This window comes from Neodiprion pinetum, chromosome 6 (assembly GCF_021155775.2).
Source record: "Neodiprion pinetum isolate iyNeoPine1 chromosome 6, iyNeoPine1.2, whole genome shotgun sequence".
Lineage (NCBI taxonomy): Eukaryota > Metazoa > Arthropoda > Insecta > Hymenoptera > Diprionidae > Neodiprion > Neodiprion pinetum.
The window spans coordinates 17,628,039-17,698,651 of NC_060237.1; the positions used below are offsets into that span (position 1 = coordinate 17,628,039).

At 39.2% G+C, this 70,613-nt stretch overlaps 7 protein-coding genes and 1 long non-coding RNA gene across 14 annotated transcripts in view; 3 read left to right on the forward strand and 5 right to left on the reverse strand.

Moving 5' to 3' along the window:
• Window positions 1–626: 626 nt before the first annotated feature.
• On the forward strand, window positions 627–9,524 carry Nep5 (Neprilysin 5). Of its 4 annotated transcripts, none has more exons than XM_046631495.2 (17): window positions 627–765; window positions 3,642–3,708; window positions 4,207–4,304; window positions 4,424–4,474; window positions 4,543–4,600; window positions 4,675–4,862; window positions 4,978–5,215; window positions 5,281–5,530; window positions 6,300–6,576; window positions 6,715–6,870; window positions 6,956–7,191; window positions 7,283–7,392; window positions 7,472–7,530; window positions 7,742–7,790; window positions 7,897–8,083; window positions 8,148–8,324; window positions 8,401–9,524. In XM_046631495.2, the coding sequence occupies exons 1-17, from the start codon at window positions 750–752 to the stop codon at window positions 8,572–8,574; spliced, it is 2,391 nt and encodes a 796-aa protein (XP_046487451.1). In that variant the 5' UTR covers window positions 627–749; the 3' UTR covers window positions 8,575–9,524. The 4 variants fall into 4 exon arrangements, with proteins under 4 accessions (XP_046487451.1, XP_046487453.1, XP_068993134.1 ...); XM_046631497.2 differs by having other exon boundaries at window positions 717–765; window positions 3,642–3,717; XM_046631498.2 differs by lacking the exon at window positions 627–765 and adding an exon at window positions 1,279–1,296 and having other exon boundaries at window positions 3,642–3,717.
• Window positions 8,677–12,397, reverse strand: LOC124221457 (mucin-21). The gene is made up of 7 exons (XM_046631514.2): window positions 12,321–12,397; window positions 11,496–11,816; window positions 11,184–11,385; window positions 10,820–11,110; window positions 10,261–10,620; window positions 9,836–10,159; window positions 8,677–9,692 (listed from the first exon to the last, which is right to left on the reverse strand). Exons 1-7 carry the CDS (start codon window positions 12,336–12,338, stop codon window positions 8,851–8,853), a joined length of 2,358 nt encoding a protein of 785 aa, XP_046487470.1. The 5' UTR covers window positions 12,339–12,397; the 3' UTR covers window positions 8,677–8,850.
• A 2,469-nt stretch (window positions 12,398–14,866) lies between these two features.
• On the reverse strand, window positions 14,867–23,445 carry LOC124222312 (uncharacterized). Of its 3 annotated transcripts, XM_069136974.1 has the most exons (15): window positions 23,347–23,445; window positions 22,437–22,670; window positions 21,309–21,696; window positions 20,883–21,176; window positions 20,386–20,748; window positions 19,890–20,252; window positions 19,394–19,756; window positions 18,803–19,261; window positions 18,319–18,645; window positions 17,836–18,162; window positions 17,353–17,679; window positions 16,870–17,196; window positions 16,387–16,713; window positions 15,904–16,230; window positions 14,867–15,774 (listed from the first exon to the last, which is right to left on the reverse strand). In XM_069136974.1, exons 1-15 carry the CDS (start codon window positions 23,362–23,364, stop codon window positions 15,257–15,259), a joined length of 4,962 nt encoding a protein of 1,653 aa, XP_068993075.1. In that variant the 5' UTR covers window positions 23,365–23,445; the 3' UTR covers window positions 14,867–15,256. The 3 variants fall into 3 exon arrangements, with proteins under 3 accessions (XP_068993075.1, XP_068993076.1, XP_068993077.1); XM_069136975.1 differs by lacking the exon at window positions 18,319–18,645; XM_069136976.1 differs by lacking the exon at window positions 17,353–17,679.
• A 14,692-nt stretch (window positions 23,446–38,137) lies between these two features.
• On the forward strand, window positions 38,138–39,504 carry LOC124221471 (protein TonB). Its single transcript, XM_046631540.2, has 3 exons — window positions 38,138–38,273; window positions 38,562–38,738; window positions 38,907–39,504. Exons 1-3 carry the CDS (start codon window positions 38,208–38,210, stop codon window positions 39,348–39,350), a joined length of 687 nt encoding a protein of 228 aa, XP_046487496.1. The 5' UTR covers window positions 38,138–38,207; the 3' UTR covers window positions 39,351–39,504.
• Window positions 39,505–43,623: 4,119 nt separating this feature from the next.
• LOC124221470 (zinc finger protein 512B) lies at window positions 43,624–46,653 on the reverse strand. Its single transcript, XM_046631539.2, has 3 exons — window positions 46,528–46,653; window positions 45,103–45,513; window positions 43,624–44,387 (listed from the first exon to the last, which is right to left on the reverse strand). The coding sequence occupies exons 1-3, from the start codon at window positions 46,537–46,539 to the stop codon at window positions 44,097–44,099; spliced, it is 714 nt and encodes a 237-aa protein (XP_046487495.1). The 5' UTR covers window positions 46,540–46,653; the 3' UTR covers window positions 43,624–44,096.
• Window positions 46,654–51,099: 4,446 nt separating this feature from the next.
• Window positions 51,100–52,031, forward strand: LOC124221486 (uncharacterized). Its single transcript, XR_006883827.2, has 3 exons — window positions 51,100–51,368; window positions 51,526–51,788; window positions 51,877–52,031. It is a non-coding gene; the product is annotated as an uncharacterized lncRNA (long non-coding RNA).
• Window positions 52,032–52,604: 573 nt separating this feature from the next.
• On the reverse strand, window positions 52,605–56,503 carry LOC124221474 (cuticle protein 63). The gene is made up of 4 exons (XM_046631543.2): window positions 56,436–56,503; window positions 55,474–55,707; window positions 54,602–54,769; window positions 52,605–53,445 (listed from the first exon to the last, which is right to left on the reverse strand). Exons 1-4 carry the CDS (start codon window positions 56,445–56,447, stop codon window positions 53,311–53,313), a joined length of 549 nt encoding a protein of 182 aa, XP_046487499.1. The 5' UTR covers window positions 56,448–56,503; the 3' UTR covers window positions 52,605–53,310.
• Window positions 56,504–68,784: 12,281 nt separating this feature from the next.
• The window catches only part of LOC124221462 (CG1567-like), a 14,670-nt gene continuing 12,841 nt past the window's right edge, over window positions 68,785–70,613 (reverse strand). For both annotated transcript variants that reach the window (XM_046631526.2, XM_046631525.2), the window contains exon 7: window positions 68,785–70,613. This exon is cut by the window's right edge and continues 895 nt beyond it. The gene's annotated coding sequence lies outside the window, so the exon portion shown is untranslated.

Sequence of the window (70,613 nt, forward strand, 5' to 3'; positions counted from 1 at the left end):
CCTATGCATTGACGATCCAGTGACATTTTCACTACTTTTGCACCGAATTTTCAGTGTACATACACTAATTTTTCCTAGTAGTAAACTTTCAACTGATTCATATTTGGAGAGTACGTTTTCATACCGAATGGATTTACATTGCCAAAAAACATTTGAAAAGTATAATATATAGTAGTGTCTCTATACGTACACACCATAATGTCAGGCCTACGTGTCACCATCCTTGACACTAATGTTCCCTAATCGTCGATGAAAATGTTCTGTGTAACAATCTATCTTGATCCGAGAATGAAGAAAGTAATTTCGTGAACCGAAACATGTCACATTGAAGATAAACTTAACAACACATCTATCTTCGATCAGAGGCAATCAACACCTCGGTGGCTACCATTAGCATTTCGGTATTTCGAGGTCAGGAGCTAGAGCGGCTCGAACACACGTGGCGCAGGAAAAATAAGTAGGTGGTCAGGCTTTATCATTCGGCACTGGGATTGTGGCGAAATTTATTGGCTAGTTGTTTTCTTGTTTTCGATAAATAAAAGAAAGTTGACGAAGACCTTAAAACTTGTAATTACCGCCATCAAGAGCTTTTTGCCTATGTCCATTACCACCTAGCTTGGGAAAACGGAAGGGTGTGTTGCTGTACGGAGTAACGACGGTACACCTGGTTGACTCCGGTGAGTCAGCGGGCAGTTGTTGGTCAGTTGTCAGTTGCCCGTTCATCGGTCCGATTCACCGTTCTTCCCGACATGGATACTAACCACGGTGAGTTGGAAGGATCGGAGGATGAGAGGAGGCCTTGAGTCAGGGATCCTTAGAGTGTCGTTTGAATTATGGAGTACCTTATATAACCCACCACGCGTGTGTAGATATGTGTCTTGGCTTCAGCAGAGTAGGATCTATAGTCGAAGCGCTAATTCAGAGAGGGAGAACTCTCCTTTCACCGTTTATCCGGTTATACCGAACGGAAAATCCGTACGGATTTATGGCCGCTATACCACTGCTGTTGCACTTAAGCTCCGACACCGTATGTGTAAATATGTTGGGTACACGTAATGCAGGCACGGCTGTATATAATGTACCAGTGTCTTGACGACTGATCGTCGAAATGAGCTAGAATTACGACACTCTTAACGATACCGGACGTTTACTCCGTTTCTTCATTGCCCGCTGCTCCACACGGCGCTCCACAAGTCATGCACGCGGTGCAGAGAGTTGTAATTGAGCCAATTTCGTTGATTATATATGGCTATGCGTGCCGGGATTTCTCATTTTCTCAATTATATTTACCTACCGGTAGCTATGATTTAGTTTGTTGAGTACGGTGGCGAAATGCAGTCCCACATTCAAGATTATTGTACCCGTTATTTGTCCCTCGTGTTTATTTTCGCGATTTCATCACTGCTCTCTGTACAAAGTTTGTTGGTTTGGGATTTCTTTTACTGTGTCGTGAATCATCAAGTTTTTTTAGTTTTTTGAGTATTTGTGAAAGATTTTATCCCCTTTCCTTTTTTTCTGTTCCATGAAGATTAACTGTCTCAGAAGTAGTTTCGGTTTTCCGTGTTCATTGCACATACCGATTGTGGTACTTAACCGTACCACGCTTATAGTATGATGGTCAAAGATGCGTTTAAGTATTGAAACTTGTCATCAAGTATTCGGACTTGACGAGCGTTTGATAATTTCAATAATTCGTAACGAATTATGTATCTTACGTGTTGCATAATTGTGCATGGTTATAAATTATGTCACTGTGGATATTAACATTTTTTGACTAACAATAACATTTTTTACCCATGTATGAGACAATCCATCGCCATTCGATTAAGGGGTTATACATGAACAAGTTTATAGATCGACCTTCATGTGCATATTTGTTTCAACAATTGATAGGATGAACCGTTATTAAGATGTTTTGCGGTGCTCACGAAATCTTCAAAACGGCTGAACGGATTTACTTCAAATTTAGAGACAGTATTTCTTGGATGGATTAGTTTATCCTTTTCTCTACTATCCCTTTTTTCATTTATTTTTTTATTTAAATAATGGACAAAAAATTGAATTCCAACTTCAAACGGTCACTGTATTGTTAAAACAAAAATTCAGATTGTTTATCAGACTTCTAAGGAAAAAACGTGTACACAAACCTCGTTCTACATGCTGTTGAATGAAATGGGCTCCAATCGAGTTATTATGATCAGAGGTCGAGACGTAAGTTCCTAAACTTCACCCAATCTTTCAGCTGTTTACTAGTACGTGTATATTTACCCCGACCATCTTACAATCAATTTCTGTTTTATTTCATTAATGCCTTAAGATTTAGAATTTTTCACATTCTCTTGAGCATCTTTTCCTCGCACTGTATTTAACTTTCCGCTTTTTTATAGAATGAAACGTTCTTATAAAGGCCACGAAAACCATTGCGTTTCTACTGAGCCTCCACGTTTTGAGCTCTTTACGAAATCCTTCTGATAATTTTCAGGTGAATGCCTGGGTGTGTGTGTGTGTGTGTGTGTGTGACATCAAATTTCTTCCGAAGACATCTTTGGAGAAAGAATCGGCGGATTTTTATGATCTTGATCTCAATTTACGTGTTTGTCCCTAATTTATAGCTGAATAGATTTTGAGGAAAAGGGCCGGATTGAGTGGCGAGTCAATTTTTCGTTCTGATTTGTTTAGAAAAGTTATCGATCGAAAATGTAAAAGAACTCAGAATCAATGATTATTAGAATGAATTACAATTTCTTGAAACTGGTCGAGTTAGCGGAAAAAATTTATTCTACTTCTGAGAACAGCTTGAAATCATTGAAATCTAACAGAAACTTTGTTAGATTTTGTTTTAATATTTATGACTGATATTAGCTTTTCCATGCTTGAAGAAACTGCAATAATTAATGAGTTGACAAGAAATTTGGATAAAAATTTCTGCACGATTGTGATTCAAGTTACCACTATGACACAAAAACACGGACCAAATCAGAGATTGTCAAGGTTAGAAGTTGGACGACTAGGTGTGAAGCGTTCAGAAATACCTAGTGTCATACTTTCGCAAGAATATTAAATTTGTTGTGACCTTTGCGGTATAATAACAGCTATAAATTGTAATCAACGGTTGGTAGATATGGGTAGTACGCAAAACTTTCTGAGAACTTACAGGCCGATTGTATTAATTGTTTAATCGTACACACCTTGAGCTTGCATTTTCTTCGCAGTTTACTATCAATTATATGTTTATCCAATATTTTGGATCGAACGGGATGCTCAGAAGGTTATGTCATTTTGTAATTCATGGTCAGACTCAGTCAACAGACTATAGCCGATGAGTTTTTACTATAAACGAGTCAGTGAATATCAAAGGGTATAAAAATTTCAGCATAGAAAAATATCTTTCTGTAATACCACTTGATAGAGTTTTAATGTAAAAGCTTAATAACTTAGAGGTAATTTAACATACATGTTAAAAATTATTTCTAACCAAAAGCAATTTAATTCTTAGTCAAAATTTTTGTTACCGCTGTCTGTCAGTAGGACACAAATATTTTTTTTCACTTGACGGTATTATTTTCTACAGTAAAAAATGTACTGCTCACGGCACAAAACTTGTACATCAGTAATGTAGGTTAATTATTTTTCGTTTTCAGGGACCGTATCTCCGTATTCGATTGGCAGTGACAATAACCTTGTACCAGTTAAATTCAGGGGCACAATGTGAGAAATGTATTATTTAACAGAACAATTTTATACAGTTCTACATACCTATATCCTACTTTATGCATATATACTATAATATACTATGTATACATACATTGCATGTTTTAGCACGTAACATCGAAAATTAAGATAAATATGAAGATGAATCGCCCGAAGGCTTGATAGTAAATACTATTTACATGCATACGCCAAAAATAAATTGTCACGTGACGTTCTTTTTTTCTGTATTGCATTGAATATTAAAATTAGAGTTTCCGCTGATTTTGCTAGTGACTTTTATTATACGGCACTGTAACCTTTGCTGCAAGGATAAATTCAACATTTTTCGTAAAAGGCAATATATTGCAGGGTTTGCCATAATTATCGATTGCACAAAGTGGTGCATTGAATTTTACATGAGCCTTCATCGTGATTCCTCGCCACTTCGTTCTCCTTACAATCTATGTATTCGAGTAGATATTGCCGTCAGTGAACAGAGGATATTTCATTTTTCAGATTTCAGCAGGTACATAGGATATACAGTAAGATAACATTGGCTCTACTAATTATCAGCACGCTGTTCCTGGTAGTACTCATAGTTCTTTCTATAGTCTGTGAGTAAAAATTACGATTCTGTTTCCGTCTGGTTTGATTGATATAATATTTTTTTTTACTGACGTTCAAACAGTCGAAAAATGTTGCTTCCTCTGACCGTTCGATATATATTTTACAGATGCTCATCCGAGGTTTGAGATTTGCAGTTCTGAAGAGTGTATACGCATAGGTTGGTAGTTTAATCATATTTCATTGCGAGTGAATTATTAATTACCACGGTATAAATAATTCCCACAGCTGCCAGCTTGAAAGAGTCCATGAATACGTCTGTAAATCCATGCGATAATTTTTACGAGTGAGTTGAATTTATTCCTTCAATAAAAATTCAAAAATTTCTCCTTTCAATTTTAGCCTTGAAATTCTTCGCAGGTACGCTTGTGGAAGATGGTCGCGAGAGCATCCAACACCAGACAGCAGCTCGACGAATTCCTGGTTTAGTGAACGGACTGCTCGAGTGGCAAGAACCATTCGAGACCTTTTGCAAGAAAATACAACAGTCGAAACACCGTGGGCGGTCGTACAGGCAAAAAATTTATACACAAGCTGCCTTGACGTTGGTGGGTTGATATTAACATCTAAGCCACCTTCACCATTGAGTGGGAAATTGCATAATTTCCATGTCGCTGAAGGCGGTCCACTGAACGCTAATTGGATTATGTAACAAATTTCTAGCATCCCTGAATTCTCTGGGTCTTTGGCCGTTGCGGAATTTACTTGAAGAGTTAGACTTGCCCGAGATACCGGCCCTATTTTCTGGCACACCAGGAAATATTACCAGCCAATTGGCAAGATTAAAGAAAACTCTCGGCAAAGACGTATTTTTCGGTCTTGATGTTATTCCTGACCCCAAGAACAATAGCAGGAATATCATATTGCTCGGAATGCCATACACATCCAGCCCTTTACCCAGGTAACAGAAATCGACAACTTGCCCATCGCGGTTTGGATTTGTATCCCATCGTTAATTGCTTTCAGAGACGTAGAATTGGACAAGCGAATACAACGCATCAGGACACGAAAGCGAGCCATTGAGAAAGACTTACCTGACGAAGACGAGGAAGGTTTGATGTCTGTTGAACAAATTTATATGACGGAGATCATCAGGGAAGTGACGAGTAACGGAACAGCTAAAATCTGTAACTTGAATGACACCGGATACCCGAATGAGACGGAAATAGCTCGTGTAGTAGAGCAGATCTATGGGATGAGTGAAGAACTTTATTACGTAAGAGTGGTTCCAGGCCTATCTGGAATTTTAACATCTTTAGCACTTTTTCGAAATCCGGGAGGAAAATTTCTGGTTTTTAACTTCCCACCGCTCTGCATTCAGAAAAGACGAGGAGCTATTATATAATAAAAATAAAGAGTTGAGCTTTCTCTAGATTTAGGCGATTTAAGGAGGTGCGCTAGTTCCATAAAAATGCAAAGAAATATTATAAATTTTTTAGAAATTCTCACCACGATTGTAGAAATACGACTGAATCATTTGAAAATTCTCGTCAAAACCGTTCCGTCATGAGTAAAAGAGAAACTTCAATTTTCATGCATGGCTCGTATGTAAGACGAAATGAAGTATTGCGTTTATTATTGAAAATAATTAGTTGAGAAGTAGAAAGTTGAACACGGTATTGAATTTACGAAGACCACATTCGGGAAGTTACATGAAAAATTTGTATCGCATTGCCTGTACGGTTTATGAGTGAAATCAACACAAGCATAAGCAAATGCGTCAGTTTATCGGTTTCGCGGGGCGTAGTGCGGCTGGCGGCAAATGTTGTCTGTGTTCGAAACCGGTCCCTTCTATTCCCCCGCAGTGGTAAAGGCTAGTGAATTTCCATACGTTAAGGCCTACAGAATCTGACCATACCGAGTGCGACAAGTTCTTTAACCGATGATATTTCGAGAACGAATATACGAATTTCCATGATTTTGATATTAATCGATGTGGTTGTCGTAAACTTAGGACTGATTAAATACTGCCATAAATTGTTTAGTTGACTCACGGCGATTCAAACGATACTATTTCCGAGGCTGACTTCAAATATGAAGATTATATGTATGTCGACGATCTTCAAAAGATCACGGACGACTACATCAAGGATGTTAATTTGAGTCTGACACCTAGACAAATTTGGCGGCCGTTCATAGAAGAAGTCTTCAAGGATATTCCCGGTCTTGATCTGACGAGGAAGGACAAAGTGCTCGTGGAGGATTTGGATTATTTAAAAGAGATCGCTGTTTTAATATCGGCTACCGATGACGAAGTTTTGGGTGAGTTTCAGTACGGTTGGAAATAATTCATTTGTCCAAGTCCGTGTATGTGTTGAACAATTCCAAACCTAATTGATCGGAAACACCAGTAAAAAAGAAAAAATATCGAAATATTATTTTTCTTTATTGTTGTTATAGAAGCAAGTATTTGGTGGGTCGTTCTTGACATAGTGGCACCTCACTCGAGCGAAAATTTGAGAGAGGCCTGGGATAAGTATTTGTTGAGCATCGCAGACATAGAAGTTTGGCAATCAAGATCATTGCATTGCGTGAACTCTGTGAATCACCTGATGGGTTAGCGTGTGCATTATATTGTCTTGTGATGGCGTCATCAAAAGCATTCCATCTCAGGTGTACTTCTGTGGTTCCTCGGTCTTAGGCATGGCGGTCTCGTGGCTATTTGTGGATCCTAAGTTTCACGAAAAAATGGGTCAAAAAGTTGTGGAGATGTTGGAGGATATCAGGGCAGCGTTCGCATCACTAGTGCAACAAGCGGACTGGATGGATGCACAGACGAAGTCAGCTACTCTAGAGAAGAGTAAGAAGATGGCTTCAGCCATTGGCCATCCACATTGGCTTTTTGAAGAAGCAGAATTGAACGAGTATTACGAAGGAGTATGTATCGCAATCAAATTTTAAAAATGATACTTTGGATTAATGAAGCCTCCTCGATATATTTACGTGACATATGACGAAATTGTTTTAGATAAACATGATCGAGGATGCTTACCTCGACAACATGCTGCATATAGTAAAACTGAGATGGAAATATGTTCTTGAGAGTCTTCACGATGAGAATTTTGCCAATGAAACTTAGTATGTTCAATTTGAAGTCATGATGTCAAGTAAGAAAATACATTTACCGATTAATTATATTATTGCGTTGGCGTTACAGCTGGGCTACGGACCCCACTGATGTCAATGCCTTTCATACCTTTCAAGCCAATCAGATAAGTGAGTATTCATTTTTGTTCAATAACATGAAATGTTTAGTAAATATATCACCTACTGATGGAAGCTAAGCCACCAATTGGGCACATGCGCGAACATGCTTCGGGTTGTTAATCCACGTATACATTAGACTTGTACACAAATCAATCAGTCATTAATATTAGTCGTGCAACTTCTTTTTCTCCTCAAATTATTTGCAACTATTCGGACGCAGCTGTACCAGCGGGAATATTGCAGTTCCCATTCTATGAGTTGGGCTTAGAGTAAGATTGAACATACCTTAGTAGTGAAGAACTGCTGTTAATAAGCTTGTATTAGACGGGTAAAGTGAAGAGCCTCAATATATTCACGTTACAAATACTGTTTTAGAGCTTTGAACTACGGTGCAATCGGTACCGTGCTTGGTCACGAGCTAACGCATGGCTTTGACAATATCGGAAGGCAGTTTGACACTTCTGGAAATCTCAGGCAATGGTGGAGTAACGAAACCATTAATGAATATACGGAGAAGACTCAGTGCTTCGTCGATCACTACAATACATACTACGAAGAGAAGGTATGAAGGCAATCTGTTGCAGCTTGAGGCAAAATAAATTCTAATGTACCGTTTTTCGTAACAGGTGGATGATTACATTGATGGTGAATCGACGTTGGATGAAAATATTGCTGATAATGGTGGATTGCGGGAAGCCGTTTGGGCTTACAGAAGATGGAAAGCACGACACGGTGCAGAAGAAACACTTCCGGGCTTCACTCATCTGTCCTCCGAGCAGCTCTTATTCTTGGCCTTTGGTCATGTGCGTAAACAGCATAATAGAAAGAGGCTGTTGTCAATTAAGAATTTATTTACAATAATATCTGTATCCATTTTAGATATGGTGCGAATCGTATACAGCGACAGCGTTGAGATGGATGTTAATGGACACCCATTGCCCAGGTCATGTACGACTAGTGGCGGTGATAAGAAACTCCGTAGAGTTTAGCGATGCTTTCAAATGTCCTGTTGGTTCCAACATGAATCCAGAAAAGAAGTGTCATTTGTGGTGATTTGACCAGTAATTACTTGTTGAATTACGTTGGAAAAGGTGTGTGGTGGGGGGACGTGGGTCACATCCCCATCAGGATTTAAGAAAATAATAAAGACGTATATTTATAGCAAAGGAATTTTATTTGAGTATAACAGGTTGAAGCCTACCGAAGGCGAGCATGTATGCCACGAATGCTAAGCAGGGCTATAGTACCCATGTTTGAATAGGTCTCTGTGACTTCTATTAAGTTGACTCAGTGGATTTTTTTTACAAACAAGAGTATAATTTTCTAAACCTAGTAAATGTAGCCTCCCTCAGCATCTGTTTGCTGGTTGATTCCCGAGAGAGAACTTTCTGAAATCTTAACTTCAGGTTGACTCAGCCTTGGGAAAGTAGCGGGAGTAGGTTCAACTGAGAAGACAGTGCTCTGGTAGTTCTTGAACAGCTCTTGCTGATTTGGAGAAACGTAGAAGTTCGGCTGTACGGCTTGCTCGATTGATGGCGACAAGTACGACTGTGCCGAATCGAATTTAAACTGAGTAGGTGCTTCGGTTACTGAGACGGTTGTGGGAAATGGGGAAGGGGTTACGCTTTGGGGGGTGGGGAACACAGATTGGTATTGGAAGGACTGAGGGGCTACATAGCGTACGCCTCCGGTGAGGTCTGAAGAGTATGACTGGGGGTAGCTAACTTGGGCGTTTCCGTTAAGTGTTGTGTCCTTCAAACTCTGTTCAAATCCAGAATAACTGCGTACACCGGTAGGGTAAGTTCTGTAATCAGCATCCTGATAACCGTTCACCCTGCCATAATTGTTATTGTAGATTCCGAAGTTATTGTTATAGCCTTCGATGCTGGGGGTGTAGGTGTAAGTTTGCTTGAGGCTGGGATTGTACTGGACTTGTTGGAACCTGTTGAAGCCAAGAGTGTCGGAAGGCGATGCACCAAAGGAGGTCGAGTAGACGGATGGGCCTTCGATGGAAGAAAAACCAGAGCCGAAAGTAGATCCCAAAGACGATCCATAATTGGTTTCCAAGGGGGGTGACAAGTTGTCAATATCTAAGCCAGATTTAGTGGAGATTGTATCCGTGAACGATTTGGCTGCGTTAGCTGCAGATTTTACTGTCGTCTTGCTGGCATCTGAAAAGTAAAATGAACGTTTATTCAGAAGTTCCTTCAACATGTCTTTATTTTTCCGGTGATGGTTGGGTTAATCCGATCGTAGTTAGGTATGGTAAACGATATATCTGAACACTGAATACAATTGAGGAATGTGAAATCACCTGGATAAGCTTTGCTGCTGCCTGATTTGGATGCTATGCTTGTTGCGCTAGTCGATTTGGTCGAACCTTTGTTAGCTTCCGATGAGAAGCTGAAGCTGGAGCCGAAGCTGGGTTTATAACTGCCTTGCGTGAATGTGCCAAAATCTGATGTGCTTCCGAAGGAAGGACTGAGCCTAGTGTTGGTGGAAGATCTGAAGAAAGAGTCGGACTTGGATTTCACAGGGGCTGTGAAACTATCAACAGATGATCCGAAACTAGCTGGAAACGTTTTGGCGGCTGTCTCGATATTTGTAGAAGTAGATTCTATGATCTTCTTGCTGTAATCTGTAAAGTGAAATATAGTCACGACCAGATTTTTGTACATAGATAAGTTCGATACTTTAGGGTATCACTTTTGTCTTTCTCGATTAATTATGTTTGGTTACCTGAAGAAGCGGCTTTACTCTGGGCTTTGGATTCTGCTTTTGCGTTGCTAGTTAACGTAGTTGATTCATTGTTGATATTTGAAGACAAGCTGGAACCGAAGCTGGGGTTGTAACCTGATTGCTTGAACGTGTTGAAGCTTGTGGTGCTAAAAGGTGTTGCGCCTAGGGAAGATGAGAACGGGGACGAGCTTCTGAACGAGGAACCGAGTCGAGAGTTGAAGTCAGCACCGAAAGAGGAGCTGAACTGGGGCTGGAACGGAGTTGCCAGGCCATCATTGGCTGAGCCGAATCCTCTAGTGACTGTGTCGGTGGATATATTGATTTTTTTTGAAGCAGATTCTGCGATTACCTTGCCGGCATCTGTAAAGTAAGGCGAACTTCGGAGTAACTTTACGTAACTTCGGAGGCTTTTCGGTACTTTGATTGGCTTAGGCAGACGTGCCTTTCTTTCCTGTCGAATTTTTTTACGAATGGTATAAATGTTTTGAGCAGATAACCCACTCAGAATTGGTCGAAGAAATTGTATTACTGCTGAATGTAGATTAAATTTCGCCCTTACCAGCAGATACCGATGAACCCTTGCTAGCGTCTGAAGACAAGCCGAAGCTGGAACCAAAGGGGTTGAAACCTGCTTGTTCGAACGTGCTAACGTCGGCTGCGCTGAAAGGTGTTGCAGTAGAGGGTAGCGAGTAAAAAGCTGGGTCCTCGAGGGAAGTACTAAGGCCAGAATCGAATGAAGGTCCAAAAGAGGAACTTATCTCAGATTGGAAGGGTGATTCGAAGTTTCCAACAGTTGAGATGCCATCACCAGAGAATGCTTTGGTAACTTCTTCGGTATACGCACTGGGTACTGTAAAGTGAAACAAACGTGTGTGTAAAGATTTTTCTGGAGGAGGTGATACAAATTATCTACGAATAATTACCTGAAGAAGTTTCGACACTAGCAGCTGTTGTTGATATTACAGTATTGTCAAGGTTATTGGCCTGTCCTTTGCTGATACCGAAGTTCCCTGATTGAGCCAGATCATCAGCCTGTGATATGCCCTGAGATTGAACAACAGTGACTGACTTTACCTTAGGTAAACTGAGGCTGCTTTCGGTGACGGATTCGATCTGTTTGGCGTTCTGGGGTGAAAGACATTCCTTTATTCAGACGATTCAATTCTACGTACTAGCGAAAATTCTCTTAGATGTGAACTCTAAACTAATATAGTATTAAGGAATATAATCTGCACCTGTGCACCGCCGATCTCAACTTCGTAGGCATTGATGTTTGTTTTGCCAGCGTCGAAGTTGGTGTTTACAAAATTATTGCTGTTGATAGGAGTTCCTGGTTGGAAACCGGGAATTCCATATTCCGTCAGTGTGCTGTCGTAAGTTCCAACATAGCCACCCAAAGCCTTAGCGATTTCAATTTCATTCTGGTGGTGGTCATGATCCTCGTGGTGGTGATGGTGGTGGTGGTCATGTTGGGCATCGTAGCGTGGGTCGCCAGGAAGAACGTTTCGCTTGTTCTTTTCTGCGGGTGCCGCAAGCGCGGAAGCCAGAAGACAGGTCTGAAAAAAAATTTCCATCAAATGTGAATTCTTAATAAGAACAGCTTTTCAGTTAGTAATTACGGACGGGAATTTACATTTCAGCATGTTGACACAAATTCTATTAGTAAAGCCTTCAGAAATCATTATGAAATTTGAAGACCTGGAATTCAACGATATTCGATCGTGGGAAGATCAGAAAATGGTCAAGATCATCGGACGATTTTATTTCATTCCGGAACATTTAATCCCAGAAGTTCTTTACTGCATTTTATTCTAATTGGGATTAACATTTTCCAACGGGTAACGATGATGTAAGAAATAGCCACGGCCAACTGGTTAAACAAAATACGACCAAAAAAGTAAATTCGAGGCTGGTCGATAATGTTGCCGATCTGGGATATAACACTTCTGAATAATTTTACCAGCTTATTCATGAAATAATCTCATTATGCTAAATATGACGTCACTCACAGCAGAATCACGGGAGGCAAGAGAGAGGGGAAATCATTTAAAGTTCCTCACCAGTAAAAGTATCTTCATGTTGGGCGCTCGTTCCACGATGAATGTGAATAGAAGACTGAGCAGTGGTTTCGGATGATTTCGACCTTTTATACGTCGAGAAGATCCTCCCAAACATTTTGCAATCCAGTGGCATTGACAGAACTAGATTTTTTTCTAAATTTAGTTATTCCTTACTTTAGTTTGAAGCAAACTGTTTTAATACTTTTTGGCACTCAATGTCACCGGCAGGCTTTCCTACAAAGCAAACAACCACAAACCGCATTCGGAAGCTAATTTACATATCGATACATGGCATTTGAAATCGTTAATATGTATATCCTAGAATGTAGAGTCCAAATTATACAGTCATATCTTATGGCTCGATGAGAGCAAAAGTGAAAATGATTCCCGGTTTTTATAATGCAGTATTTGTTACGTGCTTGAGACATGCATAATCTGAGTGCATATACTTGAGAATTTGAGATAGGATAATAATTAATTCAGAAGTTCTATCTACTATGATCAAGAAGGCATTTTGTCTGCTGATCATGTGAACACTTTTTCAAGTTAGTATTTTCGGGTATACAACATCAGAAATACTACATCTGTTATGTGTACACCCTGATAATAAGATACTTTCGTGAATGATACTTTGTCTGCCGAGATGAGCAATTAGTTTTCCAATTTACCTGGGCAGCATGCGGCCAACTCAGCGCGAGTACATTACATTACACGCGTAGAATTTCAAATATCTCAATCTCTGGACTTCATGTAAACTCTGCTTTTATCATATATTATGATACTTGGCCGGATGTCGTAATGTTGGGAAGCAACAAATATCACGACCCCATGGAGCGAAGCAATAAACTGGTATCAATAACTTTGACCATCTCGATTCATATTTTCAACAGAAAAGCAGTTGAGCGAGTATTGCAAATGAGCATGTTGCTAACTGAGCGAAAAATAATAATTTGTTTTTGGCCGAACTTTATCGATATTACTTATTGACGAAACTTCAGATGAACAGATAAGAGAATGCTTCATTAGGTGACCTATCGAATAATGCGAAAGTGAAACTAAAATTTACTCCGGGTGAAATATTCATTTCTGAGTGACGCAACAAATTCTTCGATTTTGTTCCTTTTGAGATTACAACTACATCACACATGCTCTATGTGTAACATCCGAGTATGGATTCCGAAATTTCAACCGTAAGCACCTATGGCAGTGATGTAACCGTTACAGAGCTGAGTGGTATTACACTGATGCAATTCTTGCTGATGGGATGCACATCTATTGAACATCCGTTAAATATAATTTATGTATACAATCTGAACGTCGTAATTCATTTCTCGTACGAATCTGAGTAACGTTAAAATTATAAATCGGGTAAGATACGCGTTTAACGATGCTACGGCTATTAGGCAAATGGAGGTGTTTATTAAGCGAATATCTTCACACGATGAAAGTGGCAGTATACTTTGAATATCTTTGTGTTATTGAGGGAGTTTACGACATGAAAAAAAAAATGCTAACCGAGTTGATAACAATAGTATTGCTACTAAGAAGGGTCCAGTTATTTTTGTTGTTTACGTAAACACGGGGATGTATTTCGGACGTCAATTACTTGAGAGACATAATTATAGATACTTTAGAATAAACAATTTTATGCGGCAGATTGTGAGCAGTTGTCAGCAGTTATGTAACTGAATACATTGTGCTAAGTACCTGGGAGCACATTACACAGGAATCATGTATATATAATTAAATGTTACTGTGACAAATCGCGATCTAAACGATAGAAGTGATTTGCTTTAAATAATTTTGGTGATTAGGCTCGGTACTGTGTCCAAAACATAAGTGTGATCGATTTGAATTATTCCCTTTGTGATACTGCAAACTTTTCGATTGACGTGAAATTTTAACAATCAGTCAAGTTTAATGAAATAAATATTTTTGTCTGTTTGGATTGCTTGTATTCAGTAAATTCCAAGACCTTGGTTCCAAGCATCGGTTCAATGCGTCGCCCATTTTTTCAGAACATTTGAAAATCATCCCAAACCTGCTCGGGTAGAGTAGAGAACAAAAATTAGCATCTAGTTTGCAATCTCATGATGAACCATCGAAAAAAGCCACTTTTTAGTAAAAAAGGTCGAAATGATACATGAATACTTTAAAAACACGCAAAAATTTAATATAAATATTATGTATTTGAGAAACGAAATTTTTTATATCTTAAAACTTGTTTAATTAAAAATTTATCTGAATATTATCCATTGCAAATAAGTGGCGTAATTTGATGTCATATAATCAGATTGCAAATTGGATGCCAACTTTTGTTTGCTACACCATTAGAAAAGCTGTGAAACTATTGGGAATGTTTATAAGAAAACGTGTACCTCAAGGAGGTTTTTGAAGAGGATCAATTTCTGATCTTATTTGAAGTAATATCTTGGATAATTTACTGAATGCAATTAGTCCAAGCCAGTAGGAGAAAACTTATTTCATGAAACAGTATTGATGATTGAATTCCCGGTGAGGAATGTAATCAATAATGAATTACAATGTTCATAATGAAGGATATTTATTGGCAAATAAAACATAGCTCCTTAAAATTATACTTTGCTTCATGTAGTGCATCTTATCCAACTGCTTTCATTGAAGTTCATTCTATTAAAAATAGAATACGTATATATTTTTTCAATCATCTCAAAAAATCTTTTCACAAATTACAAAAGACTCTCGAGTAATCTCTGCATTTCGAGTTTCCATGAACGTGACACGCTTAAACACTTAAATATCATGAAATCGGACGTTAAGTTCTACGAGTCAGTTATGTCACGAAAATCATTGTAAATAGTAGAATAAATTCACACCATTGGCGAGGTCATTGAGAAGCCTTTTAACTTGTCTCTGACAATGAAATCGTCGAGGCAACTGTATTCTGCAGCTCCGTCTTACAGGCTCTGCGAGCTCTTCAAATTCTGTTCTTGACTTTGAGAAACTTGTTGGACAGCCGATGACGTATTGGACTCTTCTCGGTTGAATTGGAACGTGGATGAGGTTGGTTTAGTCTCCGTGAAAGATGCTGCAATTGCAGTCGGAGCACCAGTACGGTACTGGAAGGGCTGTTGGTAAGGTACGGCCTTGGCGTGATCTATGTAATACTGTTGCTTAACGCCAGCAGGTAAGTGGGAATCAGTAATTTTTGCGAAGGGATAAGCAGGATTATCAGCACCGAAGTAGCCTTGGTAACCCTGGTAATTTTCAGGTCTGCCATAGAAGTTATTGCGTCGATAGCTTCCGTCGTAACTGCCGAAGCCTGGGTAGGCGGAATGAACGCTGGGCCCGTAATTGGTTCCAATGGCATTGTTGTAGGCATTGTAGCCCGGAGTGTAGGGTGAAACTGCACCAAATGCTGCAGTGTGGTAGATGTCCTTGGCGTTATTGGACCCATCGGTAGCTTTTTCGCTTTCTAAAAATTCGCTGAACGTTAGTTTGTAATTGAGATTTTGACGTACCTAGCAAGTCACTGCCTCATCCTTAAGCCGTAAGTAAAGGTTCTACAGAATGGCTGGTAGATTAAAATAAGACTCAGAATTACCTGCAGGAGATTCGTTGCCTGTCGGTTTAACTTCGGATGAAACCTTGTCAGCGAACTTGACTGATTCCTTGGTACCAAACGGAGTAATGCTGTAGCCTGGATAAACAGTTGGGTTGTATTTGTTGTATCCGAACGTGTTAAATCCAGAATCGTACCCGGGAGCTGCACCATAGGGGTATTGATTGAAGGATTGGCTTGGGAAGGTCGGTCGATAACCGGAAACGAAAGTAGATGCACCGGGAGAACCAAATTTGGATTGGCTAGATGTTGCTACATTGCTAGTAACTGACGATGAGCTTACAGCTGGTACTGAAGCCTTCTCGTTGTCTGTAAAGTAAGACATGCGATTTGTTTTACGTTCAGATCAACTACCTAGAAACGAAGGTGGATTGATACAGCTGCTTTTTCAACGTCATTAAGTTACTGATGGAAAATGGTGCTTGGTAGAAAATCTGAAGGCAGAATGAAGCTGTTCAAAATTACCTGCAACAGATCCACTGTTTGCTGGTTTGGTTTCTGTGGCAGGCGCATCAGTGGACTTGACTGTTTCTTGGGCACCGGATGAACTGAAGCTGTAGCCTGGATACACAGTTGGGTTGTATTTGTTGTATCCGAACGTGTTGAATCCAGAATTGTACCCGGGGGCTGCACCATAGGGGTATTGATTGAAGGATTGGCTTGGGAAGGTCGGTCGATAACCGGAAACGAAAGTAGATGCACCGGGAGAACCAAATTTAGATTGGCTGGATGTTGCTACATTGCTAGTAACTGATGATGAGCTTACAGCTGGTACTGAAGCTTTCTCGTTGTCTGTAAAGTAAGACATGCGATTTGTTTTACGTTCAGATCAACTACCTAGAAACGAAGGTGGATTGATACAGCTGCTTTTTCAACGTCATTAAGTTACTGATGGAAAATGGTGCTTGGTAGAAAATCTGAAGGCAGAATGAAGCTGTTCAAAATTACCTGCAACAGATCCACTGTTTGCTGGTTTGGTTTCTGTGGCAGGCGCATCAGTGGACTTGACTGTTTCTTGGGCACCGGATGGAGTAAAGCTGAAGCCTGGATACACAGTTGGGTTGTATTTGTTGTATCCGAACGTGTTAAATCCAGAATTGTACCCGGGAGCTGCACCATAGGGGTATTGATTGAAGGATTGGCTTGGGAAGGTCGGTCGATAACCGGAAACAAAAGTAGATGCACCGGGAGAACCAAATTTGGATTGGCTGGATGTTGCTACATTGCTAGTAACTGACGATGAGCTTACAGCTGGTACTGAAGCCTTCTCGTTGTCTGTAAAGTGAGACATGCGATTTGTTTTACGTTCAGATCAACTACCTAGAAACGAAGGTGGATTGATACAGCTGCTTTTTCAACGTCATTAAGTTACTGATGGAAAATGGTGCTTGGTAGAAAATCTGAAGGCAGAATGAAGCTGTTCAAAATTACCTGCAACAGATCCACTGTTTGCTGGTTTGGTTTCTGTGGCAGGCGCATCAGTGGACTTGACTGTTTCTTGGGCACCGGATGGAGTAAAGCTGAAGCCTGGATACACAGTTGGGTTGTATTTGTTGTATCCGAACGTGTTAAATCCAGAATTGTACCCGGGAGCTGCACCATAGGGGTATTGATTGAAGGATTGGCTTGGGAAGGTCGGTCGATAACCGGAAACGAAAGTAGATGCACCGGGAGAACCAAATTTGGATTGGCTGGATGTTGCTACATTGCTAGTAACTGACGATGAGCTTACAGCTTGCACTGAAGCCTTCTCGTTGTCTGTAAAGTAAGACATGCGATTTGTTTTACGTTCAGATCAACTACCTAGAAATGCAGGTGCATTGATACAGCTGCTTTTTCAACGTCATTAAGTTACTGATGGAAAATGGTGCTTGGTAGAGAATATGAAGGCAGAAAGAAGCTGTTCAAAATTACCTGCAACTGCTCCACTGCTTGCTGGTTTGGCTTCTGTAGCAGGCGCATCAGCGGACTTGACTGATTCTTGGGCACCGGATGAACTGAAGCTGTAGCCTGGATACACAGTTGGGTTGTATTTGTTGTATCCGAACGTGTTGAATCCAGAATTGTACCCGGGAGCTGCACCATAGGGGTATTGATTGAAGGATTGGCTTGGGAAGGTCGGTCGATAACCGGAAACGAAAGTAGATGCACCGGGAGAACCAAATTTGGATTGGCTGGATGTTGCTACATTGCTAGTAACTGACGGTGAGCTCACAGCTTGCACTGAATCCTTCTCTTTGTCTGTAAAGTAAGACATGCGATTTGTTTTACGTTCAGATCAACTACCTAGAAATGCAGGTGCATTGATACAGCTGCTTTTTCAACGTCATTAAGTTACTGATGGAAAATGGTGCTTGGTAGAGAATATGAAGGCAGAAAGAAGCTGTTCAAAATTACCTGCAACTGCTCCAATGCTTGCTGGTTTGTTTTCTGTAGCAGGTGCATCAGCGGACTTGACTGTTTCTTGGGCACCGGATGAACTGAAGCTGTGGCCTGGATAAGCAGTTGGGTTGTATTTGTTGTATCCGAACGTGTTAAATCCAGAATTGTATCCGGGAGCTGCGCCATAGGGGTATCGATTGAAGGATTGGCTTGGGAAGGTCGGACGATAGTCGGAACCAAAAGTAGATACACTAGGCGAATCAAATTTGGATTCGGTGGGTGTTGCTACATTGCTAACAACCGATTGTGAGCTTACAGCTGGTGTGGAAGCTGTCTCGCTGCCTGTAAAGTAAGATATGCGATTTTAGTAAGTTCACATTGACTAACTAGAAATGCAGGTGCATTAGTACAGCCAGGTTTTCAATGTCGTTTAGTTACTGATGAAGAAAATGGTGCTTGGTAGAAGATATGAAGGCAGTAAGAAGTTATTCAAAATCACCTGCAACAGCTCCGCTGCTTGCTGGTTTGGCTTCTGTAGTGGGCGCATCATCGGACTTGACTGGTGTTGCAGCAGCCACCTGTGAGTTGAGAGAAGAGTCGACAATCGATTGGAAGGGAGCTACTACAGTGCTTGTGGTCAGACCGGCATCACTGTCTTTTACTGCGGATTGCACGGCAGCTTTGCTGAATCCACTGGATAGTACGCCAGTAGATGAAACACTCGTGACAGGAACGGATTGTACGGCAGCACCACTGTATGCTACTCCGTCGATCGGGGAGTTGGAGATAGGAGCAGATTCTACAGTAGGTTTTGCAGCATCGGTCGCAGGTACTTGAGCTAGTGAGTTGTCCTTGTCAGAAGTAGATGTCTCAGCAGATTTGTTAGCATCAGCAGATTGTACTTCAGTCGGTGCATTGTCCTTCACAGAAGCAGTTTCTACGGCAGTTTTGGCAGTATCTGTAAAATGACACGATCATGTTGTAATAGCATGTACACAGGTTGTTCATGACAGACATTTTCTTATGTTTAATTAATTTGCATGGGTGTTCAAGCAAAGACGCTCAAAGTTAATAGTTTACAAAAAATTACCTTTCAAATTATCGCTGCCGACGGCCTTGACCTCTACCTTAGCCGTATCAGAAGACTTGGTTGATTCCTTGGCGCCAAAACCGAAGGAGCCAAAGCCGCGATTGAATGCCGGGTCATATCTGTTTTGGCCAAAGGTATTGAAGCCCGGCGTATAACCAGATACTGCGCCAGAGGCAGACGGATAATAGGATTGGCCTGCGAAGGGAGAACGGTAGCCAGATCCGAAAACAGGCACAGCGGGTGAGCTGAATTTGGTTTGGAAGGGAGATGTGACACCAGCAGTGGCTGCTTCAAAATTACTGGCAGGTGCCTTCGCGGTTGAATCATCTGCGACAGCAGACTTTACGGCTGACGTGCCGGCATCTGTTATATGACAAAAACTGGCTCTGAGCATACTTACAGGTACTTTGGGTATGATTTTTTTTGATATCTGATTCATTTGCAACTACATTTGAGCAAAGTAGCTTGACGTTGCGTACAATTCACACAAAATTACCTGCGGAAGCTTCGCTGCTGACGGACTTGACTTCTACGGTAGCCGTGTCAGAAGACTTGGCTGGTTCCTTGGCACCAAAACCGAAGGAGCCAAAGCCGCGATTGAATGCCGGGTCATATCTGTTTTGGCCAAAGGTATTGAAGCCCGGAATATAACCAGAGACTGCGCCAAAGGCAGACGGATGATAGGATTGGCCTGCGAAGGGAGAACGGTAGCCAGATCCGAAAACAGGCACAGCGGGTGAGCTGAATTTGGTTTGGAAGGGAGATGTGACACCAGCAGTGGCTGCTTCAAAATTACTGGCAGGTGCCTTCGCGGTTGAATCATCTGCGACAGCAGACTTTACGGCTGACGTGCTGGCATCTGTTATATGACAAAAACTGGCTCTGAGCATACTTACAGGTACTTTGGGTATGATTTTTTTTGATATCTGATTCATTTGCAACTACATTCGAGCAAAGTAGCCTGACGTTGTGTACAATTCACACAAAATTACCTGCGGAAGCTTTGCTGCTGACGGACTTGATCTCTACCTTAGTCGTGTCAGAAGACTTGGTTGATTCCTTGGCGCCAAAATCGAAGGAGCCAAAGCCGCGATTGAATGCCGGGTCATATCTGTTTTGGCCAAAGGTATTGAAGCCCGGAGTATAACCAGAGACTGCGCCAAAGGCAGACGGATGATAGGATTGGCCTGCGAAGGGAGAACGGTAGCCAGATCCGAAAACAGGCACAGCGGGTGAGCTGAATTTGGTTTGGAAGGGAGATGTAACACCAGCAGTGGCTGCTTCAAAATTACTGGCAGGTGCCTTCGCGGTTGAATCATCTGCGACAGCAGACTTTACGGCTGACGTGCTGGCATCTGTTATATGACAAAAACTGGCTCTGAGGATACTTACAGGTACTTTGGATCCGATTTGTTTTTCATATCTGATTAATTTGCGAGTACATTCGAGCAAAGACGCTTGACGTTGCGTACAATTCACACAAAATTACCTGCGGATGCTTCGCTGCTGACGGACTTGACTTCTACAGTAGCCGTGTCAGAAGACTTGGCTGGTTCCTTGGCACCAAAACCGAAGGAGCCAAAGCCGCGATTGAATGCCGGGTCATATCTGTTTTGGCCGAAACTATTGAAGCCTGGAGTGTAACCAGGAACTGCATTGAAACCAGACGAATAGTAGGACTGATCGGCAAGAGGAGAGCGGTAGCCAGAGCCAAAGCCAGGTCCATAAGGAGTGCCAAAGTTAGACTGGAAGGGGGTTGGGGTGGCACCGAACGTAGAGCGACCTTGAACGAATAATGACTTGGAAAATGATTTGCCTTCAACAGCATCGAATTTTTTCAGGTGTTCAGCTTGAACTCTTTATATGCATATTCCTATATTCGATTGTTAGTTGGAATTGATTTGCGTGAAATTACCTGCAGGAGCGTTCAAACTGGCGGATCCAAATTCTACTTTGATTCCATCACCAGACTTCACTGCTTTTTCAGCAGTGCTAGCGGATTCTTTTTGGGCTGAGATGTCCAAGCTTTTGGCAGTCTTAGCTTTCACTTGAGCTTTGTTTGTCGGTTCGACTATCTCCGAGTCAGTCTTGACAGCTGTTATTTGAGCGGGTTCAGCATTGACTTCTGCGGATTTCAATTCCACTTTACTTTCCTCAGTAGGCTTGACGATCCCCTGCTCAAACTCGACAGATTGCCCTTGTTCTAAGGTTGATGAAACACCCTCATTTTTGACAGGAATAACTGACTCGTCCTTAGGCAAAGCGGTGTTACTCTCTTCGATGGGTGCGGCCTGTTGAGGCACCTGAACAAACCATAGATTGTCACTATTAGACCGGATCAAATGCAGCCACGTAAATACGTGTGAAACGAAATAGTCTGGTTTTATTATTAACGAATTTTCAAAAATTTCCATTACAATGGTGAAATTTCAAGTTTTTGAAATTTCCATAACAAAACGTAATTTCCAGTCGCATGTCAGAAATGAGAGTGAGAGCGACTAAAAAGTAGAAAGTACTGCTGCCTAAGGATATCTCTGAAATATTTTCCAAAAAGTTTAAAGTATGTTTAGATTTCAGACGAGCAATAAGAGTCATACGGTAAAAAATGTACCTTGATAATAATAGTAATAATAGTAAAATGTGTATTATTTGTTCAATTGGGTCAGTATCAAGTAGCCGTGAATTGTCGACTTCACCTGGTTTTCAAATTTCAAATAATCACTTTATAACTCGTTTGAGGAGTATCAATGAGATTCATTATCGTCTGACTACGTCGGCAGTCATATTATTTTATGAGAACAATAAAACAAAAAAGAAAAAATAGCTGCAAACGAATTGCCAATGTGATCTTTTCCGGAATTAAGAAAGAGTGCTAAGTACACTGCAACTATCAAATAGTCAGTATGGAATGAATATTTATTCTTTTCATAATCACGGTTATTGAACGATTACTAACAGAATTCTTTAATTGAAGGCGGGTTGCTTGTTTATCAGTATCTCCAAATTGATGATAACAAAAGAAGGGATATTCATCAGAAAGTACCTCAACACCGGTGCGTTCAGCTTCATTGGCATCAACCGTGGACTTGACAGCGGCAACATTGCTCTTCGGGGATTCGAAACTTTTGTTGTCAGTGAATGAGCCCGAGGAAGTTCCAGTATCGACGCTTTGGGCTCCTGAATATACTGATGGCACATCGGGATGATTATCACCAAAAAGGACGTCTGTCTTTGTCCGTTCGGAGGGAGCGGCGAAGGCCGCGGCCAGAAGGCAAATCTGGAAGGAAAAATAAAAGTAAGATTAAAAATTGGCTGAATTATGGATCGAATCTTCAGTTTATATTATACTCCAGGCTGTTGGTTAAGAATACCGGATTTCACGTTGAAGTAATCATAAATATCACACGTAAATATAGTTTTTGTTAAAGTTGAGGTGGACAAGATGCGAGGAGATGTTAAAGACGCGACTGGTTTATGGTTGAAACCAGCTATAGTGGTCCCTTTTTTTCCTAGGCTGTTATCGCGTTATATTTTAGTCATTACTGAAAGTGATTTTGGTATCATGGCATTCTTAAAATAGCATCGCCTCATTAAAATATTGCAGCCATAATTACTACCGCTCAATGATGATAAATAAATAAAGGTTGTAACCGATGAGGAAAAAATAAGGTAACTGCAATAAAATCAATACAAAAGACTAGACCTCGTTAAAATACTGTAGCCATAATTACTACTCCTCAATGATGATAGAGGTTGTAACTGATTAGGAAAAAATATGGTAACTGCAATAAGACTAATTGATTGGTAAGATCGTAAAATTCTTTATGTCGATTGTGCTGAATTATCGATCAATTAAACCCAATATGTTGTTTGGTATCCCCACTCAAGGGGACTCAAGAGAGAAGGAGAACTTATTTAACCAAAATGGGAAGAATTTGTTTAAAAATCCTCACCGCTAAAAATAGCTTCATGTTCAACGACGAATGTGAACAAAAGACTGACCACTGGTTTCGGGTGATTTCAACCTTTTATACGGTGGAAGGATCCTCCCAATGATTCCGCGATCCAATCAAATTTAGGGAACTAGAATTTTTCATTTTGTGCCATTGGTCATTTTGAAGGTGATTTACATAGTGTACGAAATTGGCTAAACTCATCGACGATAGTTAACCGTTCGAGGCGATTGCAAATTGAAAGATTACAATTTTTCTTGTTTAGCGTGTTCGTGGAACATTTGATATCTGCGTCGTGACGTAGGCCATGCCTGCACACATGGAGTACCGAAACAGAGATCGAGAAGAATATTATGAAATTTCCAGTTTACTGTCAGCGTTGAGGGATTTCAATTAAACTGTCAAAATCACTGCCCATTGTGAAAGAAGATCCAAATAAACAAAGTTTCCAAAAGTCTTCAGATAAAAAGATGTTAGTCACAATGCAGAGAAATGTTTCAAATTTTTTTTTTACCTTCCATATCTCGCAGGTTGAATAGCAGGAAAACAATCAATTTAGAGGGTGCCCAAAGAAAGCTTCCCTGCATTTAATGGTGAACGAGAGTACACCTCATAAGATGAAAATAATTTTGTACCTTTTGTACCTAGTAGTTAATTGTTCTGTTGGAGTTGTCGGATGTTTTATTTAAAATTTTAAGTCAACATATTTCTCACGGTATATAAAATATCGTGTCACGACATCACCTTGAAATTTCAATAGCCTCAATTGTTAGTTTCACAAGACATGAGAGATAGAACAGAATGTTTGTTTCTTGCCGAAAAATTTACATGGAACCAATACCTGCGCGTGGCAATGTCTCCATTTCATTTTCCCCGTGGCTTATTATGTTGATTAAAATCTAATTTTAACGAAAATTTTTATAATAACGCATTGAAATTTCGTAATATGAAAAATATACGAAATAATTTGCACAACTGTACAGTCTGCGGATATTTACGAATTCTATGTATGGTCTTATGTCCTCCCAATTACATTTTCTTGGTTTTTCCAAGTCCGAAGTTTCATTTCACAATTTCCAAGGTCTAAGATTCAAACAACTAACTTCCAGGTTGAAATGATGGTTTTGCAGAGTACTGGATGTGAATTGTTTTTTTCGACAGTGATCGGATGAAGCAATAGACTTAGTCAGAAGGGTGTGGCTCGCCAAATCCCGCTAAGAATATAAGTTCGATTCCAGTGAGTTGTTAATCTTGTTGTTGTGGTTATTATTGGTACGTTTCTTCGCCGATTAGTGTTTAGAATACAATAAATTAGATGCAAATAAATGACACGTTTTGTAGTAATTCCTTGTCGTTTTGTGTAGAACCCGAACGTGGTAAATAGGCCTAAGCAAATATTGTCTGCCATGGAAAAAATCATCGCATCAGTGCAATTACCGTCAATTGAAAGCCAAAGAGAGAACTTTATGCAAAATACATCCATGTTGGCAAACTTTAGGTAAATATGGTGCAACGATATTCTAATGTATTCTATAAAAGAACGTTGTTTAGCGTTCCTAAGTGGACGCAGGCGTATATAAATATAAATACGTTTAATCTAATGAATATCGGCAGGAACCTTAGTTTTCTTTTGTTGTGCCATCATTAACACAGATGTAATCACATTAGGATTGATAAAAATCACTCAAATGAAATCCAATCTCCCGAGCCTAGTGTACATAAAAAGACAGTAGAAAATATAAGACTTCGTTCTATGTCGGTCCATCTTTGTGTTGACGATCAAAGAATCGAAGTGAGGTCATTGCCGTTTCTCGTGCATGAATATTCAGAGTCACTTACAACACAGGAGGTAAAGAAGTAGAATAAAATGAATTAACCCCATGAACTTACACGCAAGAAGAGAATAAAAAAGTAATAACAGACAAACGCCTTTACCGTCTATGGTTACGCTACTGCCAAAGTAAATTTGAAGCAAATATTATACGAATAGAGATTGCCTGGAAGAATAGCTTTGGTTGTATGGAAAAATCCATAGGTTGTTTTTTCCAAATCAACATATAACTGGCCAATTATGTGATATCGGGAGAAGAAATTTTTTCGTTGAATCGACATCGCGGCCTTGACTCCGGCAGAGAACATATTACATCATTTTCATGTTAGACGGGATGGTCTATGCCATGGATAGCAAATGGCGGTCTAAGCCCATCTCCAAAAGTTGAACCTGAGCAGAGGAGATAGCAGCTTAGTTTTCTAGATCCTTCTACAAGATCTGATCGCAGTCACGGTAAACTTGCCAACCGCAGAAATACAACCAATTAACGCGCCTGTATTCACGGGTTAATCTGGTTTCCTCTTAAATCACACAGACACATGTATACATATGGGGCATTCCACGTAAAATCAACCTGGTTCTGGAACCTAATCCATCCGATTTGGCTCACGATATTTGATACGACCATTTTAACTCTCGAAAAGACTGATTTTTTCCGAAATGTTTTAATCCATTGGAATTAGCTAAAATTTTTGTGAACGACCATTTTGAATGGAACAATTTAAAAATCTGAAATAATTTGAAGAATCATGTACTAAATACAACAAATTTTTCAGATCTGTGTCAAAGTGAGCCAGCATTCCCTTCTTATTTTTCGAGTTTTTTTCCAAAACTACAAGAGAAATTAGACAATTTTTTATCATAAGGCATTCAAAGTTCCTGATATGAAAAATACCGGAAATAATTTTCTCAACTGCACAGTCTGTCGATTTTTCAGAATCTTAATTACGGTTTTATCTACTCCAATTTACATTTTCTTGGTCTTTCCAAGTTCGAAATTTCGTTCTACAATTTCGAAGAAGGAAGTGTTACTTTACTATGGGTGATTACTTAAAGATTATCATATGTAGCACCAATTTTTTGAGAATTCTTCCAGATTTTTCCGAAGTAATTAATCATTTGCAATTTTTAAAAACGAATATATTGATGAACAAAATCTAATTACCTGATAAAATTCTTAACAATCCAATGTTACATGTCCAAATGTTTCAAAAAGAAGAAAGCTCGAAAAAAATAAGAAGCGAATACCGGCTCACACTGGCTCAGGTCTCAAATTTTTTTATATCTAACACATGATTTTTCGAAATATTTCAGATTTTTAAATGTAAAAAAATGATAGCTAATTCCAATGGATTTGAAAAATTAAAAAAAAAAATTTTCCTTTCGAGAGCCAGAAGAATCATATAAAAACCGCGAGCTAAATCGGAGAGGTCAAGTTTCAGACCCAGATCGATTTGATGTGGAATGCCCCATATATATGCATAAAAATAAACGCAGAATATATAATCGAGGCGAAATTTTGAAAAAATGATCGGCTGTGTCAAAGGTCTTTACCATTATCAATTTTAGGTAGTAAATATTGCATTGGATGTATTCTCGAACGCAACGCAACACTTAACACCGTTGATATTAGCTGGTTCGCCATGGCGTACAAGAGGAAGCCCTCGGGCTCTTCGCAATTAACTGCCTGTCCCGGCAGTATCGATACGGTGATATACGCTATCCACCTGGCAAAGCGCCGCGCGATGTCTTATCTCTATTTATAGCCTGTGGCACGACTCAAACTCGCTATCGTAACGAACAATCGTTAAGCGGTCTCAGAATCAGATGGAAATGCAAAAAAAAAATGTACATTTTGCGGAAGGCACGATGTATATTATTACGATGAATCGTTAATTCCCACTTCGTTCAAACGGTGAGGTAAGGTCAATGCCATCCTTTCTACTCACCCAACTCAGTAAGATTGTAGCTGAAAATCGTTCTTTCAGAAAGGTATTGATCATGAATGGTGAAACTGATTCAACGTTGGCTCTCGTATCGCGAAAAGCCCAAGATCGTTGTATTTCCGAATCATTTGTCAAAAATAATATCAAGAATGAGATCAATTCTCATCGCTGGTGTATCACCAAATCGCGGCTACTGTGAAAATGCATACATCTATCGTTTCGCCATGATCACTATTCTTTGTACTCTTACGTTGAACCTTAATTGATAAGGTTCAAAGTTCGATGACTTCAGAAGCAAGTTATCGCAGTCTCATGATAAGTCAGAGTTGTACAGTTTCCCGCAACTGCAATCTCCCTTCATTTCGACAATCGAGCAATGGTAATCGGGTCTCAGTAAGGGTCGAACGTCGAATTATACTTTCGGTAACAATTTCACTATCATATGAAGGGTTCCTTAAAGGTTTGCCATTCGCACCCATTTCAATATTCACAGCTTACCTGTATCTTGGTGATACCTGTGTTTACTTATTCATCTGCCCTCATAAAATCGATGGACAAAGAAGTAAGAACTTTTTTTTGGAGCGTATTTCGGGTGCTGTAGTTTTAGCTCCGTAGAGTGGTCGGATGCAAGGTTTAAAGTCATTTCAACGGAGGATTAGAAGTACTGCCTTCTACCTCAAGGGACGTTGTTCGCATGGAAGGCTGGATGCAATGGTTTGATACTTCTATCAAGTAAAATTGTATTAGGTAAAATCCAGCGCAGCTTGGAATACGAGCCAAGTGGCTCTCATGAAGTACCCGCCAGATCGTTTGTTGGCTTCGAGTCAAATCAACTTTACATAATAAGCCTATAGAGTTTCATTCTTTTTTTCTTTAAATAATTGACTGTTTTGAACCAACCAGTACAGGTATGTTAAATACTCTTTCTATTTGAATATTTTTTTTCAAGATACATTCACATGGGTATGGGAAATGTAATAATTCCAATTCACTGTGTCTACCATTTCTGAATAACTTGACAATTGTACACGCTATCATCTGTAGCAGTTGTCATGTCAATTGCATCCAGTTGCAATAAGTGTCGTTTTGCTGATCCCTCTCATTCTTGACATGTTACGTGTTACAAACTTTCCACGAGCAACACAATTTTGTCATCGGTTGACAGCAGGAAAGTATTAAATTGCAACCTATGACCCTGGTCGTTACGTGCGCCTGCATGCTCTCTTCGTGATGGTTGAATTGAATAATTAATCCATACGCGTGCTTCAAGCTTATTTTAAACTAATATTCGTTGATTACGGAGTCGCATTATGGTATTTTCAAGATATCGCAAGCATCATTAGCATCTAGTTATAAATCACTTAGGACGAGAATATGCTCCACTATATAATCAATTAATTAAAGTAGATGACAATGTCCGAGAAAAATGGTATCAGAAGAAAACTTCATAATTTCATTTATTGCAAAAATTTTAGTCGTGTTTTGAATAATGTTTCGGCCGAGTCGTGAATTTTGTTTGGAAATCGCAAATTTCCGACCTCGGCGACAAAATATTACACGGCCAATTTCATTTCTTTTTAATACCTGTCTGATTATTACACGTTGAAATACTATGCTGCTTATATTGAGCGTTAATAAACAAGTCACGGTATAATAAACTTAAAGCATCTCCAGTCACGCCCATTGGCATGAAATTAAATTATTCAAATTCACCTGTTGTCGTTCGCTTCTTACGAAATGGTTAAGGCGAGTGGAAAATGTTGGACCACTGATTCGTGAAGTGGCACAGTCTCGAATAAAACTGTGTTTACGATGCCTTGTCCTGGTGCCAATTCACATGGGATGCTCCCTCGACTTCACCTCGATTTTAAAAGTAGGTATACTTAGGTAACTAAGATTAATCGGAAGGAAGGGTACCATTGTTATTATTACTATTATAGTAATTAAAAAAGTAACCTATCAAATCTGGTTATTTTTGTTTCCCTCCACACGTGTTTATGATAGTATGCGTGTAATTTTACTATCTGTTCAATCAGTTCATTGGTCACGGCCTCAACCTTCGAAGATCTCGGCTCAATTCGTTCGATATTTCGTTCGAAATTTCAAGGCAAGCCCCCACTCGACTTTCGAACTGAGAAGATGCCACTGGCTTCGAGAAACAAACAGCCAAAAGCACTAGCAGATGAAAAATAATCATGAGTTAATTGCAGGGATACTATAACGTATGATTTTCAATCCGCTCCGCAATAGCTGGGATGCCATTCGCCGATTAGTCATAACTAGCAGCGAAAGCAAGTGATAAGCACGTAATACCTGGAATTGTTTTAATTAGCGTAACATTTCGTAAGTATTGTAGGCATCGGGAATGTGAAATCTCATGTATATATTGAGTATGGAGACATTTAAATTATGTACCAAACAAATGATATACTTACCATATTATGTGAAGGCGTCTTCAATGTCGGTTACTTCACTTTGAGGGGAAGAGAAATCACGTTGACGTTTACGTAACGATTAGTCGAGGATTAAGGCCAGGGAAACATATTTTTGCAACTAGACGGCAAATGGATACATCGGTATCAAGTATATATTTTTTCAATAGCTTCTGCCTGATATAAATTCACGTAGTAATTAACAAAGACAATAAAGTTTTGTACGATTTGGAACAAATATTTACAGAACGTAATTATTTGTTTAAAATATTCTGGATGTTTGGAAATATTTAAAAAATGATGCAAAATTATACTAATAGACGATCCACTCTTGGCTGCTTATGTCAATTTCTGGACTCTACTTTTAGAACAGCGATTTTTTGCAATCAAGTTTTGTGAGTTTTTTTTTAGGCCTAGACGTTCATTTCGAGTCACAGCGATCTGCGGTTATTTGCCGTATCTGTTTGAAGTCAGGCTAGGCTTGATAAAATGACTTGTAAAAATATTATGTCGGCGAAAAGTTAACGTGGTGACGGTAATGAATTTTTTCCCCGTACGATCGTGAATTAGTAATGAATTACCTATGACCTGTAAACAGCGAGATTACAAACCGCTGTAATATGATGAGCTAAAATTCCATTGAAATTATATCAGCGTCTTATTGGTAATAATTGAATTCTGTTAAGCCGGCGGAGGACAAGCCGATAATTTTTATGGCTATAAAACTACGCTTTCAATAGTTTGCAGAAAATCTGAATACCCAGCTACGGAAATTTAATATCAATCGATACAAGGTTTTATTGTCCATTAATATAAATTCAAAACAATTCCACGTAATCACGACTCTTCCGAAACTGTGTATTTTACATCGATTATTGAATCCCTCAATACGCATTTAACTTAGCCAAGTGGATTAACAGCATTCTGGAGTTACGTAACTTCTACACGCAATCAATGGATTTAATTATAGCGTGGACTTTTTAATCAGAAAATTTATCACCAATGGGATTCTACATACCTAATCGTATGTAATAAATTCTACGGGAACATAGTCATTGTGCGTAAATTGGAAACATAAAAAGGCGACAAAGAAAAAAGGAACGAAGAAGTGCTAGACGAAACTGCTAAATTTGCATTCCGCCACGTCTTCGGAGTACGCAACGAGAGGTGAGCACCGGACGATGATAGTTGTTGGCCTTCTTTCCGTGACTATGTACGCATACGCAAAGCTCGGAATTACATGTGACCGCTTGCTCAATGACAGAATAAACACAACTTACCTTACATCATCGCATCATGTTCGATATTTTTTGTGGCTACAGTATAGTTTTTACTACCTCAAACCATAAACTGTCTGGGTATGAATTTTTCTCTGCCCCCAGAGAACATCCTGCCATCTGTGATATCTTTCGTTCCACCTTTCATTTTCAATTTTTAGGCAAATTTTAGACCAGTGGGTTCAACAACCCCGATAAACACGATTTTATACTGGGTGGGAGCGATTGGATGAAATTAGCCAATACCACGAGTCAGGTATTTCTTTCCTATCGGGTGACTGCCGGTCATTTCTAAATTGTCAAACGACTTTTCAGCATAATAAAGAAGAAGATTAATATGAAAAAAAGTTGAAAAATTAGGCGTCCGTAAGAAACGACACGCTGATTATTTTGAGCCGGTGTCGGTTGCGTGTGTAAATGTTTGCGATTCTCGATAACGAGTATGAGATACGCCGTATAGATTGCAAAAAAAAAGCAACAAACGAGAATTATTGGTCATCTTTTGCGGGTGTGGCGTACCTGCTTCGAGGACTTCCGGGATCAGCCGCTCGCAGACTGAAATTATTAGTTGATCATTATTGCAAACGAGGTAATTCGAAGGTATGTCTGATAAATGCAAGCTCCGTTTGCACCTTAATGTCAAACAATGCTGGATGTATTATTTCAAGAATTACATTTTTTAAATATTTGGAAACTAACTGTAACCGCGATAAGACCTCAAAATTGTTTCAACGACATATAGTCTGTAGGATAAATGAGTTTACAGTGCTTCGTAGTGAAGCAATTGTCATTTGAATAAGTCTGATATATCTATAATAATATCTGAGCGAAAGTTTTCCGTTCATCGAGTGAGATTGAAAGTGTTTATACTATTATACTAACGTTAACAAAAAATACGTTTACATATAATTGACCGCTCACCAAGATTCAATAATAGATTATACACGAGGTCGAGAATTCTTACCCTTCATATTGAAATTGTTTGATTGCGATGAGTTATATTTAAATGCTATTGTTTCGCTTCCGGTTTCTCTATTCTTCTATGTGATTCACGTATGTGTTTAAAGGATTAGCTATTCATTTTTTCAGATTTCTTTGGATTGAGCGTATGCCCATGACATACGTTTGGAAATCATTCAAGGATTTTTGAGATCCACATAGCTTCAAATCAGGATGATTTGTGAAATAAGATTTCGTAAAAAACTTTTACTGTATTCCTTGAAGTTTACGGTAATTTTTTTTCTCAAATTCTTCTTTCGTTAAAGTGTAGTGTTTACCAAAAATCAGCGTCAATCATTCGTAGCACAAAAGTGCCCCAATCGATTTGGCTGAAACTTTTACATAGCATACCTTCTTCGATCCGAAAAACAGTCCATAAATTTCTAAGTGGGCTTAGTAGCAATTTACAAGTTATATAGAATAATACATGTATCACTATGAAACTTTTCAGCTTCGTTAATAAATATTACGATAAGTACCGTGGTACGCAATACAATGTCAAAATTGAGCCGAAGTTACTCCATATTGAAACAATCAGCAGCTGGAGAGCCAGAAAAAATATTTTGCTGAAATTTAGAATTCAAATGGCATGCCATCAGGAATGGGCATGAATACTAAATCGAAAAACAGTATAAACGAAGAATTTGTTATGACATAATACTTGGACGTACGATTTTAACATATCGATGGCTACTGATAACAAAGATTCATCTCCGGACTAACACGATGAAAACTTTAATCACCTGTGCTAATACATACACAGAAGATGAAAATACGTATCTCTTATGCTTATCTATGGAAGATACGTTTAATCCAAAAAATCGTAAAAAAATGTATGGTTGCTTCTTTCAATACGTACTTGAATTACGTAGAAGAGCAAAAAAATCGAATTAAGTCCGGTAAATCGGTCGTTCGTATAGGTTTATGTATACATTTTGGTTAAGTTATAGTAATTATAAAGGTAGCACAAGAAAGAACTCGTAAAACTCATTTACATCGAAAGAAATACTTTTAATATATTTATGATTGGTTAATTATTGAACTATCCGTGCATCTCTAAAACTTAATGTCATAGGTGAATTATTTTTACAAGAATTAGTCGAAAAATTATCATTATGTTTCCAATAATTTACTCTGGTTTATCACACTCTAAGTAGCAGAGAAACATAATTTTCGGCAATTTTGGTAATATAACGATATTCTAACACGTTTTTAGCTGTGAATTTATCGATTATAAAGTAATTATTCAGAGTTTATTAGAGTTAAAATAACTAAGGACCATGTTTGACTTGTTTGAAATTCATATTTTAATTGCTATTCTTCCTCATTTTTTTTACCAGTCATCCTTCCTTCTTTACCATTCATCCATTCATCTGGTGATATCAGAACAGCATTGGTATCGGTAGAAAAATTTTTTTTTTTAATATCTGTGAATTTTTAGGTTTTAGACCTCACCTATCCGAAACACAGGTCATTATGAAAATGTTGGTATGATTACATCGAACAAAAAATTCGTAAGTCTCGAAGGACTCCGACACAGTTTATACGATGTTTATTGGAAATTTTACGCGAATTGCCGTAAAACGAATAAAATAATGCAATAAGAAACAATTTCACGAAAAACGAAGGAACCGACTCGTTAGAAAAAAAAGAATATTGACGACAAAAGATATCGATCATACTTGATGGTACTTCAATTAATTGAATTAGTTCGTAAAGTGATGAAAGTTTCGCAATAAATACTATTTTCACGGCTGGTTGTGATCGAAATGATTAAATTATAGAAAATCGAACCAATGAAAACAACGGTCTAACTATTCAGATGTACGTTTTAGGAAATCGCTTTTTTATCCTGTGTAGAAAACTTGAGCTGCGCTGGCATTTGTAAAATTTCATATTTTAATGCGAATCTAAACCATGCTTTTGTGTATCGTGAAATTCAATTGAGTATCAATTGTTGTTACATATCGAAAGTCAATTGGTGTAAATCATATTATCAATTGAATACATTTTAATATTTTGTAGCTCTGTTCTGGAAAGTGAAAAGAAGGAGACGGTGTGTACGGCAAGTTGCAGTGCAGCAGGCGCATTTGGCGAGAATGAGTACTCGCGAATTATATCTATACGGTTGTCGTACATGATACAAGAAATGGAATCGAGCGCACTTGGAGTGATTCATTAATCAGTTTGGTTTCTCCAGTGAAAGGTGGCTCTGGATACGTAATTATAGAACGCGGTTAGCGTCGAAGCATTTCAGGGAGAGTGTCTAAACGGCGGTACTTGTAAGAACATTTTTACTGGGCTACAGTTTATCTCGAGTCATTCATCACTCTTAACTAATGATCTCCAGTGTACAGCTGGCTAGCTCATGATTATACGAGTATATGATTCTCGTAATGTCAAATTTCATTCATTCTACACACGTCGACTCTTCCGTCTACCTGGGGATCAATAAAACAGCAAACATTGAAACTGAAAGCATGTTTGAAGATAGAATGTGTTTTGCCGTAGGTATTGGACTTTGATAATTCACTTCGTACACAATTAATAATAATGTTTGAATGTAGGTGTGATTGATTCTTTCACGATGACAGAAGGGAGGTCCGCTATTAACTAATAACATTCATCTCAATATTAGCTTTCACTTACAGTGGGAACATAATTATGGAGCGTTCTTTATCACTGATGACGAGGTGTAGAGCATAGAAACAATTTAGTTCTCGCATCGAATTTTGTTTCGCTCTTGTTCGGGCAACGTTAAATTGGAAGTGGGGAAATACGTATGGGAGGAGTTGGTCGTTTTGTGCAGCAGTGAAAGTACCGCTCGGCGGAACAGTATTTCGATGGAATAATCATTCCCCGATTCTAATGAGAAAAAAATAATTGGTGTTTCCATTAAGCGTTTTCGGACAGGAACACTATCACCATTAGTTGTCGAATTATAAAGAGTAGTAAATATTTGACACTGTAGAACAGATCTTGCCTCGAATCAAATATCCGTTCAATTAAAGGCACGCGAAGCTGAAAACTCGATTATTATATTCAGCAGGATATTCGGTGCAGAAATACCACGTATCTAGTATGTGGTCTTCTTCAAAGTAAGAGTTGAAATGCTTGAGTTTGGGAAACGCTTACGTTTCTGCCGCTGACAACGGCGAGTGCAGAAAACTGCACGAATGGTTGTTCCAAATGAATTGCTTGGTTCTTTTATGTCCGTCAGTTGCCGCCTTTCGCTTGGCTCGTTAAAAAGAACAAAAGAACTAGGGTTGAGTAAAACATTCACTTTCAATAAACTCATTGTTAAACTTTATCATACACAATGCAGACTATTGTTTAATTCCGATGCCGGGAGTGTGAACTGTTTCGAAAGTGGTTCGATCAAAACATTTGGTGAGCATATAACAACAAAGTAATTTATCGTTTGTCTGAATCGATGAACTTCAATAGGTATTGAGATTTGGTATGAAATCCGTGTAATATCTAATATGCATCACTGTAAACGTGGATCAAAGACAACCACATATCAGATTGAATTCGATTTCGTTTGAGCTTTGAGTAGAAATCGTCACGGAAGAGCATAAGTAGTATTCAAGTGAATAGAACAAAATGTCACGGTTAAGGATGAATGGCGGATCCTCTGAATTGAATGTTCGAAGAGAAAAAAAAATTGCGCAACAAATCTCCAGGAATGTTATTTGCGTCGATGATAGATAACGCGAACGAAACAAGATCCTTATACTATTCAAAGAAATGAATCTAAACAATTTCCATCAACAAAAGCTAAAATATTAACAATTTAAGAAAAGGTTTTATAATTCGAACGTTCAATACGATTAAAATCTGGTGTTTTTCATCCACTTTCAATGTTTTTGGGCAAACATCCATAAAAATCTCTACAGATCGTAAAAATAGATTTGCATATTGAGTACTCTGAGTGCGGTATAATGTACATTGGTCAACAATTACATTCGCGCGTTTTAACTTTACTGCCATCTAAAATTTTTCTAATGTTTTTTTAAAAAATCTGTGGGGTTCTATTCAATGAGTAAAATGAGTTTAATCATTTTGAACATTCTAATTCTTAAACCTTTTCTTAAAGTGTTGATATTTTGTCTCGTGTTATTCGAATTCGCTGAGATTAATTTTTTTTACTGAGAAAGAATATTGTTTCATTCGTGTTTACTATCAGATTTTTGAAATAATTACGTCTGTTCGTCTATCTATTGATTCAAACGGTTCGATCGATTCGTCTTTAATTCTTTCTGATTAAAATCTATTAAAATGGGACTTAATGTTTCTTGTAAGTAATTAAACTCGGCACTGTAACAAGAAAATAAAAAAAATCCTCCACCTCTTCCAAGTCCCTCACGGCTCGATCTAGTTCTCGATCAGTACTACCTGTACAGCTTGACATTGATCTTGGATCATTGGTGTCCAGCATTTGCACACCGTCATTTCATGTTTTTAGCCCGTATCGAAACTGGGTAAATGTAGGTACACACCTTACAGCGAAAGTGAGAGGAGAAAGATCACTGGATAAATAATAGTTCAACTTTTGCTTTTATTCAGTGGCTGGTTCGTGCTCAGTTACCGGACTGACAAGAATTGATCGGCGATCGTCCATCTTTTTATCATACTTTTTGTTTTCTTCGTTCAGTATAGTATAGTGAGTCATGAAAATTTAGTACTGCTGCCGGTTAGACTAGCTCTTTCTCAGTGTCGATCAATTCAAATCTCGCGCCGATTATTGCGGCAAAAAATATCGCGATTTAATGGAGGTACGAGGCCAGAAAAAAACTCGTCCTCGTTGTCACCTGTACGTTCAGCGAGCTGCTCTCTAAAATTTGCTCCTGCAACAAAACATTTCTTCCTCGGTATGGATTTCGCTTTAGATTAAATTCCTCTTGACCAAACCTTTCAAAATTCTCACTTTTTAAGCAAAACCTGAACGCGGACGTTTATCGCAAATTTGTGGTCATCTGCACTTTCACTGACGAAGTAATTGCTGATTATTTTACTCAAGACAGGGACGGAGATTATTTCATTAATGGTAAAGATAATTGTAAATGCAATTTCTTTCACCTACTATCTAGCTGCACAGACATACTGCAGAGGACGCAGGCTTAGATTCAAACCGCAGAAACGGAACTCATCAATTTCAGTGTGATTACCGGTTTCTGATACACCCGTGCGATTTTCCTTCTTGTGCGTAATTGTACGGAAATTTATAACATGGGCGAGGTTTTATTGCTCTGCAAATTCTGCACCGTTACTTATCCAGGCGTTGGCGATTTCTATTACTCCACCATATTTATAGGCGAGTCTTATTTGTAAGTTTCAAAAGATTGAGACACTGTCGAGACTTTCAAAACGTTGAAGTGCTCTCCAATCAAATTCGCAAATACATAGTATACTCGTAAGTGAAATGGCTTTGAGTTTTGTACTAGCTTTGACATCCATATTCCGGCTGCATTGTGACGTGCAATCATGCCGTTGTGGGAAGTTAAAGTGGCATGGAACGAGTGTAAAATTTATTGCATGTAAAAACACATAGCGTGTTGGTTTTATCAGCTTGCAATCGGACGTGACGTTTTCGCGAAGGGCACTGGACTATCACTCAGTTTATATTGTGTGAATAAACTGACATTTGAGTCATGCGAACTTTCTAGTATCTATGGGAAACTCAGTCATGACTTTTCGAGTCTCCTGTAAACTCAGCTTAGTGTTAAAAAATTCTCATTTGACATTAACATACTCTGCAGGTTCGCAGAACATGCTTGTTATAGAGACAAAAATGACCAAAGTTTGTACAGCATATTTTAAATTACAAATGTTTTGACTCACATCGATCTCATTTCCAATACTCGTTCTTAGTATATACGTGTAATTTTTGTTTCAATAACGTGATAACCGGGCAATTCGGAAAGTTGTCATAATTTCTGTTTGTCGGAATGTCGTACGATGAACTTAATTTTTTCTAAAGATGAATATGTATGATACGATTTACAGTATTAATGAGAGCTATTGTCTCGTTGATACTGTCGAAGCAGCATTCTTTCCATAATTGTAGCGTACTTCTTGCAGGTATAATGACTAGTGGATACACTCGGTTGCACTCGAATCCAGTCTCCACGGAGAAGGGGAGAAGCAGTAAGGAATCGGAGACCGGAGAAGGTCGAGAAGTTGCTGAGAGTTCGCGACGAGGAGTAGGAGACCTTTCTTCTTCGACGGGAAACGGCAAGTGAGCGGGCGACGAACCCGGTTACCGGAAAAAAGAAGACATTTGCGAACGTAGGCAAGTCAGTTAGATAGAGAGTGCTTTCTTCGGATCTGTCACGGTGAAGGTCCTCATATATAAGCCACTGGACGCTCTGAAATGGTCAGTGAAGTTCGCCTCACTGTAAATACCACCCAAATCTCAAAAGCAATCATGTTCCGATTTGTAAGTCTCCGACGAAGCAGTTACAACCCATTTTTACCATTCTACCGTATTATTAGTTTGATAACAAATTGAACTCACCGGAAGTTTTGAATATTTCACCAGATTTCTCGTACCGATTTCTTGATATATTGATATACTGACTTGATGTATCCACTAAAGTTACTTCCGCTTCCTTAATGCCCTAATCAAAGAACCTATCCAGAGTCAGGCACCCCGATAGTTCCTTCCCGCTCATATTCATGAGAAAATTATGCAAATAGTGATCTTGAACTCTTTAAAATCGCACAGTTTCTGTTGACGGTGGTTTTGGCCACGGCGAAGGCGTCTTACTTCTCTGGAGGTCACGGACTCTCAGTTCAACCAAAGTTCCTCTCGCAGTCTGTGCATCTCCAGGAAATACCCACTAAGATCATAAGGATCACAAAGACCGTGGCTGTCAAGGTTCCCGTGCCCTACCCAGTTAAGGTGAGTCTACAGTCATCCCGAAGTTTGCTGACCGAACTGCCATTTTGCTGGTGATTTTGTTCTGCAAAACGAACTTCTGGTTCATCTGCTTCATAGCATACCGATCTCCCTGTTCCAACGTATCCCGTGTCACCACCAGTTTACTCAAATCCGTTCGGTTTCCCCCAGGTTCCTCAACACATCCCGGTTCCGGTACCGGTCAACCATCCAGTGGCAGTTCCGGTGCCTCAGATCGTGAAGGTGCCCCATCACATTCCGATCGAGATATCGAAGCCGGTACCTTACGAGCTCCAGCAACAGGTACCCCTCCTCGTCTCGAAGCCAGTACCTTTCCCGCAGCCAGTAGCAGTTCCACATCCGGTTGCCATAAACAAACCAGTCCTGTATCCGGTGCCCCATGCGGTACCTTACCCACAGCACAGTGAGTCGACCGGTTACGAGCAAGGTGGATACAGCGGTGGGAACGACGAAGGTGCCGGCCATGGAGAACAGAGCTACAATTCATACACCGTTGAGTCTCAGGGGAACGATTATGATCAGGGTGGCCACAACTCAAATTACGGAAATGAAAATTTCCATGGATCTCAGCCGGACTACTCGGCCCAGCACTGACACCCGGAAGGATCAAAGCACGAATCTACCGCCGTGGCCAAAGTCATTGTTAAGTTTTTGTTTGTTAATGTCTCTTGTTGATCCACCCTGTAGGACTTTTGTTTTGTATGTATTTTTGTAATAAAAATTCGTGCATTTACGGCACCCAAGAAAATCTTAGCCGGTCATTATACTCTGTCATGTCCGGCGCTGCTTATACCTGTACAGAAATTTTATCAGTACCCCTAAAAAACCCAGAGAATACGGCCCGAATACCTTTGATACCGATAACCTTTGTTAGGATTTCAACCCTGAGAAGGTGTTGATCGATCAGCTTTAACTGGACTCTGCAGTCAGAAAGCTAGGTAATTTCCTCTCATGGGACGTGCATTTGAACTTCGCAATGGTCTTGAGTCCCCTAAGGCTATCCATAATAAACTTCCGTAACATACTGACAAGTGAGGGCGCGATGGTGAAACACTACTGGTATTGATCTACGTTGTTTTTATGCAATTATTGAGATTCATGACTGTCGACGTGCCATTAGTTCAATCATAATATTTTATGAGTTACGTGGAGTGTAATGAGCTGTTTACTGCTGGTCGGAGCAACTATATTCGTGAGCCTGAACGGTATGCAACCTGTTTAACGTACACGTATGTTTGCTTGCCTTTGGGCAGGACCACGGTAAGACCGGTCTTCTTTGTCGGTTCACCAACTGTCTACCGTCTACCGATAGTGTGATCTGGACCAAACCATGGCTGGGCGTGTAAAAAAGTGTCACTCAGCGAATGAAACTGTCGAAATGGTTGAAATGTAGATTGAAGCGCGTTAATTTAAAATTCCAGTTTCTGGTAAGGCTTTCAAATCATAAGTGGATGAAGCTTACTTTCGAAATTACAGTTTGTACATTTCAAAAGTGAGTTTTGTGGCAGTCGTTACTAGGAAATGCGCACGGGTCTGTATCATTTTTTAATTCAAAGTTTTAATTGAGGAGACATCCTTGAGAAGATCAGTTGGTGTTTAATTTCTGATACATTTTTCTGTCGGCAATAGTCTGAGACTCAAAAAAAAATTCTAGTTTGAAACCTAAGGTTTTCGCAATTTGGAAATTGAAAGCATATAAATATTGCTATTACATTTATTTTCAACTATTTAGGCATAGCCGTTCTATTGATGATAATTGTAATTCAACTTTTGTCTGCAACTCTTCGAGCTAATTGTACTTCCAAATCTTATGTCACGATTTCTGGGAGAATCGCTATTCAATTTATGAGTCTGCAATAATGTGACCGATTGATTCGGTGAGCTTAAATATTTCACATGATACGTTGATAGTTATTTTTGTAAAACTTGCGAACTAATTTTTATATTGTCATATTACAATTTGAAGCAACGTCATCGCTAACAATAAGAAATAAACACTATTCACCTATCAAACCATTCTAAAGACTAATTATTTTCTCGGTAATAACGTCAGTGGGTATCAAAAGTTTGGAAGAATTGATGTAGACAAACGTGATGTGTCTATCCGTATGAGAAATCGTTTCCATTGATACGTTACCGGCATCTAGACGGTGATTCAAAACGAAACTTTTATCGCCTTGAGTTTTCCATCAACATTAAAACTACATTATTTATCGCTCGATAGTAACTAACTTTCTATTTTCAATAATTATAATATGAAACTGAATATGGAACTTGAGAAAAACACGTCAAGGCTTCAATGTTCACCTTTGCTTGATACCACGATTGGATGGAAGGGATATTTCTAAGATCACTGAATTTTACGATTTATTAATTAAAAAAAAAAAGAACATGACTTGAATTCTTAGTTCAACGGACTCTTCGAACCTTCATCAACTATATAAATATAAATGATTGACAGATTATGTTATATTTAGTAGCGGATATTGAGAATTCAATTGAAAATCGAATGAGCTTCCGTTGAATGGAATTAGTTGATGAGTTTTTGAGATCTCACGGTCATCAGTTTCATAAACGGCGATGATAAAAACTAGTTTAATGTCTTGGGTAGCGTTCTCTAAGGACAACAATCAAATTTCATTACTTAAACAAGCTTGAACGACCAGCAGCCGCAACGTCCAGCTAATTTTCGACCCTCGTGACTTCACTAAAAATCTTCATAATTCCCTCTTTCGTTTTTTAACTATTCCCATGACTCCGTTCAGAGAAGAATAACACCTTCACTTTAACTACGCCTTCATTTTAACTGCAATACGCCTATATTTGTCCACACAATTCTGAACGCATTAACCAATAAGCGTGCATACTGCTCCTGCATAATAATCGCACTAAACAGCATCTTCAGCTTTGAATGTCGAGTTGAATAAACTGCTGGTTAATTTTTGATTATCAAACCATCTTTAAAATTTTTCGAAGGCTGTATACCGGAGTTCTCTGTGCAATTCTCACACTTAATCTCCACTCAGCGCCAGCAGATAAGCAACCGAATCTACATTCAAGCTGTCTACTGTTATTTATCGAAAGATATTCCTTTCTGACGATGAGTGACGGAGCCTGCGTTAGTTACCAAGTTAGATATTTTCAGAAATGGTTGTACAGACCTCAAATGTAACTTTGGTTGCCTATCCGCTGGCACTGAGCAAAGAGTTTTGAATAATATTCAGATGCATGTATTCAAAGTAATAGTTGTTTGCCCACCGTAACGAAATTGATGTTCTCGCAGTTGAGGGATGTTGGTGAGCTGAAAATAAATACTCTTGTATTGATTTATCGACTTTTTATTCCAAATCGGTTTAGAAGAGTGATCGCACAAAGATTTTTCAATTTTACTCGTCGAAGGCATTTTTTTTTTTTTTTAGACAGTCAATAATGATACCTCAGTGCAATTTTGAAAAGTTAAATATACGACCTCAATGCGTGATTAAAAAAGTGTTTAGGAAAGGTTGTCGAGAATGCATCATGATAAAATGGAAGTGAAGCAATATACTAGATTTTTAATTATTTACAATTCTAAACAATTCAAACGAGAAACCATGTTCGAGCGTTTGTTCATATGTTGATATTGTTTCTACCCGTTTTTAGGAAAATTTTCGCATTTTTAAAATATATCACTTTGATAATAATTTAAGGGATCATCTCAGTGTGACCGCCCGAAAAATCACTGATTTTCGCGATTTTTTTTTTCATGGTTAGGATATCCTAATCGGTCTGGTTTTTTTTTAAATAAATTAAAGCAGCGATGAAGAATACAAAATGATTTTTGTTGCGGTGATTTTTTAGTTTTTTATTATGGTTATTGATTATCAAAAATGTTGTAAAAAAAAAGAGTCCTCATCGGTGTCCACTTTTCCGGGTTCAATTTTGATCTGAAACAAAAATTTCAGAAAGATTATCAATCTGTAGGAAAGCCGCTATCGTTCTATGGAGGTTTTTTTTTTTTTAAATTTTTTTTGACAAAATGGCGGTAATTTGAACAAAAAGTAGTGAATTTGGCCTTTTTTTTCGACAGTTTTTCGAGAAAAAAATAGGAAATTTGAAAAAAAAAGCTACCATAGGACGATAGCGGCTTTCTTACAGATTAATAATCTTTTTGAAATTTTTGTTTCAGATCAAAATTGAGCCCGGAAAAGTGGACGCCGATGAGGACTCTATTTTTTACAACATTTTTGATAATCAATAACCATAATAAAAAACTAAAAAATCACCGCAACAAAAATCATTTTGTATTCTTCATCGCTGCTTTAATTTATTTAAAAAAACCCAGACCGATTAGGATATCCTAACCATGAAAAAAAAATCGTGAAAATCAGTGATTTTTCGGGCGGTCACACTGAGATGATCCCTTAATGTGAGACTTTCTAGTAAGAAAGAGACAGAAAAAGTTTATTCTGAACTCACCAACCGCTTCAAATGTTAATGTAAACATAAGCACTGATTGTTATGCAGATCTCCATCATTAAAATTTTCCTGTATCAAAGCTTCGTCATTGAACCACATCATCCCTGAAGATTCGTATATCAAGTCTTGGAATGCTTACGAGTAGAGCGAGGACTACGTACCCTGAAATTCATCTTAACGTTGTTTACAGGTACTTCATGGTATTTTGATTGTTTTTCAAGAGATTCGTACACTGTTATTACGAAATCGAAAAGTTGCAATATTATCACAAGTCACGCCGTTCACTAATTCGAGAACTTTTGGCACGTGATCGACTATCATCAGATCTAGAATTAACTCTTTGCGAAGGTGCTCATTTATTTATTTCAAATGGGTAGGAACAAAGGCGCAATTAATCCAAAAATACATATTCATATCCATGTATATTTAACAATTTTTATTGAACAGAAATGTCAAAGTTCTTATTATAGTTAACACACGTGGTATGTGTATGTATAATGCAAATAGCATCACAACGTGTAAAACGTTCGCATAGATGTATACACTTTTTTTCGCAAAAGAAAAATGTACACAAATGCTGGAACGAGATTGCAAAATAATAAGAACATTAATAAAATGAGCACTATTGTCCTGAATGATCTCGAATGTCCAAATAAGGAGCACTTGTATATTTATAGTTCAATTCAACGAATTGAGGGTGTTAGAAAACCATGGAAAACCAGGACAAGGCCTTCTTCCCCTTTATTTCTTATCCCTGCTTCCGGTTCCGTTAATAAGTGAGCAATCGGTTCTTCGTGGAAACGAAGTCTGTGCAATAGGCACAATCAATTCGTAGAATAAAACACTTTCCGACTCGTGCTCCTTCCACATCGAGGCTCACGTTTACCAGGATGAGTAGCTGGACGCGTCAGACCATCCTGAGTTCCATCCGTTGTTACGCTCGATGATAACGGGCTGCGAAACGGCGACTGGGACGTGCTTCACAACGGGAACGGCGTAGGGTTGGGGCACTCCAACTGGGTAAGGGGCCGGAACGTGGACCTTGACGGGGTACGGAGCGGCGACTGGGTAAGGACGGTCCACGGGGTAGGGTACGTGCCTGGTGACCTCAACTGGGTACGGCTTTGGCACATGGACGGGGTACGGCCTGTCGACAGGAACCGCGTACGGCACCTGGAGGGGAAAGAGAAAATACGATATTACACTGGATCTGCAATTATATGTATTACTAGGGTAAGTTAATTGATGAGGTAGAGACAGGCAGCTCGAACAGGCTTGGCGACACACCAGCTACTGCGCAACCGTTTTATACTGTTATGGGTATTTTTAAGGCATTAGATCATAGCGCGTGGACTCTGAGTTTGGGAAAGTCGGACCACTGGGGCCATTCGAAGGTAAAAGTTTTTTTAGCACTTCTTGTACTGTAGTTTTAAACAACACTGGAGAGAAAAATTGTGCCAAGCGTAACGGTGGCAGTTTGGACTCGAAGTACAGTTGATGAATTATTGGTTTGAGAGAATAATGACCGTTCCTCCTACTCCTCTCTAATCACTCATGCGGACCGAAGTCACGCTTGTAAAGAATTTAGCATAACAGGGCGATTCAAGCTATTGCGTAGAGATGAGAATCCGCGGTTGGGTGTTTCCAATATGCGTAGGAACGAGAAGTAATAAGCGTCTGGTTAATGGAGCGTGGATCGAGTCCGAGGTCTTCGTTGGTGAACCGCGTACGCTACCTTGGGCCACATCTTCCCTTTCTTAAGACACGCCAACGATCCCTCCATCGTCGTAACGCTACTCCATTCCTCGTGTCAAGAAGGAGGGAGGAGGATCAGGAATCGGACCGCGGGTTGGAATCGAAGCAGAGAGTGCAACTGACGGTTACTCACTTTTACGGGAACGGCGACGTGCTTCTCAACGGGGACGGCAACTGGGTGGGGAACCGCGACTGGGACTTCCTTAGTGATCGTCACTGAGCTGACACTTTCGCCCAAACCGAGACCGGAGCCGTAGCCATAGCCGAGACCAGATCCGTAGCCGATACCAGATCCGTAGTTGAGGCCAGATCCGTAGCTCAAGCCAGATCCCAGGGAAGAGTAACTGTTGATGCCGAGACCTGAGTTCCATCCGGATCCGTAGCCGAGTCCAAGAAGTCCTCGCTTGTCCTTCTTCGAGTCCGCTGGCTTAGCCCCAGCCTTGGAAGCATCCGCAACTGGTGCTGCACCCGCTTTCGCAGGCTTGGCTTCTGGCTTATGCTCCTCCGCAATGGCGAGGGCCACGAGGGCGAAAAAAATTATCACCTGGAACATGTGTCTTAGATTAGGTTATGTTGCGTTAACGAGGCCATGTATTAGTGAGCTCTAAGAACGCTTTTTGAAAATGTAATTAATGAGCGTTTGTTAGAAACGAACGAACGAATGCTTATGTGCATTTGATTTCAAGTCGATTCTTATTTCGACATCAGAATTTCGTACGAACAGAAACAAATTTTTATACAATGCTCCTTTGACAGCGTTATTTCGGAAAAAGAGCAATTTTTTGAAGACATTTTCAGACGAGTCGATTTAAATTCAATTTCAAATTTAAACATCTATGACAAACATTTTATTATCCAGATATTCACGGTTTATGAGACTTTGTTTCTGAAGAGCTGGAGAATGCAATAATTGTAATCATTTTAAGGATCAATTCAGAATCACGCGACAACCGAATCATTTTTGTGGAATCGGTTAACTTCTGTTGCTGTTACTATCGTGAAGTACTGATGATTAATATACTAAAATGTATTCCAACTATCGTTTTTTGGAAAACTGTGACAAAATGAGTAAAAATACGATTTTTTTCTCATTTCTAACAAGTTAATTCATATTGACTTCCTCGTAAGATGTTTATAATTTGTAAAAATACGAAATTGACATTTGCCAAGATCTTTAACTCTAAACGTACTAGACCCGATCAAATGACCGGTTTTACTACGGTAAGAATAGGGATACGCAAAGTGCCGGTATGGTTAGTGTTAAAACGTCTCCTGCTACTACCAGTTTCTAAGATCAAGAACCGTTGGACGAAAGGCGAGTATTAAAAGCGTGTTAACAACGGACTTAGTTTTGTCAAAAAATATCCGGCACGTCGTTAGCTCGTCATCTTTGTAAAAATTTAGCTTGACTCAAGTACCGCGGTCTCTCGATGAACGACTTTCTCAAAAACTGTATGGTGCTGACGTAAGTTTCGAATTTCAAACACCTCTTACGATGCTGTTATAATGCGATCACTTGTTGTTTATAACGGTTAAACCGAGTATGATGAAGTTGTACCTTTGCGTTCATGCTGCTATGCTTGTTTCGAGCTTGCAACTGAAGACTCTTCGGAGATGGTCCTCTTTTATACGAATTGCAAACCCTCCGCAGGAGGTCCCTTCCCGGGGGGGGCCACGACGCGACGACGCGTTCCTTACGTAATTTTCCCAGATCTACATCGAGGACCTGATACTCATTTTGCGCCGAATAACACACGTCGACACGGTTGCACTTCTTTGGGTTGGTGCTGGACCTTGACGCTTCGATCTTGAAGCTTGCCATCCTCCCCTTGAATGTCAAAATATGCACATCCAATTAGCGATTCGATTCAACGCCGATACCTGTACTTTTTTCCTTATCTTACTTTACTTCCTCGTGATTTACGACAATTTTCGTAAATCCCAAATGGATTCGCTCCTAATCGTCATGCTCGCTCTCCTTTCAATCCAATTTCACAAAACATCTCATTCCGAAACCGAGGATGATCTTCTTTTTGTACTCCCTCTCTTTCCTTCTTGCAAGATCGCGGAATGTCGAAACTAATTTTTTCTTTCGTCCAGAGAACAAAGAAACTCTTCTGCATGACCTCGTCGAACGCCGATTGTTTCACAGGCGTGTGAAACGATTCTATAGTTCAACAGCCGTTTTCACTAATATACGTATAAATGCAGTAGGTATTGGTAGTAATGGCGGATCTTTGTCTGGCGAAAATAAACTTCAAGCTTTGTAAGACTGTGGCGTATCATATAGAATGGCGAGTCACAAGGGGAGACACGATCAGTGGCAGGGTCAGTTTCTGGGCCATAAACGAGAATTTCGATTCTTGTAAACAAAAATTGTGACAAGGTGACCGAAAGATGTTTTCGGTATCGCATTAAAATCAGGTATTCGAAACGCGGGTACGTCTAGTCAATATTTAAGGAATTTGTCCGGTAGCCGAACGATCTTTTTTGCAATTCTGACCACTAATTTGCGCGACTCGCGCGATGATTAACGAGCCGATTAACCGAGGTTTATATAAATTTCTGACAAATGACAATTTTCGCGACTCTAGTTACGTGACGGTTTTAACAGTTGTGCGACAAGATTTGACGCAGGCATATATTGCTCAATATTGGATTCTAGCAAGCAAATCTCATACATATTGCGTTAATTCTTAATACACGCTTAGTAGCAATAAAATTAAACGTGTGAAGACGACACCTGGTACGTTCCATTCTTCAGTGGGTAGCTAGAAGAATTTCTAAACGAGTTCCAAACCATCGCTACTCGGCGCAAGCAGTTGCATACCGACTTATAACATATTATGACGTAACGAGAATCTTATTTATGGCACGCAATCCTGTGTATAACATACGTTACATTATATGTGTAATGTAGTCTAGTGAAATTTTTCAATATCGAAACTCAAACTTTCAGAATTCTCCCACTGATCTGCCTAGCGGTAATTTATCAATATGTTCGCGAATGAGAAGCCAGCATGTATCTCAATATTATATTAACATCGCGATTGAGCCAGGCGAAAATCTTTATCCGACAAGACAGATATCCTTCACCTAAATTACGACGGATAGATCATCCATCACAGCTTCCAGTGTGGAAAAAATCTCGATATGTATTTTTCCTGGTTCATAACCATGCGGTTTATCAACATTCTATTATTGTATTCAGTATTAGCTCCGAGCACCTCAATATCAAAGCGTAGTCAGTTTTCCTGTCCGATTCATATGGTCGTTAGCTTCCGTAACAGCCGTATGAGTGAAATTAACGTTGTGAGTTAAATGATGGCTTGTAAAAAGGCGTGTACAAAATCGCTGAACTATGATTCGGACTAGCATAACATTATCGGCGATCCGATGGAGAAATTGATCTGTGAAGGCTGAACGGTTCCGGTATACATATGGGCTTGGTACAGAATTTATGACATTTCAAAATATTATGCGGATCCCCAACATAGAACGTTTCGTAATATGTTTCAGTGGATTTTATATGATTTGCATTTGACATTTTAACCAAGCTAGCAAGTGTGTCATCTAAATAGAGAAGAACAGTTGAATCGTTACAGAAGATATCATATAATGGGACATTTATTTCGGTCACAATTGGTGTATCGATCAATTACAGTCAAGTAGGTATCCCAATCGATTTTAGATTCGTTGGCCTCTGCTGATCGCCTTGAAGAGATGTTTTGAATCATGCAAAATGGCATGTGACTGTATACGAAATAAAGTAGGAAATACCTAGAAAAATTTCGATTGCTGGAGGCGTTTAAATGTTTTGTTGCATATGAACCTAGTAAAAATTGAATGATAGTAAATAGAATTAATTCAATATAAAGATACTTTCCATTTCAGTTGGATCAAATTTAACTTCAAAAGTGAAACATAGATTTAAGTGGGTAAAAATCTTCATTGTTTGATGCGAATATTTATTTATAACGCATCAACTGTCTAGTCGTTTCAAATATAACAAATATTTATTTGTCTCTGTAACACTTTATTTCTCTGGGTGAGTCATGAATGATATTCCAGAACCTTAGATTGCATATGAATATGAAAAAGAAAATCGTCGTTTACGATTTCTGATCATAGAATTGAGCTTCAGTATCGATACAGCAACTAATTTTGAGATAGGTTTCAATTAATCTTATACGGCGTGGGACTCAAATTTCGTTGGCACTGAAACTGTGGGGACTGAAAGAACTTGAAAAAGAATCAAATTGGGCCAAGTTAGAGCTAATGGGATAGAATGGTCAGCCGTAATATTCTTATCACGAAGGTGTGTCATATTTATATTTATATTTGATGACATGACATTATAACGAAACATCTACACGATATTAAAATGTAAATACGACCCAAGGAGAGTTTTTTACGATATCAATAACAAATTTCGCAATTTGGGGATAAAAAAAATATGACCGATGAGTTACGCTTGTGCGGTCTGTCACTAGCCTGAAACTATTATGACACATTCATATTTTTAACAAAAAACAATCCAGAGACGTGTCCGTTCTTAAAGGTCTTTTTGATTTCACTTCCATTATTTTTTGCACTTAGGATAATAATTTAACGGCACTATTACGTAGCCTGCGTTGATCATTATTGCCGCACGAATATCCTATGTATCAAACGTGCGTGAGTAGACACGTCATAAATACATTTATATGCGTATATAGACACAAGCGCATGAATTTCGCGTAGGAAATCCAACCGAGAGTATGTAAATACGTCGTGCGTAAGGTGTGGGTATAAAAAATTGGTAGAAGGAATCGCTAATGGCTACTTATGCGAGCGTTATTAATGCGATAAAGTAAAGCATGTCAACGGGGTGCAGGCATCGCGCTTGCCTCTTTCGCGAAACAGGATACGGGGATCGAGCTGCGAGGTGGGATACAAGATGGGATGGAAGTGAAAAGGTTCTCCCCCTCCCAGCCCCGTTATTTTTGCTACCGAGGACCGGGTGGATTGCATAAAGAACACGCTGCGGACTGGTACACAGATTTCGAAACCGGAAACTTACACCGTTTTTACGCGGTTGCGCCGTTTATACTCGCTGCAGTCTTTGCCGCTGCGTTATATACATCGCCAACGTAAATACGCTTTGTGTACTTACAGGCACATAACACGTATGGACGCATTTCTATATTTTTCAGCATGACTGACCCTTTCATGCTTCTTACGTAAAATACAAGTGTATTAAAACGATGTCTGCGCGTATAACGTGACATCAATCGCCAGCTGCGCACTTTTTTCCAGGACTTCTGGAATCGAAAGTGGAAATTTAGAGACCAAAATCGATCCACTAGAATATTCAATAAGAGATTCGATTTTTGGACTCAAAGCGCAAGAGACACTTTCGACGGAGTTCGCAACTCTGTATTCGAATTTCGTTGCAGTGTTCATCTATCAAAAATGTTGGAGAATTACCGTGATGGTATCTTGAAAATTACCGCAGAGATGTTGTGTGCTTTATTACCATGCCAGTGCAATTTTTTATCAAACTTAAACTGCTAGAAAGTTCAATTATGTTTCCAGATTCGGCATATTTGGCATCAAACTGTAGATTTTGCGACGCAGTTCTTGGGAATGATTCATGATTTGAAGTTCATTTTGGACAGTGTGATGATCAACTGGCTACTCAGGGCGTTTTATAAATCACCTGTTACAGACTTTACAAAATGTTCACGGTAATTCTGGCGTTCGTCTAAATATCATGTTTCTTCTCACCGTCAGATTTAGTTATATGATCAGAGCATTTCTTTCAGTTCACCCCGTAGTTACGATATGGCTGCAACACTTCCAGCGACTGCTTGATCGTAAGGTTCTCGATCCGAGAGGTATAAGAATCAGAATCAGAGGATGCCCGCGAATTGGTTCGTGAAAACGATAATCTGCGCTCGATTAGCGGAGCATTGGATTGTTGAAGAAATGCCGTTCCGAGTTTGGAGTCTGTTTCGAAGTAACCCGACCGTCGAAAATTTCATCAAGAGCGAAGAGGATGGCGTTAGCCGAAGTCATTCGATGGCGACAAGGACGCTAAATCAGCGAAAACGCTCGCAGTGAGTTTGGGAATAAACTTTCCCGTATTCTGAGCTGCGGAATAAAAGAAAACTGACAAAAGATTCGGAGAGACAATGGGACTGAGGGAAAATCGAAGATCGTCACTAAGATGTTGTTTGAAAGAAAAGAGTAAATTTTCATTAGTCGCGACACCACCCTCGGAGGAAACGTTTCTTTAAAAGTATTTAAAAGAAAAAAAATAAGCAACAATTTCTAAATTTGCTGGCGGAACGATATCTATCCATGCGCAGACTCTTCCTGGTGCCTTATTATAGGAGATCAGAAAATTAAGTAAAGGTAATCAGTTTTCCTCACTTTCATTCATAACGGAGCTTTTTTAGGACTGGACTAATTCACGGGGCAATGGGAGAGACGGATTCTCATTTAATTATAGACCCAAGAAGCATGTCGAAAAATGATTGATCGACACATCTTTTTTAAATAACATTCGCAGATCAGATGAGTACCTCTTAACAAAAAAGAGTCCCGCTTTCCTCAGCCGAACCGCCTGAAAATGGTAGCGAGAAAACCGCCCCGCAACACCGCCCTCGTCGTCTCGGCGATCCGGAAGCTGCGGGATATCCAGGGCACCACTTCCCGCGAGATAGTGAATTTCATCTCTTCGGAATACGACGTCTCCGGACCCAACCTCAAGCGCCACGTCCAGATGGCCCTGAAGCGCGGGATGTCCTACGGTTTGATCCATCGCGCAAAAGGGTGAGTTTGAAAACGCATGAAAGATTAAAGAAGAAAACAAATCCGTCAAAGAATTACCCTGATAAACTAAATAATCGAACCTCCGCAGCGGCTACTACCTCTCGAACCCCAAGGGGCTGACGATCAGCTGCGACGACTTGGTTGATCGTGGCAGAAGAGGAGGGTGCGGAGGCCGGAAACGACGCAGGCGAAGGAGCAGGCGCGGGAAATGTGGACGCAGGCGATCCCGCAGGCGAAGGAGGCACGGCAGGGGAAAGTGCAGGGGAAAACGCAGCAGGAGGAAGAGGAGGGGCAGGGGCAAGAGGAGGTGCGGACGTCGGGGGCGAAGGCGCGCCGGTGAGGATGAAATGGACGAGATGGTCGCCATCCTGCCGCGCGACAGTCCAAGAAAACCCACCAGACTCGGACGTGCCAAGTTCCCCGAGAGGGGCGCCACTCGCAGCAAGAGTCTTAGCGATCGATCGTCGGCTACCCGATCTTCGGGAGGCAGTGCGGCCCTCGATGGCCAGACCCAGCTGTAGGTTATATGCACGGTGAGAGGCTTTGGCGTGCGGTTTGTGCGATCCGATTTTTTTTCCGTTGACACTCGCTTTTCTCTCGTCTTTTACAGCCGGCGAGGAAAATATCCGCAGCCGTGAAAGGTGCGAGAACGCGTCTTCTTCGCCCCTGGTGTGACTTCTCGAAAAAAATGATCATCCGTTCGGGATGAAATGAATTTTTTTTTTTACAACACACTTAAATCAAACAAATGGTGTCGTCGTACTTCTAATTTTGCTAAAAATAGTTTTATTTTTTATACAACCTCGTGTATTTGATATATATTTTACCGCTGTTTTTCACCATGTCTGTGTTTTTTTTTTTTTTTTTTTTATCAGTTTATATATATTATGCGCAAATAAATCTTTCATGCAATTTTTCAATTAGTTGAGTTTTTTTTTTTTTTTTTGGATTGGACGAGTTTTCTTTTTCAGGTGTTGATGGTATTGGCAAGGATCAGGGGCAAGTTCTAATTTCGTAAGAGGAGGTCGGGGCAACGCAACGCAACATCTGATAGGTGATCTAACCGTGTCCTCTCTGCGAGGATGTGTCGAAATCTTTCATTTGCACATAATTAGTACGGCGCGTTATTATAGGAGGTCACACCTCTGTACTTTCGAAACAACGACACTTACGATTGTTTATGAGTTAGAATAGCTGCTTTTTCTTACTCATACCCGATTCTCCCAGTTTCATTTTACTCAAAGCAAAACAGTTCGCTGTGAAAATCGTAACCCAGAGAACGGAACCCCGGGGATGGCGATGATGAAATCGACGACAGTAACAGACATCATAGTTTTTTGGTAGTTGTTTATAAAAATTTTATTCCTTTCAATAAAACATTAAAAAATTGATTTATCACGCGAACTCTTTCGCGTTATGGTATACGATTTTGGCGAACAGGCTACAGTGATCTCTACGCTTCTGTTAGCGACAAAGTTTTCATTGGTGATAACGGTGTTTCGGACTGTCGTCCTGTTCCCTCCTACCAGCCGTGGCCATATCCCTCGTAGGCCCCACCATAACCACCATGGCCTCCGTGTCCAACATAGACCGGGACTGTCTGTTTGACGTAGACGGGAACTGGGTGCGGGACGGCGACGGGAACTGGGGATGGCACCTAGAAAAATAAACGGAACAGTTACTGTTGCTCTACTGTAAGAGGATGGAAGAAATTTCCTCGGAATATGCTCAGGTTTGCACCATTTTGAGGTAGATATAAAATTCCAGTATCAGCTCATTTTACTTGTGTCAGAATGATGTTTTCATTATGCACTTTGTGAATACACATTTCACTTTTTCAAGAAATTTGTTTTCCCGGTGGAATTCATCAGGAATGGATTCTCACCAGAGCAATTGACTGGTCGTTTGAAATACGCTTGATTCTGTTGAGGTTGGAATTCGTGAGATTTTAATATGAGAGCCAAAAGTTTGTGCTTGAGGAATGGGAACACTGCTACATAAATATAATATTTTTTGCTTTTTAATTGACCATGATTGATTATTTGATATCCGATATAGTCGAAAACCTTCGATTTAGGTTGAAGAATTACTTCCATCATCCATTTAGTTCTCATATATTTTAACCGTATTCATTTTAACCTCTCATTTTCAGATGAATTCTCGAATGACGCGGAGCCAATAATCAATTATAAAATCAAATCAAAGGTTGGTCAGATTTTGATGAAAGATTGCGGAGCTAAGGATTTTAAGACTGTAAGTCAACCGGTGTAATAATCGTTTGACAAATCATAAAATTAATTGGAGACATGAATATTCATGCAACCTTGAACGAGTCAAAAAATATCCATCTTTGCTAGCAGCATTCAATATAAGCTATGTGAGGCCAGTTTCAGTTCACTATCATAACTGAGAAAAAACACAAATTCAGTTAAGTTGTAATTATTTGCTGAAAAATTCTGTTTTTCAGATGGCGCAATAGGAACACGGAAATGAGAAATTCAGAGAGTTTCGAAAACGAAACTTCTCAATTGAGTGACTGAATACCGCGCATGAAAATTGGAGCTACGCTACGTCAACCTGTCGTCCCTTCAAATAGAGATTGGTGTCAGTCTAATGTGGTTGTGAGTTTAATTTTTTCCGAAGCATCAATCCACATTGCTAATCCATGAGTATCAATTTACATGCAATAATTACGTAGTCCATTTGTGCAAGACCTGCAAGGTTCCATCGTGATTTCCCACATCATTACGACACCCACGTTATACCGTGAACACCACACTAACCGTGACGGAAAAATTCTCTTCATATCTCACCTTGACGGGGTAGGGAGCCGGTACTGCCACCTTGACGGGGTAAGGGGCTGGGACGGCTACCTTTACGGGGACTGGGTAAGGCCTGTCGACAGGAACGGTGACGGTTTTGGTGTGGACCACTGGGTAGGGGGCCGGTACAGGTACAGGCACAGGGTGGGCGACTGGTACCTGCAAAAAGTTAGAGATTGTTGTGTTAGGAATCATCTAGAAAAATGTCAAGAGCAAAAAACGTACATCAGCATAATGGTAAGATAATGGGTTCGGAAGCATGGAAGAGTTGATTTCCCCGAAATATGTCAATTTATTTACGCCATCCTTGCTAGATCATTCAAGTATCATTATCGTCGAGATGCCGACTATTATTTGACGATTAATTAAAGCTGGCATGGTGTCAAGAGATGAAAAAAGTTTATTTAAAATTTTCAGAAAGTAGGCAAGACGTGTGACCACTCGTTTGATATTGTTCATGATTGTCAGTAAGCGCAAAGTCGAAACTCACTCAACCTGATACCCATGAAAGTCCATGCAAATATCGATATCCAGACAACGTCGAACCAAAAATTAAACATAGTGCGAGACTCGGCATACCGAACGTAACAGGATAAAAAAATCTGGTAATTATCGAAATGTCAAAGTTTTTTGAAACTGATTTTTTTTGTGGTGACAGGTCAATTTATAGTCAACTTTTGCACAGTTGATCATGGCGGGACCACGACGGTAAACGTCTGTAGATAACACGTAGTCGACTGTTGGCTTCCAGTATGTCCTTTTCGTTGTTCTTATATTCTGCCTGGCACAAGCCGAATACGAGTTCACTGTGTGTTACTTGGGCATAAAAGCTAATTTTCTCAACTATTAAATCATGACCATACCTTGACAGGGACAGGATAGGGCCTGTCGACGGGGTAGGGATGAGCGACCGGAACGGCGACAGTCTTTTGGATGGCGACCGTCTGGACGTGACCGTGTCCGTGTCCATATCCACCGTATCCTCCGTATCCGTAGCCGGCGTCCCATCCTCCGTGGCCCAGGTCGAATCCGAGGCCCCGCTTCTTCACGGCTTTGTCTTCGACGGCGAAGGCCACCGAGACCAGCATCAAGCAGACCTGCAGGATCGGGCATTACGCCACATTGAATATGGGTCGAGGGAAATCTAGTGCCGTGTAGGCGAACTCAGCGTTTCCGGGTCTGCTCAAGTCGCGCGTAGCCCACTCGTGACAACGAAAGCCTTGTGCTTGCCAGCCGAGACAAACACGTTTGCTCCTTGAGGATCGTTCGGTCTCCGCAATGTCTGCTCGCACTTTTTTCAGCGTGTAATCTGATACTCGACCGGGTTTACGATCTACCAGGATTTTAGCGGCTGGTTGTGACACGCCTTTGTTTTAAACTAGCTACCTATCGAACTTATTTTTTGATATTGGCTAACATATTCATTCAACGCGGAATCTAATCTCTACTCTCGTTCAGGAAGCGCAGGTAAAAATCAGTTGCATCTTGATAATTTAAGCTTTTTGGAACATTTAGAGTTTCAGCGTTTGCTAGTGGAACTGATCACCTTTATTTTACTGAGTGCTATCGGGATTTGGACCAATATCGTTGGTCTTTGTGATAACTGATTTTTTCGACTGGAATAATTTAGGCGAACGATCTTTTCTGTCCAAGTATACTTGATTGAAGCGTGAAATCCTTCATCCGTTCGACTACGACTATAGAGAAAAACGGAAGACTACTTTTCCAAAATTTAGATACGGTGGGCCGGAAACCAAAAAATATAAGTCGAAGCCTGCCTTGAGCGAAAAAATGATATCCTATAATTTTGTAATTGCAAACGTACCAGAACTCTCATGGTGGTAGATTAGCTGACCGTTAAGGTACACTGTTTAGACCGATAAATGAAATCGGCTCTGACGATATTCTGTAGAAAACTACCCTTTATATAGGGAGTTCACTTTCATTTCGCCGTTGCACCCCGCCAATAGGAAACCAATAGCGATTGTCGCCGTTTGCCACACCTACCTCAATGCATCAGAGTGTGTGTGTGTGTGTGTGTGTGTGTGTGTGTGTGTGTGTGTGTGTGTATTTGCTTACCGCTGATCTAGTCTTTTATGAAATTGTGTGTGTGTTTGTCGGTGTAATCGCGTACCTACATTTAGAGCACGGGAAACCACTGGTAGGGATATATTAAATGCGGGGAAAATCCTGCAGCAAGGCTTAACCAACGGTTGTATAACACGATGCAAATGTGGGAATGCATGTTCATGTACGACATATCGTAACATTTAATCACACGGTGGACAACCTAAGGATTTACGCTTCTGCGTTGAGTTAGAGAAAATTCGCTCAAACTAGAAAACATCAAACACCTTGCGATGTTCATTTCGTGCACGTAATGATCTCGTGATCCTGGATTAAAAACAAAGTGTACAGTTTTTTTCCAAGCCTTTATCGCTACTTGTGCGTTCATTTTCATCTCTCACTTTGAGAGATCGTAAAAACTGAAACCTCGGTTTTTCAAGCTTCTTTCAAGTTCCTGCTGCGGCTACAGACAAACATTTGCAGATACCCCAAGGCGTCTACTTTCAAAGATGTGTACGTCTAGTGGCCTCGGAATGTTGGAAAAAATGTTGGTTATTCATAATTCCAATGATTTTGTATCGGTGGGACTGAATAATATTGCAATATGTTACCGCAAAATCGCACATCGTGAATACAAATTTGTTTTTTCTTTGTACTAGACTCGGTCCAATTCGCGGAAATTATTTGGTTGAAGGTTGGAGAAGACGCGGTTGCGATTTCTGTCATCGAAATTCGTGGTTAACGGACTGATAAATAATTTATGACCGGTCAGTCTTTAGCCGATTGGGATATAAACCTAAATTTATCGCCTTATTTAACGATCGACCAATACAAATCCTGATTTTTTAATCACCCCAATGATCAGGCGGATCTGTTTAGTTGCCATATCACTCATTTTTCTTCTTTTACTTACCTGCTGACTGCACTTTGTGCATTGACTTAAATTTTCTACGATTAAAACCGGTTCTGCTCGAAATCTCCTCAAGTGATAACGGACAAAATTCCAAAACATTTTGCGTCGAGTCAGAATTCATTTACAACAATGTTTCGAAATGAGATGGAATTGACTCTTAAATCTTGAACGCTTCAACCGTCGATTAAACAAGCGTTGAAAATATTTTGAACATACCTTCGGTGACAGTTGGAATTTTACTCATATTTTCGCGTAACGTACGTTTATCGATCGAACTAATTATCAGCAATCGGACATGCATACAGCTGGTATAACCAACGTTCAGCTTCAATGACTTTCTGGACTTTAGAACTAACCATTAAGCAGTATGATTAATAACTATGATGACTGTTTGCTAACGTAATTTAGAGTTCCAATTAACATAGCTTATTTGAAAAATTTAATATTCACTCAAATGTCCCAATTCGGCACGATTACGTCCTCAACGCGCCAAAAATTATCGCTAACGTTTAGCATGATACAAGCATGGTCAGCTGTTTCACTTTCCATAAAAAGCCGGACACAACTTTTAATCTCTATTACCGCAGTGCGTCCGACAGCAGCGTTTTTAATTTTGTAAGAATCACGTCGAAGGAGAACAAAAAACCAAAGAAAGAGAAATTGAGTGACTTTATTGAGCGATTTTTAGAATATTAATTAGTCACCATAAAATCGGATGTCGTTGGAGAAAAAAGAACAGGTATTTATTGTTAGATCGAACGAAAAAGCGTTAAATGTATTGCTATATAGCGACCGGTGATTATTATTCATATACCGAAATGCAACGAAGTACACGATTAGCTAAAAAGATGGTTCCCGGAGTTTTTATTTTACGTTTGGGTCTAGAGTAGTCGTTTGCCTCTCGATCGGGTTCAAGGTATAACTGTTTCATCCACCTGCAGTTGTGTCTGGATATTGTTGAAAAACATATGCTAATTTCACCATTCCTTTTATCTCCCGAATGGTAGATTAACATATTCAAATCGTCTCGAAAAGTGCACTTTTCGTTGTTAATTAGCAGTAATAAAATGTTTTCAACACATCGGCACACAATTAACGTTTTTTTTATTGCCACTATTATACATCATTCAAGTTGTTAATGCTGCTGTATAATAAAGAAAATGAATACTCGATATAAAGTTGATAAAATCATGTAATATTTAAATATGAAACACTAGGAAACGATGTGGAAGTTTAGTGTATTTATTGTTCAGTGTTCAAAAAGTTATCGATACTTCAATTTGTCGTGAAATTTGTCGACATCTGTTTAATTTATCATGTAGTAGATTTTACAAAATTGTCGTGCGAAATGTATGCCACGTGAAGATCAACTCCAAATGCATATAAATTTAAGAAAACAGTACTTGGTGCTTGAATTCGCAGAGTTGTAAAAACTTCGTGAAAATTATTTGAGTGAAATTCGCGTGTAATATCTGATTCCGGAATCCATTTTTCAGAAATAACGAGACAAATATGCGTTGCCTTTTAGATCTGTGACGGTAGATAAACGTTCGTTTCACGTTATTGCAGCATTATATGGGCCGATGTACCAACTTTCAGCTTGCTTTGTAGAGTTGAGATGTCGGTCTGGTTGCAATTTGGATATGTTATAGAGCACATCGAGGTGTAAGATTCGTATAATTTTTTAGCCATTAAGACTTACGGATATAGAATATGTTCAGCAAGCTCAAGTATGGCAAATTAATTATGATCGCATTTTTATCCCACTATAAAAATATCAAGATATATTTTTAAAAATGTGTACTTTTTTCATATATGAAAAGGAAAATAATTTTTTTTCTGATCCTCCGCCTAAACCAGACTCGAAACGAATTTCATAATCGGGAAGATTAGACTTTTATCACAAAAGAAATGAGAAAAAAAAATGTTAGGTGGAATTTTTTTTTTGACGATTCGAAGTACTAAAAGTATGGAGACGAAAGCCCAATTTGAAACACCAATCAAATTGATCAACGTGTTTATCGCAAATGGTGAGACGTGAAAATTAGGGGAATTTCATACCACAGTGCCCATTATAACACATTGTTGAAAATTTAATTGAAGAAATTTTTTCCTGAAAAATTCGCCAAAAGCTGTCTGATTTGTCCACATATATTGAAGCATTCCACGAGGTCTCTAATTCTTTACATGAATTAGTACTAGTCGAAAAATGTATATCTATTTTTATTAAACAACTTTTATCCGAGATATAATTTAATTTGTTATTCGAAAGCATCTATTTCTCAAACTTGAAAAGATTCGAAAAGTCTATGAAAAAAAAAAAAATCGAAAATGATGTTACAATACATTCGTTATCTTGAGTTTCCCTAAATGTGCTTTTTTTCGATTCACATTACTAAAAATTTTCTCCATCATTTTGATACTAACAATTTATAGCAATTATCACTTTTTTTTACTTTCATGACTTTTTTATAATAATATACTTATATTTCGTTACGATGAAGACTGTATTATTTACAAGCGCTCAGAAAATTGGTAATACGTTGCTATATTTCTCTGAGTTTTTTCAAATTTTATAAAATTGGTGCTTCGGAAATATGAAATTAAACCATATTGCAGATAGGCATGATCGAAAAATTCTCTAATCCGGATGCTGAATTCCAAACTTGGTTCTCGGATAAAAAACTTTGGAGAAAATGTAAAATCTCAACTCCCGATCTTACTATACCTCGTTAAATGCCTCAAACATGTATACACGTGCAAATAGCAGAAACCATGCGTAATATGCGAACGCCTCGCCTTTTCCTGAATTTTAATTTTCATCGCTGTCGCCGTGTGGTTATCGCCTGCTGTATTTTACATCCCCGGAACTGATTTCGACGAGCCGGAAGTAGCAATATGACGTGGCTTTGCCTGACCGCGATTGAAAATCCGATATTATATGTGCGGCAGTTGCGGTCTCGTATGCCGCAGTGTTTCGACCGTTCAATTTTACGACACTCTCATTACGCTGCAGCGTAATTACCATGGTTTAATCCACACATCCCATATACTTGCCGATCCTCACGTTCAAATCCGAGAGCAACTCAAATTCGAATCGTATTTTAATCCGTAGATTAGCCGTAATTGACCGAAGGCTTCGGTTCAATATCGCGAGGTACGCCTTAAACCGCACGTAAATTTTACTTTCGCATTATCGTGAATCCTGTATTAATGGGGCGAATCACTCCGTATGACTCTGTAATGCATATGGGAAGGGAATTTATCGCATATTCATAGTCATTGCTGTATCTTGTTATGAGTCATGACGTTGATTTCTGATGCAGGATTTACGTGAGCTCTGACGAGGGTGTGTCAACTATTTCCTGTAACGCCGACATGTACGTTCGCGATACTTTGAGAAATAAATTAGATTTTTCACAGTTAGAACAAAACTCTACTGAAATGGGCATCGTTACAATAACGCTATAAGTTATTGTTCGAATCGCAAGAAAATCTGGTTCAGTTTGATTGTAGTTGTAAATAGGAAATTTTCTGGTTATTGCATCAGTAAATATGTGTTGCTTAGTTACCTAAGGTTTTCAGTCAAATAGGGCCTTGAAATCGATTTATCGCTGAAGAAATATAAAATTATTGTAATAATTACAAGAATAAACAGTACCAGTGACCGTCACTAAAAAGAATAGTTAAGACGTACTAGATTTTGTGACCACGGTTAGGAACCCATTTTCATTTTATACCCAGGACTATAGGTATTTTTCGGTTGTGGTGAAAAATGAGCGTGCAGTATGCACTACCAAAAATTTCCCTCGACGCAGGGTGCACTAAAGTATTATCAATCAAAAATTCAGTCGCGGTTATAATACTTAGCGACGCACAAATCAAGAAAATAGAGAACAAGATTCTTGTTTCCGTAATTTTATGCACTAATTGACTGAAATTTATGGATCTTACAATTCTTCGTATTTTTATAGTCTTGCATAATTTCCAACTCGATTTACGATCTTCTTGATCGATACTTGCAGATTTATACGATACGAGTGCATAAATTTGGCAATACGTGCGAAATTTGTACGATCCTTGTTTAAGCATTTCATGTGAACTCGATTCTCAGACATAATAAAACTAAAAGTCTTGAAAATTGTGTCTAAATAACGTTTTGTCACAAATTTTTTTTACGTTCAAAGTCACGAAACACATTTTTTCGACATATCAATATCGTTGCGAGGTCAAAAAACGAGTCCGTAAGTTATCATTGAAACATCTTTTTCGCGACTCTCAGTTTCAAGTGCTGTCTGGGAAATAGCTTAAACTCAATTCTATTAATGTTTTATAACCTTGCGTAATTTAAAGATTTATAGGTGACGGGTGATTGATAACTACACTTTTATATGCAACTAAAAAACAGATGCGCGTAAGTTAAGCAATGTATGTAGTAAATCAGAGTTTGTCTTCGTTCGTTAATTATATATGTATAGGTTTAAAGGTCATTTATAAAAATGTCTAATTTATCAGCTGTATCATATGCAATATTTTATCTTGCATAATTTCAAACTTAATAGCGTCTGCTTGATCGATACTTGCAAATGTATTTATTGTTTCACGATTTCCGAAAGTTTTAGACCTGGCCGAAACTGTCCATGCATATAAACAATGCTTCAGTATTTAACTCGTTGTCGCTTCATTCTATTCAGTCAAGATTTCTCTCTCCTACGTTTTTCAAATACTACATCATTCGGGAGAAATATCTATTCAAAAGTACTGGCAGATATATGATGAGTTTTTTTTTTTATTCTATTTGGGCTTTGATGAACAGGTTAGTCTTACATAACGCAATTGATTAGAACTGAGAGAGATGCGCGGTTCTTCTTCGTCAGCCAAGGTCACCTTGTTCACAATTTTCCCAATTCTGGGGATGACTAATTACTTGTGTATAAAAATTTGCACCCAAGGCAGTTTCTCAATAAGAGAAGTCGTCGTTCGGTCTTTCATTTAATACGGACGAATTCTGGCACTATTCGACGCCTTATTTCCTGCCGCAGCTTTCTTCGCTGGGCGGAGTGAAAACTGTAACATTTATATCGGATCGAGTCCTGTGCAGCAACTCTCGTTGCGTAACCTCGTTTCGTCCGCAAATGCAACACGAATGCATGCGCGTACGTGCGTAATGCGTAATGCGTGACTGAACTGTATCGAACAACGCTGCAAAAGCTGGGCGTGTGCATGCTGAACCGGTCGAAAAGCAGGCCCCGTGATGCAGCCCCGTTTAATTTATTCCTTTATATTTTAACCGAAGCCCGACGAAACTCTGCATTCTTCGCAAGGACTCGGAGGGCCGATCGTTTCACCGTGATTCCTTGCCGGCGGATTCGAAGGAAAGCCCCGATACTCCCGTATGTCCGGTATAATGCGTACCTACCGAATAATAATTTACGTCACCGTAAATGTGCAAAAAAAAAAAAAAAAAAATTCCCTCGACTTTCCACTCGATGAAATGTTGTCCGCAGGTAATTAGTGAGGTGAAACGGACACCTGCAGCAGACGTTTTTGGATCAAGCGTATTCGACGCTAGTCGTTATAGCCGTCACCCTTAATGTTGCGAAGTTGAACATTCGTTCGGCGGTGATTCGTAGATCTAAGAGTGATTTGATACTGGTTTTTAACTGTGTGACTTGAGGGTTGTAAAAAGAAGAGACATTCATCTACATTTGTAAATTGTTTTTTTCGGAATATTTTCTATTATCCGAGAGTTTCAGAAGTACATCGACAATGCTTCATTTGAAATACTTGAAATCAAATTGTTTTGAAATATCTGTGCACTGAGAGAAATTTTTAGTTCCGGTTACCGCCCAGTCCTTAACTGTTTTCATTTTTTTCCACAATCGAAAAATATAGTTCTAGGTACAAAATGAAAATTAGTTACTATTTTTTCTCATCACTATAACTATATTTTCTTGTAACTGTTGGGAAAATATAATGCTTGTGCAACAATAAATTGACGTTAAAGCCTCGTTTAACTAAAAAAGTAGAGTAAACCGAAGAAACTGATTTTGCGTTGCAATTACCAAAAAAGGATCGACAGTAGCGCAAAATGGTTAGGCGTACCTCGTTTTTCGTAATTTCAAAGATATTCACAAAATACTAACAACGCGCCTCGATCTGTATTTTTTCCATGCTATAAAGTTGATACGTATAGATTCAGAGGCGTCAATACTCGTAGCAAAGTATTGCTTCCCGATCTTTTGACCTTTAGTTTCAACCGCGAATCTTCGCGAGATCGTTGTGACCCTGGCACTGAACTTCCTGGTCGATCAGCTTGCACAATGTTTATTCATTTGTAGAATTCCCCGCGGGCTACTCACGCTGTCTTTGCGCCATAATCTTATACCGAGTTCATCGAGTACTTAGTACCATGTGAATCCAGTTTGCAATCTGTGTATTGCGTCTTATAAGGACGCAATTCTCGGCAATCTGCACTATCTGGTCAAGTTAACTGATACGAGTAGAGAGATAATAGATATTTTCGGGATTGTGGAGTGGTCGAAGCGTCGATGAAGTGAACAAATTGAATTTTACAGTTCTCTTCGCTTTGGAGTAACGAGATAGTAATTTTTGTAATTTTGCTTGGGTGTTGTCTCATGAAAGTTCGAAAAATTTATGACAACACTGAACATAGTTCCAACAGAATTTGACTCACTTTGAGGTTATGGTACACTACTTATATCTTACATCAATTTGACACAAGCGTAATAAAATATGCTATCATTTCGGAAAATTTGGATACGATTTTATTAGCTTGGAAAAATAAGTGTCACTTACTTTGAGTATTATCAAAGCCTACGTAGGAATGATGCAAAAATACCGCAATTCTACATGTAATGCTGAAAAAAACTGTCCAAAAACTTTTTGGTTTGATTCAAAAATAACTCCATGAAATGTATTCCTGCAGCAAGTGGTAATTCAATTAGAGGAACACATTTCTTGGCATTATTCTTGCGTAAAACAAAACTGAAGTCGGAAGTAGCGTTGAGTTCATATAATTTTTCAAAGTTTGGATTATTGATTATTTATTTTTCGTACAAGAAACAGAATTCTGAAAAGTTTGTTATCGTTACTCATCAGTGTTTTGGCATTTGAATATTTTTTTCTAACTGGTGTTACGCAAAGTCAGCGTGCAAAAAGTCAAAGTGAATTTTAAGTTATGAGACGAAATTCAGGTCGAACCGAATGAATGTCGAATCTCATCAATCAGAAAAGTGAAAACTTAGAGCAGTTCGAATTTCTGAATGGTGAAAACTCCGATAGGTAAAACTTTCGGATACTGAACACCTCTAATGATTCAATTTTACTAAAGTATATTTTTTGCTGAATTTTTATATATTGTGTACTTATAGGCGGAAAAACCTTAAATAATTGGTATGTATTTTTTTTACCTTTTACTTATACTAAAATTTCCGAAAATGTCATTCATGCTAACTTATATCTACATATTACAAAATCAAAGATATTCAATTGTACGTAACAATTGTAATTATCTTACTTAACTGAAAAATGACCTAATTATCCTAAGTTTCTCTGCCTTTCGTGCATACATGAATTGGAAATCCCATTTTACGTAATCACCGAATTATAACCATTAGGTCTTGTAATCATGTCGAAATTAAACCATTTTGGAGTTTTGGCCGTAAGAAAATTTAAGGAATTTGTAATTTTGGGTACTAGAAAACTCGAAATATCAATAGTTTTGAATTAACAAATAATTTGAACCTTTAGCTCTGTTATAGGCACACTGAGAAGCCTTTCATTTGTTGCAGTTACTACAAGGATTTAGTAAAGTAGATATCGTTGCAATAACGGTTCAGATATTGTTAAATATTTAGCGCGATTATTGTTGTGAATATCAAGTTTGCTCGCTATTGCAACAGTCAATCTGCTTGTTTAGTCAACAATATTTTTTCAGCTTAAAAAAATCTTAACGTCAATTTATTATTGCGCCAAAATTATCGCAACAGTTATCTACGAGAAATTACAGTAGGAATGACGATAATCGAAAAGAATTCAGTAAGACGTATTAAATTTTTTTTTTCACAGCTGCAGAACTCATTTTCATTTTAAATCCATAACTGTACATCTGTAAATTTCCGTGAGTGTAAGCGAATGAAAATCGAGGTCTACAAGGGTGGTGTAACGAGTGCCAATGCAACGCCTGCGATGTAACAGCGGTTTGCTCGATACGCCAACGTGGGTTTCTAACGATGCTTTTATTGTTAGTTCACGTCATAGGCGGTACGGTAAATTCGCGGAGTGAGAGAGGGAGAGAAACGTACGTGGGGATCGAGAAAAGAGAGAGAGAGAGAAGTAGAGAGAGTGCTGCATATGCGAGAATATTCGCGAATCGCGAAGCGAAGTTACGTTCCAAAGATCACGATCTTGACAAGTCGTTCTTTAAGTCAGATACGGAGCGTGGAATCCAGTGAAGGGTATTATCGCACTCGGCACTCGGAGGAAACAGAAGCGGTTCCCACAATCCAGCAGCCTGCAAGGGAGTCCTGGAGCAGGAGAGTCGAAGGCAGGCCGCTCTTTGATCAGGCTTTCAGGGCACTTCGAAAAGCAGTTCATTATTTTGAGATGAAATTCTCTCACCTCTTTTGTCGCCCTTTCAAGGGAACGCGCGGTCTCAAACTTGGAGTGGGGAGGAAGATGAATGGAGAGTTGGATTTTGATCGGTAGAATATTTCTGATTGTGGCTGAAAAAAATAATCGCTGAAATGGATTTCGGAAATTTATATCTAAAAGCTTTTCAAGTATTCTTCAGAAGCCAATCCTATAAATGAAATGAAGTTTTCTCGTCTGTGAATAACTTCCAGGATTTTTGAACTTGTTCGTTAACTTTAATTAGAAAAAACTGAGAAAGTAGCAATTGAAATTTATATAATCATGTACGTTATATTTTAGAAATCAAACACGATTGCTTCGTTTGATCATTTGATGAAGTAATCGTAAATTGAATCAATTTTTATTCAACTTTCTATACCGAACCTAAATCTGTAGAATCAGCTGTGTCTTAGATAGTACATATATGTCGGTCGAATTGAATATAACAAATTTATTTTGATCAAACAATTTTGAATAGAAGCGATCGTATGATTTTTTCCACAAAAATAATTTTGAGTTTTAGACAAACTTTGTCTACACGGCTCTTCTTCCATTGAATTTCGCAAAGATGCGTTGTTAAATAACTTGAAAAAATTCGGAGGGTAAAATTTAATCAAGGTAAACTAAACGGGGGATCCGATTCTTGATAATAACTCTTGTACTTTCATTTTGCTTCTCTCTGAATGACTGCGAGAGGTGACGTTTCACAAACAGCGACTCCACCGCGATCGCACTCCGAAAAACCAGTCAACCGAGATAATAAAATTGCGCTGTGCAAAAATTTCCTTGAGAAAGTTGAGTTGTTCACTTGAAATACCCTGCAAAGTCCGGATTTGTTGGTAATAAAAATTATTGCTCAAATCTTGTTCTGAAAACGTGTAACAATATAATTTGCAGTCTGTGTAACGAAAACAAATCGTTTTTTTGCTCACGACATCTATGTTGAGTATTCACTTCATATTTAGTGAGACAGATCAGATACACAACATCAAGATATGGCCATGATTTTATGTGTGTTGCACAATGGTTTGGAGTGTATGAATTAAATACCTGCACCCAGCAGAATGATCTATCTGAATGTAAACCTACCGCATAATTTGTATGCGATTGATGTATTTCTTTAATTTTCAATAAAAAATCTATCAAATAACGGACAATATATAGCAGAAATTAAAACGTTTCGGTTCATTCGAGGAATCATGGGCTCGATTAAAATATACTTTTTCATGGCAAAAAATATTCGTTATTTACGATCGATAATAATACACTTGTCGTCTGTATTTAAGTAAATTATTTCGCAGATTTTTGTTGGATCTTGAACAGTTCCTTTTTGTTGCCAAAATGGAATCGAACGTGCAGTAAACGATAATTTTTACATTTAATAAATGCACACAAGGTTCAGTTCCCCGTACTTATAGCGAAGTGAACGTATACGAAGACAAATGGAATCGCCATAATGGACGATTAAAACATCCTTGCAAAATATCGTACGGAAAAATATCTGAACACCTTTTTACTTTCCGTTATCGGTAAAGGCGAACAACTTGTCCAGGGTAGGTAACCGTATTAGTGTTCTGTAGTAAAGCAACTGGGTCAGTTGTCCTCTCCAGTCTGCGATTCTTTCATACCGCATACATGCGACTAGATAAGTACACTCTTTAACGATTTATCGAATCGGAGGCGTGCTGGAATTGCAATTGTATATTTGTGCGTGGATTGAAGGCGAGCGTATGCGCATAATTTTATGCCCTCGTAGACAGATCGACGGGGAATAATGAGCCGATATAATTGTCATATCGTTAGCAAGGCTTGTTCCGATCGTTATACGCACCGAGTGACTGCGGTTATTTTGCGTTATGAAACGACACACAGCCTTCGCTCTATTTGTCCCCCAGCTTCACCGCTTTGCGGACTTGGACATAAATTTCATATTTAATTGCTCCGCTATATTGCTGCAGCGAAATAGTTTTACATTTTACTCATTATCTATATTATAACCAGAAATAGAAATCCAAGTTCCTTCTCGCCGAAGGAATGATTTCTGTTTAGTATGAATCAATTACCGGTAAACACCGATGCTGTATATTCGTAACTTGTTTGATCTTTCTCTCAACGATGTCTCACTGTTATCAGATTTGTGGTATGAGAATGGTCTGCACGTAATTGAGGCGAAAAGAGTTGTAATTACCTGTTCAACTGAGCGGCTATATTCACAATTCAGTGAAAGTAAATATAGCCGGGATATGTCTGTAGTGAACTGGAGAGATCGCAGGAACTTTGAGAAAAATCTCTGGTAATTTTTTCAGAGTACCCGACGACGTTGAGTATTTTTGCTGATTAATAGTTCTGTGATCTTTTAGTAAGTTCTGTATATTTCATCAGATGTGACACTGACGTGACATTCTAAATTCGAATCGAAAGTCAGTCCCTGAAACTAGTAAATTCGTCCTCTGTCAGATTTCGGTTAGATAGGTGAAATAACATTTTTGTAGTAAAAGAAGTAGGTAAATCGGACCATCGAATAAAAATCCATCAGACATGCAGGTACGATAGGTATAATGCAATCTTTATTATACTCAGATCATAAAAGGAAAGATAGCATGTGGAAAATAAATACATATATACTATAACTACTTAAGTACAATAAATAAACGAATAAATATCAGCTTCTGCGCAATTCGCATTCCTGTGTATCGCGTAGTGTGCTTCGGATTTTCGAACGATCTTATAACTAACTAGAAGCCCGTTGCAGCTCCGCCCACGAATATTTTCAAATGCTTCTTGTGACACGACTATTAGACATAGCCATATGATCTCATAGACTTTTTTGCGGAGCTTTTCAAGACATAGAAAACTCTTGAACATAACTTTCCTCTATCTGTAAGTGTTTAGTCAGCGATCGCTTAAGTGCGTGATCTCGTTCTAGCCTGGCTTACAAACATCGTTATACCTCTAAAACCATTGATCTGGTTGTAACGAAATATAGTCTAAAACCTAGCAAGAAGTTGTAGCTATCCATCGAAAAAAGAATAATCAAAATCGGTTCACTCGTTCTGAAGTTACGAGCGAAAATACGTACAAACAGGCAGAGAGAAGTTGAGTTTTATATAATCCAGAGAAGATAAGAACACGCGGACCGGAACTGGCGAATTTTTAAAAATCAAACCCGGTTACCGACGGTCAAACTTTGCGGTCGCATTGCGTAACGGTCGTTCATACCAGCAGCGCGTTACACGTGGGCAACGCAATACCTAGGACAGAGTTCCGTCGGGCTGCAGCTATACATGGACACACGGTGCCACTCGCGCCTGTGTAAACAGGGTTGCGGAGCTCCTGATGCCCGGCTTTGGCGGATAGGAAACACATGTTCGCTAGACCGTTAAGTCGGTTGAACACCACAGGTCTACGTTACTCAGGTATCTCTTTGCCTGCCTGCGAGTGCTCGGCCACTCGATTCGCCTCGAATGCTATTAACGATGCCGATGCTGAAACGTCACCGTGATTTATGTCGGGACACGGACGGTTGGCCTACTTCGCTTGACCGTTTTCGCTTCCTGGACCTAATTTCGCGGGATGCTGGGACGCGTTTGATGATCACCCGGGTGTCGATAATTTTTACAATATTTTACGGAGACACGGAACAATGGAAAATCATTGGTTTTTGTAAATTTTTCGTAGAAAACTGTGGTGCGTTACTAAAAATTTTGATTATATACGAAAATTAAATCACGAAATTCTGTTAAAAAAAATCTTATCTAAGAACTACGATCGTGTTTTGAATTCTCTGCAAAATTGTAGAGATTTTGGTGAGAGACCATAAAATTTTTTTTCACCAGAAGTATTCTGAGTATAAGCCAAAATTCGGTATTTTCTGGAGAACGGCGGATGATCAACTAATTGTACGGTGCTAGTTGATCGAAAACGGCGATTATTGAATGTACTGACTTGTAGAAAACCGATTCATTGATTAATTTTACATTATTATTCATAACCGCAGATGTTGATTTTAGCAAATCCTGCTGACTCGCTAGGTTTGTACTGACCGATGAGAGAGAGAGAGGTTTGAGAACCTGTCTGCGGATAAAATCCATGATTAATGTGAAACGCAACACGTGGGCGGTTTACAATGTTGTAAATCTGGATATTGGAACTGGCTTTGTGTGGTTGAGGAATCTCGAATGCTCAGGACAACGTTGCTATGGGGTTCTGAATCGTTTTTGCCTCGATTTTCTGCAAATTTTTCTACAAAACTCTGCTGGTAATTTCTCTAACTGTACACACTTTTTCAAACGTAGTTTTCTACATTTGTCACGACATTGTTGTTAGCTTACTTCTTTCGAAATGCTTCGAATATGGCCACTCCGTATT

Excerpts from the sequence above, each read along its gene's own strand:
- Nep5 (XM_046631495.2), top strand. Across the intron at positions 4,601-4,674 it reads CCATGCGATAATTTTTACGA|GTACGCTTGTGGAAGATGGT; the intron begins GTGAGTTGAATT and ends AATTCTTCGCAG. Across the intron at positions 7,531-7,741 it reads CTTTCAAGCCAATCAGATAA|CTGTACCAGCGGGAATATTG; the intron begins GTGAGTATTCAT and ends ATTCGGACGCAG.
- LOC124221457 (XM_046631514.2), bottom strand. Across the intron at positions 11,111-11,183 it reads TAGTGTCGAAACTTCTTCAG|TACCCAGTGCGTATACCGAA; the intron begins GTAATTATTCGT and ends TTCACTTTACAG. Across the intron at positions 10,621-10,819 it reads GGGTTCATCGGTATCTGCTG|ATGCCGGCAAGGTAATCGCA; the intron begins GTAAGGGCGAAA and ends CTTACTTTACAG.
- LOC124222312 (XM_069136974.1), bottom strand. Across the intron at positions 19,262-19,393 it reads CGGCAGCGATAATTTGAAAG|ATACTGCCAAAACTGCCGTA; the intron begins GTAATTTTTTGT and ends GTCATTTTACAG. Across the intron at positions 16,714-16,869 it reads AAACAGTGGATCTGTTGCAG|ACAACGAGAAAGCTTCAGTA; the intron begins GTAATTTTGAAC and ends CTTACTTTACAG.
- LOC124221471 (XM_046631540.2), top strand. The coding sequence starts at position 38,208 with ATGGTCAGTGAAGTTCGCCTCACTGTAAATACCACCCAAATCTCAAAA. Across the intron at positions 38,274-38,561 it reads AAGCAATCATGTTCCGATTT|TTTCTGTTGACGGTGGTTTT; the intron begins GTAAGTCTCCGA and ends AAAATCGCACAG. Across the intron at positions 38,739-38,906 it reads CCGTGCCCTACCCAGTTAAG|GTTCCTCAACACATCCCGGT; the intron begins GTGAGTCTACAG and ends GGTTTCCCCCAG.
- LOC124221470 (XM_046631539.2), bottom strand. Across the intron at positions 44,388-45,102 it reads ACGTCGCCGTTCCCGTAAAA|GTGCCGTACGCGGTTCCTGT; the intron begins GTGAGTAACCGT and ends TTTCCCCTCCAG.
- LOC124221474 (XM_046631543.2), bottom strand. Across the intron at positions 54,770-55,473 it reads CCTATCCTGTCCCTGTCAAG|GTACCAGTCGCCCACCCTGT; the intron begins GTATGGTCATGA and ends AACTTTTTGCAG. Across the intron at positions 53,446-54,601 it reads CGGCTCCCTACCCCGTCAAG|GTGCCATCCCCAGTTCCCGT; the intron begins GTGAGATATGAA and ends TTATTTTTCTAG.